Source organism: Chlamydotis macqueenii, chromosome 3 (genome assembly GCF_036417535.1).
Source record: "Chlamydotis macqueenii isolate bChlMac1 chromosome 3, bChlMac1.mat, whole genome shotgun sequence".
In the NCBI taxonomy this organism is placed as follows: Eukaryota; Metazoa; Chordata; class Aves; order Otidiformes; family Otididae; genus Chlamydotis; species Chlamydotis macqueenii.
In genome coordinates, this window is record NC_141558.1 from 111,695,238 (window position 1) to 111,756,185 (window position 60,948).

General features: G+C 44.9%; 3 protein-coding genes across 10 annotated transcripts; 2 read left to right on the forward strand and 1 right to left on the reverse strand.

Moving 5' to 3' along the window:
* The first annotated feature begins 5,915 nt into the window (after positions 1-5,915).
* On the forward strand, positions 5,916-10,784 carry LOC147601418 (uncharacterized). The gene is made up of 13 exons (XM_086744647.1): positions 5,916-6,017; positions 6,220-6,368; positions 6,588-6,732; positions 6,861-6,998; positions 7,204-7,380; positions 7,981-8,136; positions 8,305-8,406; positions 8,713-8,815; positions 9,134-9,193; positions 9,281-9,393; positions 10,009-10,110; positions 10,235-10,372; positions 10,698-10,784. The coding sequence occupies exons 1-13, from the start codon at positions 5,931-5,933 to the stop codon at positions 10,782-10,784; spliced, it is 1,557 nt and encodes a 518-aa protein (XP_086600773.1). The 5' UTR covers positions 5,916-5,930.
* A 2,708-nt stretch (positions 10,785-13,492) lies between these two features.
* TMEM181 (transmembrane protein 181) lies at positions 13,493-49,031 on the forward strand. Of its 7 annotated transcripts, none has more exons than XM_086743584.1 (18): positions 13,493-13,672; positions 26,470-26,573; positions 31,249-31,304; positions 32,528-32,618; positions 33,214-33,332; positions 34,457-34,576; positions 36,531-36,611; positions 37,579-37,678; positions 38,441-38,571; positions 39,203-39,294; positions 40,065-40,122; positions 40,787-40,889; positions 40,976-41,027; positions 41,698-41,780; positions 42,333-42,422; positions 44,061-44,127; positions 44,333-44,359; positions 45,074-49,031. In XM_086743584.1, exons 1-18 carry the CDS (start codon positions 13,542-13,544, stop codon positions 45,150-45,152), a joined length of 1,584 nt encoding a protein of 527 aa, XP_086599710.1. In that variant the 5' UTR covers positions 13,493-13,541; the 3' UTR covers positions 45,153-49,031. The 7 variants fall into 7 exon arrangements, with proteins under 7 accessions (XP_086599710.1, XP_086599711.1, XP_086599717.1 ...); XM_086743587.1 differs by lacking the exon at positions 13,493-13,672 and adding an exon at positions 21,561-21,643; XM_086743586.1 differs by lacking the exon at positions 13,493-13,672 and adding an exon at positions 21,975-22,346.
* Positions 49,032-51,298: 2,267 nt separating this feature from the next.
* DYNLT1 (dynein light chain Tctex-type 1) lies at positions 51,299-58,196 on the reverse strand. 2 transcript variants are annotated; one of them, XM_086744239.1, is made up of 6 exons: positions 57,963-58,196; positions 57,696-57,857; positions 54,786-54,827; positions 52,315-52,438; positions 52,018-52,095; positions 51,299-51,722 (listed from the first exon to the last, which is right to left on the reverse strand). In XM_086744239.1, the coding sequence occupies exons 2-6, from the start codon at positions 57,720-57,722 to the stop codon at positions 51,652-51,654; spliced, it is 342 nt and encodes a 113-aa protein (XP_086600365.1). In that variant the 5' UTR covers positions 57,723-57,857; positions 57,963-58,196; the 3' UTR covers positions 51,299-51,651. The 2 variants fall into 2 exon arrangements, with proteins under 2 accessions (XP_086600365.1, XP_086600364.1); XM_086744238.1 differs by having other exon boundaries at positions 57,696-58,196.
* Positions 58,197-60,948: the final 2,752 nt, after the last annotated feature.

Below are 60,948 nucleotides of genomic sequence, written 5' to 3' on the forward strand. Positions count from 1 at the left end.
CCAGATGAGATCCACCCAAGAGTGCTGAGGGAACTGGCGGAGGTGATAGCCGAGCCGCTTTCCATCATCTATCAGCGATCCTTGTTGACTGGTGAGGTCCCGGAAGACTGGAGGATTGCCAACGTGACTCCCATTTACAAGAAAGGTTGTAAGGAGGATCCGGGGAACTACAGGCCTGTTAGCCTGACCTCAGTTACAGGGAAGGTTATGGAACAGATGGTCTTGAGGGAGATCATGCGGCATGTGCGGGACGGCTGGGGGATCAGGCCTAGCCAGCATGGGTTCATGAAGGGCAGGTCCTGTTTGACCAACCTGATCTCCTTTTATGATCAAGTGACCCATCTGCTGGATGAGGGAAAGGCTGTTGATGTGGTCTACCTAGACTTCAGCAAAGCCTTTGACACTGTCTCCCACGGTATTCTCCTGCAGAAGCTGGCAGCCCATGGCTTGGATGGGTACACTCTTGGCTGGGAAAGGAGCTGGCTGGAGGGCCGGGCTCAGAGAGTGGTGGGGAATGGAGTTAAATCCAGCTGGCTACCGGTCACAAGTGGTGTTCCCCAGGGGTCGGTGCTGGGGCCTGTCCTCTTCAATATCATTATTGATGATCTGGATGAGGGCATTGAGTGCACCCTCAGTAAGTTCGCAGATGACACCAAATTGGCTGGGAGTGTGGATCTGCCTGGGGGTAGCGAGGCCCTACAGAGGGATCTGGACAGGCTGGAGAGCTGGGCTGAAGCCAATGGGATGAGGTTCAACAAGACCAAATGCCGAGTCCTGCACTTCGGCCACAACAACCCCAGGCAGCGCTATAGGCTTGGGGCGGAGTGGCTGGAGGACTGTGTGGAGGAAACGGACCCTGGGGGTACTGATTGATGCTCGGCTAAGCATGAACCGACAGTGTGCCCGGGTGGCCAAGAAGGCCAACAGCATCCTGGCTTGCATCAAAAACAGTGTTACTAGCAGGAACAGGGAGGTAATTGTCCCCCTGTACTCGGCACTGGTGAGGCCGCACCTCGAGTACTGTGTTCAGTTTTGGGCCCCTCACCGCAAGAAAGACATTGAGGCCCTGGAATGCGTTCAGAGGAGGGCTACGAAGCTGGTGAGGGGTCTGGAGCACAGGCCTTATGAGCAGCGGCTGAGGGAGCTGGGATTGTTCAGTCTGGAGAAGAGGAGGCTCAGGGGAGACCTTATAGCTCTCTATAACTTCCTGAAGGGAGGTTGTAGTGAGCTAGGGGTTGGCCTTTTCTCTCGTGTAGACAGTGATAGAACTAGAGGCAATGGTTTCAAGCTGCGCCAGGGGAGAATCAGGTTAAACATTAGGAAATATTACTTCTCGGAAAGGGTAGTCAGGCACTGGAATGCACTGCCCAGGAAGGTGGTGGAGTCACCGACCATGGGGGTGTTCAAGAAACGTTTGGATGTTGTGTTGAGGGCTATGATTTAGATGAGAAGTATTGGTGATGGTTGGACTGGATGATCTTTTAGGTCTTTTCCAATCTTGATAATTCTGTGATTCTGTGTGATTCTGTGATTCCTCGAATTCACTGGTCAAACTCCTCCTTGAAATCTCCATCTATGGTCTTGAGAACAGGTCGCGATGCTCCTTGATTTTCCTGGCTCCAAAGTGACGGCTCAGGGCCTATTTCTGCAGGTGGTGTTTGGGACTTACCATTGTATTAAAGATATGCTAGGCTAGCTTCTAACAAATGCGTGTTATAATATCTCTAGGGTCCCACTCCCTTTAGGAACAAACGAATTTTATGAAGATTTAACCTATGCGACTACAGTTCTAGAGTTAGCAAGAATCACCTCATATTGATATTTAATTTTCAACGTTTATGTCATGTAACAATGTCGTCGAGGGGGAGAGGCAGGGCTCTGCAGTGCGCCAAAAGCAAAGGGGTGTCGTGGGGGCACGCCGCCCCTGTTCGTGTCTGAACATGGGGCTCTGGGACGCCGCGGAGGGCAACAGGGAGGTCCTAGGGGATGTGAGGGAAAACGGTGGACTGGGGGCACCCTGAGAGCACCCAGGTGCCCGAGGGCTGAGCCGGCCCACTGCACCCCATAGAACACTGCCCCTCCCGGCCCGGGCAGCGTGTCACAGTGAGACCCTTTGTGACCTCCCCATTCTGACACCCCACCCCACTGCATACGGTCAGCGCGGCTGTGCCCCCCAGCCCTCAGTGTCCGGCAGGACAGCGACAGGACAGGCCAGGAGCGCGTGGAGCTAGCGAGGAGCCCGCAAGCGCAGCTGAGGCCTTTCGCCAAACCCCCCCTCCTAGCCCTTTCCTCCATCCCGCAGGATGGCAGACAGCATTCCCAGCTGCCCCACGGAGTCCTGGCAGGAAGACTGGACTTCCCAAGAGAGCGGCTCCCTGGGGCAGCCTGACGAGGCGTCCATGGTTGAGCCACTGGAGATCGGTGAGTGAGGGGCCCCTCTTGGTCGGGGCAGGGCTGGGGCCAGCGAGCGCACCCTGCTCGACGCCACCATCACGTATCCACGCACATGGGCAGCGGGGATCCCGCGGGCGAGGGGCATGATTCTGCGTGAATGACAGGGATGCTCAGGGCTGGCAGCCCCCCCAGCACAGCCTCTCCCAAAGAGAGAGAGAGCAGAGGGGACCCAGCTCCTGCTCCGGGCACAGGCAGCCGGAGGCAGCTGGGCTGGCAGGAGGCAGCCATGCTGTGGGACGGGGACCTTTCCTGCCCACCTGCAAGGGATGTCCTCAGCCGATGGCACTGGGGGCTTTCCCCGCCACGCTGTGCTCCAGCATGGCAGCCCGGCTGCCGGGCACCCTCCAGCCCTGGCACGCACGGGAACACTGGGCCAGGGGAGTGGGCAGGCGGCTGCACACAGGGCAGATTTCCTTCCTCTGCTCTCTCCTGCCACCGGCCCTTCTCCACACCCTCCCTGCTCTCCTCCTTCCTTAGATGACAGCTGGTTGCCTGTCTACGCAGTGCAACAGGAAACTGTGGACTTCATCCACGCCTTTGTCACCAGCCCCCAGCAGGTAACCGTGCCCATTTCACCTGCGGCTCTGCCAGCCTCTGCTGACAGGGGCTCTGCTGCCGGGCTGCTGGAGCTGTGCTGGCTGGGCAGAGCTGCTTCTCCCAGCTCTCCCACACGGCACTGCGCCCCCGGTGCTCCGGTCCCGCTGGCCGCCTGTCCCCCGCCTCACGCTCCCCGTTTCTCTCTCTGTCCCCCGGCTGCCAGGAGGAGGGCCAGCAGATGGTGTTCCTGAACTGCATCTGCGTTCTGTGCAGAACCGCCAAGCGGCACGACTTGTTCCAGGGCCTGGATTTCTTCTGCCACACGTACCAGCTGCCAGAGAACATCTGGGTAAGGGGAAACCCCACGGCTCTGCAGAAGGGCTTTGCCGGCACGGGCACCCTGTGGGGACAGCGCCTGCGCAGGGCGAGGGTCTGCTGGCACTGGGTGCTGCCAGCTGCCAGGGCCCATCCCACTTGTGCTCTGCAGGTGCTGCTGACAGAGGAGCCCAGGGACAAAATGCAAACGGCGGTGCGGCAGAAAGCCATGCGTGCCATCGCCGCATTGAGGTACCTGCCCATCCCTCCTGGGGACCCTGTCCCACAGCTCCGTGTTCACCTGCACGAGGCCTCCAGGCTCCGCTCCCAGCACCAGTGTCCCACTGGCCCCTCTCCCTCTTTGCAGCTCAGTGGAGTCGGTGCTGGACGGCAAAGAGATAGGCCTCCTACAAGCCTGCTTCTCCACTGTCTTCTGGCTTCCTCCAACAGAGGAAATGCACAGCCTGGAAACACGCCTCTACTTCAAGGCAAGTGCTGAGTGAGCTCCAGGAGCCCCCAGTCCCTCGGGGCTGCTCCCTGGCCACCCTGTGCTGCCATATCACCAGAGATCCAAGGCAGGCCAGCCTCTCGGCTTTGCTTTCCCACCCTCAGCCCTTCGTCCCCTTCCCCTGGGCCTGGCCACGTCCAGTGGCGCAGGCTGCTCTGCTTGCAACAGATTGTCTGCCCCTGGGTCTCTCCCGGGCACCGCGACTCAGCACAGGAGTCCTCCCTTGGCTCTGACAGTGGGAGGGACAGCACAATCATGGCCACAGCTCTTTGTCTTCCTTGCAGAACCTGCGTGCCATGGACAAGATGCTGGAGGCATTGGTGCTCAGCGCTCCCGCCTCCAGAGTCAGCGAGGAGCTGCAGAGTATCTTTCAGGTCTGGCACGTGCAAAGAGCGGGGCTGTTCCTCACCCTGCAGGGAAGGGATTGGCCACTCTTGAGTGGACGGTCCGCACCTTTGCTCGAGAGCAGAGGAAGCCGCCATGGACTGTGCGAGTCCAGCTCAGGAGCTGAGCCGCGCTGCTTGTGCTGGAGCGGGTGTCTGCTGCCAGGGCTCACCAGCAGCTTCTCTCCTCTCACCCCAGATGCTCCTGTTCTTCACGGACTGCGAGAGACCAGAGGTGCGGGAGAGGGCCGTGGAGAGGATTAGGAAGCTGGGCCATTTGCTGGCCAACTGTTCCTCACTGGAGGTAAGGACCAGGCACCTGCCAGTCAGACCCTCTTCCGTGCCCACACAGCGGTGCAGCCTGCAGCTCCCAGGTGCCCGCAAGGCAAGCCTGGGCACAGGCTTGGGCGCTCCGCCTCCTCTGCGCTGAAGCGGGGGTCTTGCTCCCTCCGTTCCCCACGGGCTTCTCTCCCCAGCCCCCTCTCTGCCAGGAGCCAGCTCTGCTCCCGGGCCAGTGTCGTACGAGAACGGCAAGGAGCGTGGTGCAAGCGCAGGCCCGGCAGCTCTCCCTGCGTGGGGCTGCCGCCCAGCTAGCTGCTTTGGGAGCTGGGGCCCGTGGGGCCCTGCAAAGCTCTGACGCGCCTGCACCCAACTCTGAGCACACTCTTGGCTTCCGGGCTCTGACCTCAGCCCTTCTGCTCTTCTGCCTCCCTTGCCCAGGCTGCTCAAGATGAGGACAGATGTGCCTCCTGCAGAGACATCCACATCCCAGTCCTCAGACAGCTGCTGGGACACCTCCTCCTGCTTTCCTGCCAGGAAGGAAAGACCAGCCGTCTCGCTTTGGACGCTCTTTGTTCCCTCCTCGTGTTCAAGCGTCAGCAACAAGGTAAGAGAAGCTGTGGCAGCTGCATCCCTGCGCACACTGACATCACCCGAGACGTCTGCTTCTCTTCCTGGCCATTGCCACGCACCGCTCTTGCGCTTGCTGGAGGCACCACCACATCACCAGCACTGCCTCTCCTCTGCTCCTGACCCACACGCTCTCTCCCACACTGCTCATCGTCCCGTGGAGCTGAGCTGCTCCTTCAGCCAGGAGCCAGCCCCAATCCACGTCTTCCCCATCTCTCCTGAGGAGCTCGTAGCCCTGCCTCGCAGCGCGCCAGCCACGCGAGCCGCCCCTCCTGTCATGGCACCATTATTCCAACCACGCTTTAACTGTGGGACTCCTGCAGAGCTCTAGGTCCTTGGAGTTTCCCAGGCCAGGAGCCTTCGCATAGGTACACTGGAGGCAGGTCAACCTTCAATTTACACCGCTATCCAGCACCTCCTCCGCGACTGTGGATCATAACCTGTCTCCTCAGCCATTCCTAGTTCCAAGCTCTTTTCTGGATTTGGGAAGCTTGCTGCCTAAGCTGCTGTGTCTTGCCGACTCTTCTGCCTTTGCCCTGCTCTTTAGGCACGACACTGCCAGAGGATCGTGCACAGCTCCAAGGGGACTGGGAAGCTGAGATCACCTCCTTGCGCTCTTCGCCTGACGCCAGGCACATTACCAAGGTAGTGAGCTTCCCCCTTGCTGGAACACTTCTCCGTGGCATCAGCAGGGCACTCGTGTGAGCAAAGGCACCCAGACTGGAGGTGGCATGTCTTCACTCCCTGCCTCCCGCCCATAGGCCTTTGGAAAATACCTCCAGCCCGAAGAGAGGGCAGACATCGTCCTCACAATCATTGAGGCCATGAGAGACTACAGCACCTTTGACAGGGAGCTGGCCGGCAGCATGATGGATGTGGTTATGGGAGACCCTGACTTCTGGCTGACGGATGTAAGTGGCCGCTGGCTGGATTGCCCTGCCCTTGAGCCCTGTCAGGCCTTCTTGCTCCCTCCCTCCCTCCCTCCCTCCCTCCCAAACCCAGCTGTCTCGGGCACCAGAAGGCACCTGAAGGCATCAGAGAGGGATGGGAAGGGCAGCTGAGGAAATGGCTGCACCCCAGTGGCAGCACCATCCTCACCTGTGTCCCCTCCAGGTGCCAAAGATCCTGAGCTGCATCCACAGAAACCTGACAGGCATCAGCACGGCACCAGCCCGGCAGAGCGTGGAGTCGCTGCTCCTCCTGATGGCTAACAGGAACCCTGGGGAGGCAGTCAGGACCATGCTGGAGATGCGAGGAGACAGGTGCTGGCCCTGACAAGCCCCCTGAGGGCTTGCTCCCGCTGGGGAGAGGGGCCCGGGGAATCTCTGGCTGACAGCCCCACCGGGAACACCACTACCTCAGCCCTCTCCTGCTGCCCGGGGCGTCCCAACCCAGGGGCAGGGGCTGCGTCCCGCCCGGCTGTCCCAGGCCGTGCTGCTGTGGCCGAGGCAGCCCGGCTGACAGAGCGCTCTGGCTTGCAGCACTGCCCGGGCCATGTGGGAGCTCATGTTCTCCACACCCCAGACGCTGGATCACATCTTGAAGGAGCTGTTCCTCCAACTCCAGCACGCCCAGAACAGCCTCTTTGACACTTCCTCAGAGCAAACCTGCCTCCTTTGCTTGGCTGTGAGTTACCAGAAAAAGCCTTGGTGCCCTCCCTTTGTCCTCAGCTGACGCTGGGAACCAGGAGCTGCACGCTGTGGGGAGCCTCAGCGGCTCTGCCGGCCGCTGACTTTCTGCTGGGGTTCTTTCAGCTGCTGGCCTCCGATGACTTGGAAGGCCAGGACTTGCAGACAATGCACAAAGCCTGGAGGTTTCTGAGGCATTCCAGCCTGGGGATGATCTCACTGGTGCTCACAGGCGTCATCACATTGTCAGAGAGAGCTGACATGGTGAGCAGGGCGTCATCAAGGGGAGCCAGGTTGGCAGCCGGGGGCTGGGACAGGGGGTGAGGCGGTGGTTGGCCTTGGCTGGCAGTCAGGCGGTGGGGTGACTGCTCCAAAGGCCCTCCCTGCCGCGGTGGGGCCTGGTGGCAGCCTGGGGAACTTTCCAGGCACGGACCTTGTCACAGGAATGCTGACTCTCTTTTTCACACAGGCAAGAAGAATTCAGGTCATCCTGCCAGACATGCTGGAGGTTCTGCAGGATGCCCATGAAGATATCAAGAGGAAGGCCCTGGTGGTCTTCCAAAATGTGATGGGTCAGCTGAAGAAGGAGGAGGCCAGCCGCATCGCTTTGCAGCTGGCGGAGAAGCTCCTGCCCCTCTTTGACCACGTAAGGCTGATGCGGGAGCCTGAGCCCCAGAGAGGGGCCCGGGGCAATGACAGCTGCCCTGCAGCCCAGCCCTGCGGGCAGCACTCCAAGCAGGGTCTCCTTCTCCTTTCTGCCCGCGGCTCTTGTGGGATGGCTTCTGGGTTCTGCAGCCCAGCCCAGCTTCTCCCTCACAGCTGCCCCCAGAGCCCCCAGGGCTCCCCGAGCTGCGCTGCCGGGCAGGACACCACATGTTGTCCGCAGACACCGCGGCAAAGGGGCTGAGGCTGAGCCAGCGGTGCATGCCGCGGAGGTATTGCCCAGGACCTCCTCCTGAGCCCGGCTGCGGGGAGCTCTTCCCTAGCATGGCTGGTGCAGCTGCTGGGGAACGCTGGGTGGCTGGGGGGAGCACTTGGAGGCACAGCCGCTGCCTGAGGGAACTCTCTTGAGAGGCCTTTCACGGGCCAGGGGCCATTCAGCCGCAGCTGCAGGTTTGGCGCACAATTCCAGCGTGCAGAAGCCGAGCCCAAAGCATCTCCCCTCACATCAGCCATGCTAACGCTTCTCCTCACCGTGGGCAGAGCGCTCGTGTTGCTGAAGTGCTACTGTGCTTCTCCCTCCCAGGAGTTCATGCCGCTGAGAGAGCTCTCCATCAGCCTCTTTGGAAGGCTCATGCAGATTGTGCTGAGGAAGAACAGGAGACAGATGAAGACGACAGCACGAATGGGCCTGCTCCCACTCTTCTTTCACATGCGTGACCAAGTGCAGAGCGTGGCCAAGGTACAGATTTCCAAGCTACGCAGAGATGAGATCCCCAGATGTTTGAGCCAGGGCACGGCCCAGCTTCCTAAGGGCGGGATCAGCCCAGGAACAAAGCCAAGGGGAGGGGGACAGCAGGTCTCCTTCCCCAGGCCGTGGTGCCATCTCGCAGCTTCTGCTGCTCTGCAGGTCTCCAGGGAAGCCCTCCTTGCTGCAGCAGAGCTGCTCAAGTGGCAGGAGCTCAGACAGCTGCTGCAGACCCAGCAGACGTGGAGGATTGGAGAGTGCTTGGTGAGCACAACCCCCAAGCCCCTGGGCCCAGGCTGCACGAGGGCTGCCCCCCGCGTCTGGGCTGCGGGCTCTGCAGCTGTGCGTCGCCTGCGTGGCTCCAGCCCGGAGTCCACAGCCTGCAGCCACATCCTTGATCCCTGTCCTGAAGAGCAGAGGCCCCCAAGGGCTCTTCTCCGGGCTCCTCTCCCCTCCCTGCAAAACGCGGGATGGAGGGGTCTCAGCAATGCTTGGGGGTGCGGGAGGAGGCACTGCTGTGGCCGAGTGGGGAGGGGCCGTGACATGGCCATACCCTTGCGCTCTCTGCAGCTGGCGCAGGACAGGAGCAGGGCTGAAGACTACTGTCGTCAGAGCCTGCCGTACCTGAAGGACACTCAGGCCAGCTTGCGGGAGACGGCCGTCAGGTTCTTGGGTGAGCCACTGCCCCCGGGGTGCCTCTTTTGGCAGCCTAGCCCCAGTCCCTGCTGCTGCACTGGCAGCAAGGAGCAGCCCTGTGTCTGCCAGAGCCCCGGCGGCCCCGTGCAGCCCCTTGGCCTCCCTCTCCCAGCCCTGCCCACGCAGGTGGGCTTGGTGGCTGCCTTGCTCGCTCCAGGCCCCCTTGGGTAGTGGTCTTCCCTGGGGTCAGCCCTGACGAGGGGGAGGAGGCCGTGCAGCCCAGCTGGCAGGGCTGGGGACTGTGCTGCGGGGAGCACGCCGGGGAGCGGGAGCTCTGACGAAGCTCTGTGCCTAGGGCTTGCCGCTCGCACCCTGAGGGACCAAAGCCGGGAGAAGGTGTCGCAGATCTGCAGGGGTGAGTAGAGAGCACGGTCTGGAGGGGATGCCTGGGGGTCTCTGCAGACGCAGGGGTTCATCTCAGCTCTGTGTCTCTCTGTCGCAGCCCTTCACACCTTGAAGAATGACAGTGAAATCTCCGTCTTTTCCCTGGCAACTCAGACCATCCTCATCCTGAGCTCCCAAAGCGTGCAGCAAACATCAGGACGCACCCCGCAAGTGCTCTGCTGCTGGCGCTGATAAGCCGGGCAGCGCTGCCTCTTTCTCAGAAGACAAATCAAACTTCTGAATAAAACTGGAAGAAGAGCCCAAATCCACGGTGTCCTTCCGATGCGTAGTGCCCTGAGTGTGCTGAGCAGACAGCGTCAGGCTGGGCATAATGAAATGAAATTGTAGTTGATATCCCTCAGAAGAACTCCAAATGCTTTAAAAAGATAGGTAACCGTCACACAGGCTCTTTCTTTAGATTCCCCAGTTCACCGTTTTCAACCAGGAGATCACGTGTACCTGAAAACTTGCGAGTCAGAACCTCTTCAACAGGAATGGAAAGAACCATATCAGGTGCTTCGAGGAACACTTAGAGCCCTTAAATTTGAAGGTATTGATTCTTGGATTCATTATCCGAGAGTCAAGGAAGCACCGCCTCCAGAACAGAAACAATGGATTTCTAAAGAAACAGGACCTTGAGAGTTAACACTCTCTCACCGTTAATAAATTATACAAAATCATATCAGAACACAGAATCTATTAAAGGCACTTTAGAAGTAGTGCTAATGATACCTTTTGTTTTACCGATGTTTTACCGTGTGGAAGCTCATGTTCTCCACACCCCAGACGCTGGATCACATCTTGAAGGAGCTGTTCCTCCAACTCCAGCACGCCCAGAACAGCCTCTTTGACACTTCCTCAGAGCAAACCTGCCTCCTTTGCTTGGCTGTGAGTTACCAGAAAAAGCCTTGGTGCCCTTTGTCCTCACCTGACGCTGGGAACCAGGAGCTGCACGCTGTGGGGAGCCTCAGCAGCTCTGCCGGCCGCTGACTTTCTGCTGGGGTTCTTTCAGCTGCTGGCCTCCGATGACTTGGAAGGCCAGGACTTGCAGACAATGCACAAAGCCTGGAGGTTTCTGAGGCATTCCAGCCTGGGGATGATCTCACTGGTGCTCACAGGCGTCATCACATTGTCAGAGAGAGCTGACATGGTGAGCAGGGCGTCATCAAGGGGAGCCATGTTGGCAGCCGGGGGCTGGGGCAGGGGGTGAGGCGGTGGTTGGCCTTGGCTGGCAGTCAGGCGGTGGGGTGACTGCTCCAAAGGCCCTCCCTGCCGCGGTGGGGCCTGGTGGCAGCCTGGGGAACTTTCCAGGCACGGACCTTGTCACAGGAATGCTGACTCTCTTTTTCACACAGGCAAGAAGAATGCAGAGTCCCATTCCAGGTAATTTTTTGGTTACTCTTCCATCTTGTTTGCAAAGCTGTCTACAAAATCTTGATCTTCCTTTGCTTTTACTGAACTTATGCTTCCTGCAGAACGAGGTACTTTTCTGTGCCAGCCCAATCTGTACCATGACTGCAGTGGGCAGGAAAGAAGGACTACCAGTAAAGTTAGAAGCGTGACCTGTAGCATCTGAAGGAGCAAGGGGTAAGTGAACAGCTAATTTAAATGTTCCATTCATTAGGTTTTGACAAGAGAAAACAGATTTACAGTTTTAATAGAAGTGCCTATTCAATAGTAAAAATCTGTTTTAGTATTTTTCTCTTTTAATAAAAAAAAAAAGAAAACCTGAAATTTCTTTGAAGAAAACGTTTGGATGGAAGCTAATTTTTTTCCCTTAAAATTGTCACCCAGGAATTTCTACTGTGTAGGAAGGGCTGCACTTTAAAAAAAAAAAAAAAAAGCAGCAGGCCAGACTTGTAGCTATAGCATTATTTTCTGAAAGTCACATTCAAGTGGCTGAGCTTCTCAGACCACTGTTGTGGTTTTGTTTAGTGAGGGGGGCCTAAGGTGGTAGCTTCTGTCCTTAGCCCTTGGGTGTTTTCTTGGCTGCACAATGCACGGCCAGTGCAGCTCTGCATGCTTTCAGCGTCCGGTCACTTCCCAAGCAGAGGAGGCTGTACACTGAAAACTGGTGCATGCATACAACTCTGTGCACTGCTTGTTTTATCAACATGTTGATCTTTGGAGACTTAAAATGGTTTCCTTACCTTCTTAGAGTCTTTGAGAGTTTCATACAGATCACAATGGGAATACACAATTAGCTCGAGTCTTCACACAGTTGCAAACTTTACTATTCACAAGCCCAGGATTTTTAATCTAATGATGTTTGGTGATTGTTAGTTGAAACAATGTCTGGTGTTTTTTGATAGCAGAAGTTGGTGGGTTAGTACGTGGTCAGTGCTAACACCTTCTCTGCGCGAGTAACGTGTCAGCCTTACACAGGGACTGTGATTTCCTCCTGCAGTACTTGAAGTGTCAGGGACAGACAGTTTGAAGCCAGGCTGGATAATGTTCAGCATAGCAGGGAGGAAACTAGATTGCATCTCTTTAATGGTGCTGCTTTGCACACTCAAGCAAAACCTGGTTTTTTAGGTTTTTTTTTTCTTTTGAGAAATCAACACAATAGCGGTCACATAGTTGTAAGTAATTAAATGGTAATCGGTTTTTAATCTTTGAGCTTATTTTTTATTCCTTTGCTACACTAATTTCATAACTCCCAGAAGTGAATGCGTTTTTACTCAGCTGGAGCCTTAAATGTTTTATTTCCTCCTTTTGGTAAATATTTAAAGATCCCATTGATCTACCTCTGAGCCTGAGAGCTGGAAGCAGCAGATTCATCACACATGAGAAATAATTTTAAATCTTGCTTTGAGGGAAAACATGGCTAAACCCTAATCACAAACGAAATGTTTACACGGAAACAAACACTTCCAGGAAAATCCTAGGTGACTACAGCAGTCACGGGTACTGAAATGAGCAGGGTGCTGGCAGGTTATGGCATCCGGACAGTTACAGAAGTGTTGAGGGACCAGCTGAGCCTGTCCCAAAGTTTTGAAGTAGCCATTCAGAAGCTGGTCAGGCTTTACCCTCACCCTGGCTGGGCTCTTCGCTGCTCTGTGGAGACTGCTCCAGAGAAACAGTCCCCTGGTTGGTAGGAACCTTCCAGTCTCCAGCCTAAATGTGCACGTGGCTGCTGCTGTGTGTTCTCAGGCTGACAAATATTCAGAGTTAGGAAATTCCAGAAATTCACAGGCAAAGGCAATCCTTCCTCTCTCTCTCTCCCACCTGCCAGAGGAGATGTATCATCCCTCTCCTGCTGCGCCCCCAGGAATAAGCTCTCGTCACCACATATTGGTGAGACATCAAAGCAGGCTTTTATGTAAAAGTCTTAGTTTGTGATAAAATAAAGGCTAAAGGCAAATCTGGGAAATAACCCAGTCCAACTTCCTGCACATGAACGGGGAAGATGCTTACGTGGAAGAGCATAGTGGACTTTAGTAGTTATAGTGGACTTTAGTATAGTGGACTTTAGTAGTTATACTCTCTGGAAACAATAATGACATATCAATAGTAATGTATTTTCATATTCAATACAAATCTCATCGTTGCTATTAATTCATGGAAATTATTAAGGTTTGAATTGATAGAATAATTTAAAATAGGGTTCAAATGTGAATTTGTTTACAAAGAAAAGTTTAATACAAATGAAGCTGATGCGACACTCTGCAAAGCGACTGGAGCTCAGCAGAAGCCCCTCTGAAAAGCTGAACAGCTTCATTCTTGATGTCAGACCATTTGCGGCATCAAAAGTGGATTTAGCATAGGATTTCTTTTACACATCTGCTAGGCCTTCCTTGGTGGTGCAAGTTGGCCTCATTGAGGCTGGGTAAAAAAGGCGATAAAAATCAGGACATTCATTTTACATAGAGCTGGTATGTTTTTAAGAACAAAACAGTTCCATTTAAAAAAAAAAAACAGGTATTTTCATCAGACGTAATGGGGGGGGGGTCTTTCCTTCCTTCCCCGGGGAGCTGTGGGGCGGATGGGAGACCGGGCTGAGGGAGACCCGGCTGCGGGGGGCGGGCGCTGAGAGGCTTTCGGTACCGCAGCCCCCGGCCCTCCCGCTTCCTCCCACAGCCCAAACCACCGCAACCCCCAACCGCTCCGACCCCGCTGGGCGGCGGCCTCTCCCAGGCCGCGGCGGCGGGCACCGTAGTGCTGAAAGGGACGAGAGCCCGCCCTGCCGCCGCCGCCTCCGCCGCCGCCGCCGCCGCCTCCGCCGCTGCGGCTCCCGCGCCGCCCCCGCCCCGCAGCGGCGGGCGGGCTGTGGCGACGCGCCATGGCGGAGCGCGGGGCCTGAGGCGGCGCGGGGCGGCATGGAGGCGGATTTCGCCGCCTTGGGGAGCCCGCTGTGCGGAGAGCTGAAGCGCTTCTGCCGGCGGGTGCGGGAGACCTACCGGGAGATCAAGGAGGACCTCACCCCTTACCGGGATGACCGTTACTACCGGTACGGGCGGCGCGGACGCGGCTCTTCGGGGACCTGGGGAGGTTGGGCGGGGAGCAGCGTGCGGAAATCTGGGGCCGGGCTTCATGCGACGACCCCCGGCCGCGGGCCCGGGAGCAGCCGCCCCAGCCTGGCACCTGCCCTACCCGGGGCGGGACGCGGTCCGGCAGCGCCTCTGGGCGGGTGGTCCCACACCTCCGCTCCTACCCTTACCCATCAGTATCCTTCTGTGGGTGAGAAAAGCCATTTCCACTCGCATTCCTCTCTTCTGAGCCTTTCCCACCGTCAGGGGAAGCAAGTTAGGGGAAGGTGGGCTAAAGCAGCCGTGAGACAATGCTGGAATAGCTGGAATAGTCAGAGAGGCTGGCAAAGGCTGAGGTCAAAAAGGGCCTGTGTTTCATCTCTGCCTGGCCCTGTCTTCTGTTTCCACGAATGACCGGAGATGGCTGGAGAGTGTCATTGTTGTGAGGTTTCAGAAGGACAGGAAGGACTCCAAAGGTGTTGGAGGGCTGGGGGAGAATTTTGAGGTTGGAGGAAGGGTCTGAAAAAGTAGAGTGAAAATCAGGAGAAACAAATGCCAGGAGGAACTACACAGAGAATGAATGCTATCCTGCCACACAAATACAGGCTGGGGACAAACAGTTAAAGAACATTTTTGTAAAAAAAGGGTATGGGAATTATAATGCTTTATAAAATAATCTCTTTCAACGACATTGTCTTATACATGTGAAAAAGGTAAAGTAGTCTGGGGTGTGCTGCAGAAGCACGGTTCTTAAGGTGCAAGAACTAAACCATCTATTAGTCATCACTCCAGCCCGTAGCTGGAGCTGTGCCCACTTCTGGGCACCACGCTTCAACTGCCTGCCGGTGGAAGAGAGCGTAAGGACAGAGACAGGGCAAAAGCCTAGAAAACGCAGCCGTGAGGAAAATTTGGGGTTGCTCCCTGTCCTGGTTTCATCTGGGATGGAGCTAATTTTCCTCTCAGTAGGCACCATGTTTTGGATTTAGTATGGTGAGGGGGAGGGAGAGTCATCGCTGTGTGGTGACTGGGTCTAAACCATGACACTGCCCCAAATGAAGAAACACCCAAGTTGGAGGGATCAGAATTTTTGTAAAGAGAAACTTCACATTCATCTTGGACAAAAGATTACGGAGTAGTATTAGTTGAAGCAATAAAAGGTCATATTAGACATTAAGAAAAAACTTCTGAATAGGAAGGATGGTAAAACAGTATGGAAAGTATTATCCAGGGAGACTGGAGCATCTCCATCATTGGAGGTCTTTAAAAACCTTTGACAAACGCATGCCAAGAAAGACACAGATCTGGCAGATGCTCTCTTGAGACAGAAGGAAAGATTAGGTACCTTGTGAGGTCTCTTCCAGCTCTGTTTTACTATGAATCTGAGCGTAAGTCCTTCTGTTGGATTGTGCACAGTGCCCCAGTTCTGCTTCCATCATTTGACTTCAGTATGCTGTGTCTGTTTTTCCCAGTGAAGGGGCAGGTGGTCCATTAGACTGAGTTTGTCTCATTGCTCATGATAGCAGAGACTACAGAGAGTCACAGAGTTTGGAAATGCTGCCTGACAGCTTGGCAGAGTTTCACATAACCGCGGTCCTTCCTGTCAAAACAGCAGCTTCTTGTACCCGAGCGTGGTGTGAGGAGCCGTGAGAGGTGATACGGAATGATGGAGATGTACCTGTGTGCATCTGGCAGCGTGGTAAGGAATATTGGCACTAGAATGGAGAAAGAGGGGAGACATAAGCTTTGCATTAACAAGTAAGAGGTCCTGGGGGAGCCATGAGTTCAGCTCTGTTTCCAGAATAAGCTCGAGCTCTCCAAGGGAAATTGTTATTAACTCATTTTTACGACTTAAGGTGCGTATGGAGGGACTTTCTGTATGGAAAAGAGAAGATGCTACTCCACCGAATCAAATGAGCTTGTAGAGTTAGTGCTAGATTGCCCTTTCTTCAGTGAGAGTATCTCCAAGAGGTATCAGCTGCAGGTCGTCTAGAATGAAATGGAATAATGTTGGGCTCTTGGCAAGGAAGTAACGTTTCCTGACTTAGAGGTCATGCTAGTACTTCTCTTCATTCCCAAGACCTTAACCTAAGTGACCTGGTGTAAAATAAGTTTGCTGTTACTGTCGCTGCATACCTGCTGTTCTGGTGAATGTTTCTCTTCAGCATTATGGCGGGATGTAGCAATGGCACCCGCTTTTTCGACTCCTGGTAAGGAGGAGGGTTTCTTGATGCTACCATAGATTCTTCTTACAGCCAACTCTCGGTTATGGGAAGGAGAATTAGATAATTCAACCTCTTCTCTCTGTATTTTATTCAGTACCTTTGCTCAGGTTATAAATGAGCACACTCAGGGATGTAATGGAGATACTTACTGCTCTGACAGCAGAAGGAATTTTGGAAATTTGACCAAGAAAATGCTGTGTGTCTTGTCTTTGCTTCAAACCAAAAAGGTTCTCTAAAATAATCAGCTTACTAAAAGCAAATAATATCTTATACCAGACTAACAAAATGAAGATATGGTAAAACCATATAAAAGCATGTTTTTTTCCCTCTCACACACTGGATTCACAAATGTGAGGCCACATTTGGCCACCACTGCCAGCCTTAACTCTCCCCTCCCACTGGTTGAGCAAAGCCATTGGGCCATCAGCTGGTGGTTTCCATCACCTCTTTGGAAATGGAGCGGTCTAGTCCATTAAGTGGTAGGGGAAGAGCAGGCAGGGAGGGCATGAGCTTACAAGTAATCAGTATTTTCTAGAAAAAAAAAAAAAAGAAAAGGCTTCTGCAGTCTCACTCCTGATTTCTTTAAGGACATCCTTCTCTAAGTGCCAACAGAAAAACTCGAAACTGGAAAGCTTTGGAGCGGAGCTGATACCGAAATGGAAAAACACCACGCAGTCCCCTTTGTGACTGGCGGGGAAATAGCTTTTCTTGCCTCAGGAGTGCTCATTGTACGCTGTGCTGGTGTGTGCTCATTTGCAGTGACAGGGGATTCAGTGCAAGGGGACAGCCTAGCTCAGAGACGGCTGATGAAGCTGTAATCCCAAGTAACTGTGCTCTTGCTGCACGGAGGGCTGAGTCATTTCGGATTCAGCTCTAAGGTTGACCCAGTTTAGCGCCATATTTTGGTGATGGTTTCCTTTAAAGCACAGTGCTCTTCAATGTGTGGTTCGGCCGAGATGGAGAGAGCAGTGTTCGCCATGACTCAGCACACCGATTAATGCCACCTGCCTAGCTTAATGGTTCCCTTAGGCAGACACAGCACTTTATGGTGTGCTTGTAAAAAAGCCTGTATGTTCACAGACTAATTGACGCGATATTGAATAACCTCACTGGTAACCCCAATAGAAGGTTGGTCTGGACTTAGTAAGATCAGTCTGTGGTACACCAGGAGATGCTCGGTGCCATAGATAAGCTCAGAGAAGGCAGAAGAAGGGAACAGTGATGACTGTGACTCTCTCATCAGTCCTGGGGACTGCCACAAAGCGCATCAGACTCATTACAGCAACTTCAGGATTGCTCTAATTTGTACCCCTGAAAAATTGCTCCAAACAAGCCACTCGAATTACCAGGTTGTTCTCTGACGTCTCTCCCTCCCACTCCAGTCTGTTCCTTCCTCCCCTAGCACGCCCTCTGGCCAGGATGGCAGGGCAGGGAGAGCCGATGGAGCACCGGCAGCCCACGACTGCCTCCGCTGCACTAGGCAATTTTAAGTAAACTATTAATACGAAAAGAGCTTCATACGATTGTTACTAAAACATCTGCATTTTTATTTCCTTGACATGTTGTCAGGGAGATAGGCAAAGCTCCAGAAGACACCAGACCTCCCTATCAGCTGACAGTGTTCAGTGAGAGTTTCATAACTCAATTGCCTTGCTAATGTTGAAGAGTTCAGCATGCTGAAAAACATTTTGATAGGAAAGCCAGCAACTAAAGTGCCTACCTGAGGCAGAGGAGAAAGCAGGAGGGTGCCCAAGTTGTGGTCTGACATCAGAGTTGCATAACTGTCAGTAACAACTTGGTATTCTTGAAAAATCCATTTCTAGGTTAATGAACGTCCCCCCCATCAGCTTATACAGCAAAGTGCAGTGTTGACACTGAATTTAGTAGTAATGCCCAGAGATTAAGATGAATGACCTACAATCTGCCCTGCTTTAAATAAGGGATACATTTTAAACTCCTGTCATGCAATAATATGACACTTTATGCATCCAAAATTAAAGACTATGTATAGGATATCATGAAACCTATTATTTAACTTGCAGCTTTAATTAATGCTTGGTGATGCTTATACGGGTAGCAAAAGAAGTAATTATAGATGATACTGATATTCTTAACTTCTCAGCTTCTCCTATTAGTGTTTCCAGTTCATTAAAACATAGCTAATCTTCAAAACATGGGAGAAGTTAATTCACAGTGGTGCTGCTCCTTTGGCAAAATGACCAGAGAACAGCACACAATTTGAATCAGCAATGAAGAGAAGCTGTTCATTGTTCCTTAGAGAAACTCTTGTGCCTGCATGCTTCAGAGAAGAAACATGAATTTTGCCAGAGAAGGCTGTTGTGATAAGGATACACTTCTTCCCACCTTCTTAAAAATCTCTCCCAAATGCTCAAAGTGCAAATCTCTGGGAAGTCAAGGGGTCAGCAAGACCTTGCTGGAGAATTGCAATCAAGTTCCCTGAAGGTTCATGCTGCTTCCAGCCTAGACCCAGGCAGGACCTTCAGTAGCTGCTTCAAGCCACAGCTGGTACCTCCCTCTTGTTCTTCCAGGGCTCGCTGCTGGGTCCTGGCAATTGGGGGAAGAACCCAAATGACCCCAGTGTGAAGCACACAGCTAGGGCTAGAAGGCTTGAAAGAGCAGCAGCAGGAGACTAACGCTGTAGATTCATGATCGCTTTAATCTGCCATAAGCTGGCTCTGCGTCTGGAAGAAGCCATCCTAGCTCTCCTAGTCACACATTCCTGCTGTCTTCCTCATCTGCCCACAAACATTCCTGTAGCTGCACAGTGACCGAGCAACGGATCCAGCTGAACACCCTCTTTATTCTGAGTGGCTTTTAACTCAGACTGTTGCTGTGATCTGGTTCACCACTAAACTGCACCAACGTTTGTGCTGGCAAAAACCAAAGAGCTGCAGAGAGGCTGGATTTCTTCTTTTGTCACTGATGCTGTAGGTATGAGTACAAACTGAAAGTACAGCCTAAGTGTTAAGGTGGTCACTGTAAGTAGAATCCTGTCTGAGCTGGCATTCAGCCTGCTTGTTCATAGATCAGCCTGCCTCTTCCTCCAAGCTTCATTCTCCATACCCTGTCCAGTTTCTACAGTAGATGAGGCAGACAGTAGCTTCCTGCGCTATTTCACCCCAGAGCAGGTCAGACGAGGCACCGAGTGAGGCACTTTCTTGTAAGAAGCACCGCAGAGTGAGACTCTGACTGTGGAGGGAGAGGTGTTTCACAGCGCCTTTCCTCTGAGTGTTTAGTTTGTAAACTCAGTACCATTATTTTCACCAAACTTACAGGGTGCAACCTGTGTGTTTGCAATGTACTCGCAACCCTTTGGAAGCTGGTAGATGGCAAAGAGAAATGTCGTCCCATGGCTAATTAAGTGAGGTGCTTTTCAAGCTCTGCCACCCACAGTGCTCTCCAAGTGACACTTGGCAAGGCGTAGTCTCCATGTGCTTTGATTTTCTGCCTGTTCAATGAGAAGAACACATTTTTGTTTTGGCAGAGTATACAGAGAAAAAGTTCGCTCACATTGTGAGACACCTGAGTGCCAGAGGGATCAGGGCGGTCATTCAAATAGCTCAGATGTGCTCACATAAATGGCAGCAGTCGTAACTCTGCAGCTGCACTTCACAGTTGCTGTAAACACCATTCCATCATTTTCCGGAGAACTTGCTGGAGAAGCCTGAAGTGTGCTTGAAAGCTACAGTCTGCATGTCATAGTCACCTGTGACCCAATGACTTCAAATTGTGGCTTGGCAATGCTATCTTGTTCTGAGCAGATACAGTTTGTTAGGTTGTCCTGATTACGCAAAGCTTTATTTTCTGCCCTGGAGTAGTGATTCTTGTTGATTTTTTTCAAAGCTGATTTTTGAAGGCTTTCCTTCATCACTTAGTATTATGCATTTCTCAAGGCCACCTTTTTATGAGATGGCTAAATGAGTGTCAGTGCTGTACATCAGACATCTAACTGATGGGATAAATACCACTATCAATGACTGAATTCATTCCCAGCATGTTTCTTTTGGGTTTATGGGTGTTACACAAAAGAGATACTGTATCCCACAGGTCGCCATTAATGACACGAATTATGCACAAGGCAATTGAATGAAATTAATAATATTATTAAGTACCTTTAAAAAGTAATTGCAATAAAACCATCTTACCATCTAAATAAGCTTTTAATGGAAGTATTTAGTTGTTGAAGAGATAGTTTTTAGATTTTATGTTGACAAATCTATCTAAATATTTCTGGAGTCATCCTGAGGTGGCTCCATCTTACGTATATGACAAACACCAGAGCTGGGAATTTATTCCCAATTTTATCCTAGACTAGACACTGAGTATCCCCAGATATTTAAGTAACTGCAGTGCTGGCTTTTTATAAACAAATGTTAGAGCTATCGAAAGCGAATACAGAATGTAACTTGGCAAAATCCCTAAATGTGCCTAATTCTCATAATCTCTACCCAGTGCATCTATTGACCATCTTTGTTGCCCAGTCTCAGGATATTTAATAGGAAAGCAGAACAAAATACAAATTTATCTCAACATTTCATAGAATCATAGAATGGTTTGGGTTGGAAGGGACCTTCAAAGGCCATCTAGTCCAACCCCCCTGCAAGGAGCAGGGACATCTCCAACCAGATCAGGTTGCTCAGAGCCTCATCCAGCCTGGCCTTGAACGTTTCCAGGGATGGGGCATCCACCACCTCTCTCGGCAACCTGTGCCAGTGTTCCACCACCCTCATTGTAAAAATTTTTTTCCTAATATCTAATCTAAATCTACCTCCCTCTATTTTAAAACCATTATCCCTTGTCCTATCACAACAGGCCCTGCTGAACAGCCTCTCCCCATCTTTCTTGTAGGCCCCCTTGCGGTACTGGAAGACCGCTATATTTGTGCAAGAATAAAATGAGTGTTAGGTGCGATCTGGAGGTATTTGTTAAGTGGTGTCTTTAAAGCTGTAGTTTAGTCCTAGGATTTAATTTGCTTGTGAGCTGACTGAATTCTCTGTGAGCAGCACACGTTAGTCCCACCTCGAGCACCACAAAGCCGTGTGCGGGTGGCTGCAGCGACAGCATGTTCATTCCACGGAAAAAGCCTTCGCCATGTGAAAAAAAAAAAAAATTGCAAACCAGGAGGCTGTCTCTAACGGGCACTAAACCTGCACACGTTCAGCACGGACGAGCCACCTGAGTCCTTATGCCCAAAACCGACAGGTTTCCATCAGTTCAGAACCGCTTCTCTGCTCATGCGGTTGAATTTCCCTCTGATGAGCGTGGCTGCCGCTCCGGCAAGACCAGCTGGGAAAGGACACGGGGGACGCGGGAAATTCTGCCGTCACCCCCGCAGAATGACGTATTTCGAAGCCCCCGCGTTCAGCAGGGAAGGACAAGCCCCCCGCCCGAGGCCTGCTCACACCGGCGCGGCGCCCGGCAGCGAGCCGCGGGGGCGCAGGCCCGTGTCCCCTCCGGCGCTCCGTAGCTCCGCCGTCCCCTGCCGGCAGCGTCGCCTTTGGGCCCCGCGGCGGAGGAGGAGCGGGGGTTGTTGTGACGTCTCCCGCGCGGCGTGGCGGCCGTGTGACGCACGCGGAAGCCGCCGCAAGGCACCCCTCGCGATTGTGCCACGGCGGCGGCGGCCGTTTGGCGAGGGTGGGGGCAACGGGGGAGGGGGGAGGAGGGAAGGAGGCGGTGCCCCCACTGCGCATGCGGCGCCGGGATGGAGCCGTGAGTGGCGGGCGGGGGAGGGAGCGCGGGGGTGGTCGCCTCTTTTCGCGCTGGGGTGGGGGCGCGGGGGGGGGGACCCTGGAGCGTGCCGGGCGGGGCGACGGCGGCGGCTCGGGGAGGGGGGGCTGCCTGCCCTCACGCTCGCGCGCTGTCGGCGGGAGCGGCTGTTTAACGGGCGGCGGGGAGCCCGCGAGGAGCCCGCCACCGCCCCCCCCCCCCCCCCCCCGCCACTGAGTGGCGGGGGTGAGGGGCACGCACCGGCCCGGCGCTGTCGGGACCGGGACCGGGACCGGGACGTCCTTGTTGGCTTGGGGCCGGGGCCGGGAGAAGAACTGCCTTCCTCTAGCCGGGTGCGGCAATTTAAGCTTTTCCCCGTGTGTGAAGAGCTGAGTCTTGTCATTCAGTTCGTACGCGGCAGTTCCCGTTAGGGAGATGAGACCACCGAGGGTCAAACTTGTGTTTCTGAGGCCGTGGTTCGCCGGTCGGAAACCCGAGAGTGACTCCCCGCTCCTTCAGAGGAACGTGCGGTTTGTCCTCTTGCGTGAATAACCCCCTCTGTGTCTCCGCTCTGCTAAGGAAAAAGAAAACCTTGTTTTCCCGGATGCGTCTCCGCGCGGATAGAGCGGTAGTCCTGACTAATTACACAGACTTCGATGAGTACAACAAACAAGACGCTACAAAAAGCCAAACCCACCCCGTGCACGTGAGAAGTTTAGCCTGATCGGAGTTAGCTGTTAGTTGTCATATAACAGAACTATGTAGTACTGTGAATATTAATTGTATGCATCTTTTTATGTAGTCATGTGCTGCCTCATTAGTTATTAACCATGGTGGCATACACCTGCAGGAAGAAATTCAAGGTCTTCTGAGGGACACCGAAGCAAGCAATGTCTTTAAACCGTGAGAAAGTGCAGTATGTACAGACAGACCCAGTACTATCAACGTAGGTAGCGTATGTAATAATTTAAATCAATGTGGTTATGATGGTTTTATTTGGGAGTGAGCCTAAAATAGAGAAGAGCAGTTGGAGGCAGAGATGTTGAAGCTAGTATGTCAAAAAAAACTGCTGTGCGTAGAAGTGAGTTATTTCTGACTTTAATATCAACTCTGTGCTACCCTCTGCTTAATCCCAATTTTGTCACAGCCTTCCCATCAGTAAAGTGAGAGCCTTCAGTGAAAATGGTTGTATGAAAGGCTCTGTTTTTCACAGTAGTCTTTACTCTAGTAAAGACAGTGTTGTGCAGGCATGAGAAGTGGTTTGAAGATGAGGAGTAGCCTGAGAAACAGTTTGCTTAACCATTTGAGCCCAAGCTTTACATGAAGAGCAAGTTGTAACCTACCTTTACATCTCACGCATGAGCGGTTACTGAAAGATCGCAGTTGTTATGAGTGTGTGTTTCCATAGTTCAGTCTACCACAGATTGCGTTAGTGCAGTTTAGCTTTTACTGACTGCTGTTTGAGATGTCCAGGTATAATATTCCTCTGTTCATATCTCAGTGCTTTCTGCTCCTTTGTGGTTCGTTTGAGACATACCCAATTTAATTATAAAATGCTTAGTTTCTATCTTAGTCAGGATAAATGCAGTACAGGTGATAAAAGCTGCCTGAGAAATCTGTGGACACTTGGATGGCTCATCTTGAGCTTTGGACTGCCTTGGCTGGGCTGATTAAAGCATCTTCCATTGGCAAAGTGAAGCACAGTTCTTTACTTGTTTGAACAGGTGCTTCCAGAGTGAGGAACCTTTTTTGCTTTTCCCATAAATGCCTTTCACGTATAAGAAAGAAGCTGTTAACTGGGGGATCATCAACTTGCACTCATGTATATTCATAAATTTTTCATAATCTCTTTCCAAAAGGGAGATGTTAAACAATGAAAACATGGGAGGATCGTTATATCTGCTTTGTGTGTCCCCTGGTGATAGGTTGAAATGAGGCACGTAAACTACACAAGGAAATTCTGCCTTGGAAGTGAGGGGCAAAGAATGCATCATCTGATAGGAATGCTGTAAATTGTTCTTTGCTGTCATGATAAAGGTAGTTAAGATTTGTCTGTTTTCTTAGATTTACTCTTACAAAAAGTGTCTGTGTTGCCTTACTGACCTGTGAAACAGCACGTGCAGTCAGTGGCTTAAATGAGACTTCAGGAGTACTGGTAAGAAAGAAGAAGGGAAAAGACAAAAGTGTGTCCCTACTCTCTCAGGTCTCCTCTCTTTGTAAAGTGCCAGCATGGCGGTTCGTAGGTAGGTGTATACCTGCCCATTTTGACTACTAGATGTTGCACCACCTGGAGAGGAGTTGGAATAAAGAATGAGCCAATGTCTGGAACATGTTTCTTTGAAAACTTGCAAGTGTATCTGTGGTTTGCCGTACAAAGCACTGCCAATAGCTGTAAAGCTGCGAATGCTGGCTCGGTGCACTCTGGTGAGTTTTCTGTAAGGACTGTGGAGATGAAGCTGCTTTTCGTGTTCACGTTGTGCACTTTGAAATGTCTGCAAAAATTTGGAAATCAGGAAGCGTATCAAAAGAACCAAGAATATGCATAGCAAGTCAGAAGTATGCTGCATCAGCCTGTAGCTGTTAAGTGGATGCCCAGATGTGAGCTGTTAAGAACAGCACAAGCATATGTGATACTTTCATGCATATCTACGATACTCTTCCAGTCATCAGCTATTCTTAACCTGTGGACTTTTCAGTCCAGACCCGGTTTCTGTGCATTGAGTGGTCCTCAGTGGGTGCTCTTCCGTGAAGCATTTGTGTCTGCTTGAGCTCTTATCGTTAATGATGTCAACATTTTATGTACCATTTGTTTATATCAAGGACATTCTTGTTAAGAGTAGTATTTTGGTATCTCAAGGTAAGACCCCATACATGGTGTCTTAGGCAGACAGGGAATACCACATCATCTGTGGAAGTGAAGGAACCCTTGAAACGGATAGGAAAATGCACCTTATTTATTTAGTTAGTTATTTCAGTACTAGTACAGACGTAATAGCTTTTAAGTTATTTAAGTGCATTGATTTAAGGAGAAAAACGTAGTTCTATCCCTGCAAAAGTTGCGCAGATGCATCCTGGTTTGAAATGCCTCTATTAATTGGCATTTTTCAAAGTCAACTTAAAATCATATTTTTCTGTGAGACTTCTGTGTGATGATCTCTGTGATAGAGATCTGATCTATTCCTGTTTATGGTTGTGATCATTTTGTGTATGATTTACCTTTTTTGCCTGTACAGCTAGCTATTCTGACTTCTGAGGCTGGTGTGGGGTTCTTGCTCCTCGTAACAGTGTGTGGCAAGACAGGTTACACTGTATTTGCAGGTGCTGTGCCCACCAGAGTCCTGTACAGCCAGTTTGTGCAAGCTTGTAGCATTTACAGTTACTTGCTTGCAGTCCTCATTACTTCTGTGGGTTTTTCCCCCTTTCACCACCTCCTTTGTGAGTTAAATTAAGATTTGGATCTTTCAAACTTTACAGTAAAGGAATTATATAATTATTTTTGTAGTCCCTTGTTTGGAGAGAATGCAGTGATTCTTAAAGAAAATAGAAGTTATTATAAAATCCTTTTACTGGTTTAAAGTTAATTGTTTGCTTTGTTTTCAAAGGGCTGCCAGGCATGCAGGCCTGGCATACCTGGTCCCACAATTCAGGCTGGGCTTATGGAAAGGATTCCACCACGTTTTCTGAATTTCTTCATTAATGTGGTGAACCAGTAAGAGCACCATTCAGCCAGTGAAAAGAAGTTTTATTCCAAGCTGGAAGGGAGCACTGTTGTTAAAGTCTTGTGCCTTTATTTCTTTCCATGGTGGTGCTTGTACGGCTTTATCAGAAAACATCACCACCACCACCCCCAATCCTACAGCTTTCCCATATAAACTCTGTGGCTTTCTGTGATCATACCTACTGGAACAGCAGTAGAAAATCAACTATATGGTAGCTCAGGTCTGGCTTAACTCAAAACAAAATGTTGGCTGTATTTTGAAACATGGTGGATTTGTCCTTTTTTGAACTATGCATTTAACAGAAAGGAAGATAAAGGAGGGATGCTTTATGTAGGATTAATCCTTTGATCGTATTTCCCTTAACCTAACAGGACCAGAATTTACTTTTTTTTCCAAGAGAATGCAATTGGTCTTTTCTGTACTTTCCCCCCCGTTCTATTTTGTCTTTAACCTAAGGATAACCACCAACCAGTTGTGGAAGAGATGTCGTTCTTTTGTATATTTGTATTTCAGTGTTTAGTAATAAACTTAAGTTCAGGTTTCTATTTCCCAAGCTTTGGTGGAGCTCAGAAAAGAATGCAGAGCCTGAGCACGCACATTTAGCAGATCTGCAGTTCTGTCTTACTTCTTGCTAGGAGTGATCCTGCAGAGATGAAGTGTGTATATAGGGTGTGGAAAGATCCTGTGCAGGTAACTAAGTTGTTAGTGATGTCAGTCCCTTTAGGTTAAGCTGTCATTGCAGGAGACATGGTGTCTTGAATGTTTAAGTTATTAACGTATGAACTGAAAAAAAAGTAACTTCTTCTTCCTCCAAGAAATGCTTTCTCTTGCTCAGGTCTTAGGACAATAGAAAACTCTAGCATAAACAGAATGGGCAAAATTCATACATTTTTGGGATGCAGATCTGTGTGCACATACATGTGTCTAATAATTCCTAGTAGTTATCCTTGCTCTGTAAAGCAGCATTAATATTTTTTTTTCCTTAGTGTTACATGTTACCTCAGAGTTTGGTTTAATTTTCTTTGTGGAGGAATGAATGGGGTCTATTTTTTCTCCTCCTTTAGAAATACGGCGAACACCTAATTCTGTGCTTTCTTTTGCTTCCTGTAGGCTGGCACCGATGCGATTATATACACTGTCCAAAAGGCATTTTGTTCTGGTCTTTGTAGTATTCTTTGTTTGTTTTGGTTTGACAGTCTTCATAGGAATAGCAGGTAAGAATGTTGTCTTTTTAAAAGATTACAGTTCTTGTATGCTTTGTCTAAATGTGTTGGTATTTACAGATGTGTTTAAATGCGAATAAGCTTACTGCCCTTGAGATGTCTGAGGAAGCATTACTTTTGACAGAGAGGGGGAAGTGTTTCTTCCCTCTCATTTGTTCATAGAAGTACTACCTGCACAGATGTGGTATTTGCAACTGCTTTGCAGGGGAGAGTCAGTAAAGTAAAACAAAACCAGCTTCATTGTAACACAATTTTTCAGCAGACTGCTGCCTTAATTTTCTTCTTTGTATTTCAGTCTGTAAAATGGTGGTGCTAATACTTGATTTCCTGTGAGGAAATTGATAACTGTTTGTAAAGCCTTCTAAATGTTTGGGTGATAAATGCCACAGAAATATAAAATATTTTAGTAATGTAGAAATATGAACATCTGTTGTTGAATATATATGAGCTTAGGTCTCCAGCCTTTATTGGAGTCATGACGTGATCTGGGAGGCTAAGCGCTTAGTGCCTGGGTACTTATCCTGGAGATCAGAGAGATTTATAGAAGCCTGCTCGACAAAGATGCAGAGTGTCATGAGGCAGATGGAAAGCGTGGGAGCCCTCTGTATTTCATGCCAGAGAGCTTTTCCAGGTCTAAAACGTACTCAAAAAAGAAGTTAGCACGTTATCACTGCAGTGTTAGTAAGCTAATGCTCTGCTGTCAGGATAGCTTTGTCCAGACAGAAGTTAAGTGGCAGACGGAGAGGGAAAGGGAGGGATTTGTTCTTATTAAGCAACCTGTCCTCCATGTAAGAATTATTTAAGGATGTTACCACCTCCCCCCACTTTACTGCTTATTTCCACGTCACCCAACTTGTTCTCCTGTGCCACTGTCTGACACCTCTTGACCTGCCTGTAGGGTTGTCTCTACCTCTGGCCTGTCCTTCACCTCCTTTAGGATGAGATGGGCTGCCCAGGCCTGGGACTCATCTGCTTGTGCCTGCCTTGGAAAGAAGAGGGGGGTTAATTGGAAGCAGCTGTTTGGGCTTTTTCTGCCCATCTGTGCTCATAGGCAGTACATTCTTCATAATAGCATTAAATAATAAAATTCGTCTGTGAAATAAAATCTTCTTTCCTGCTGTTTGATTTATTGTAGCAGCCTGAGGTCCAAGCAGACTTTCAGTTTGTAAAGGTTAACCACTGACGTTCCTGTGACTTGCCTGAGGATCCTGAAAGACATTATTTGTACACTAAAATACCATATAAATACATATACAAAAGTGCATTTTATATAAATGATAAAGAAAAAAAAAAGAAGGAATTACTTAATTTAGTGTAATTTGCCTTAAAAAGTAAACCATACTTATAGTTGTGTATTTATACTGCTCAGTTGCATGAAACAACATTTAATTCTTAATCGGTAGCAGAACCTGAAAGAGAGCTGTGTTGGTGTGTGGCGTTGCGTCTGCATGCAGAATGATCTGATGGTGTGGTTGCCTTTGGTCTGGGGGACGTGGCTGCTGTAAGCAACGCTTGGTCATCCGTACCCTGCTGGGATCCCAGGACTGGCCTGTGATCCCCTTCAGGAACTGGCAGGGCTGTGGGATTCTTGTCCTTGTAAGATGGGTTTGCTGGATAGTTTTGTTGACAATGCGTGAACATACTTCATTATTATAACTTAATTATTTTTAAAAGAACGCTGTTTACCTTGGGGGGGACACCCACTGAACACTTACTGCCATGTTTTTCAGAGCTTTTCTTGACAGCTCCTTGCTTCCTATGAATAGAGGGAGGGGCACCAACAATAGAGTGCTCGCTCATTAAAGGGTGCAGTCTGAGCAAAACTCACCAAACCCATTAAGTAAATGAAAAAGCAGGAGATACCTCTGTATTTTCTGTGCTACTTGCATATGCCGTTTGCCCATACTCAACGTATCTATCTGCAGTTTGGGAGGCCTAGTAGAAGTCTTGCATCTCATCTGAGAAAACAAGGCAGTTTAAGCTGATGTGGCTGTTGCTCTTCAGTTCTTGTAACCCAAGACAGACACAGACTTTTTTTTTTTTTTTATTCCCCCAAGTTACACTCACTTTCTTTCCCTTTTCCCAGTGGGTCTATGTTATCTTTGGGGTGAGACAAGTGCAAGGAAAACCCAAGGTGCAGAGTTTATTTTCTGTACCTGAGCAGTTTTTCCTGTTCCCCACCTCAGGGTAGTTCTTTGCTTTCAGATGTGATTCTGTTAACTGAGCAAGACTAAAAGAAAAATAGTAACAATGTAATTTAATCACCATTTTTAAATAATATGACCATAGCATTGTTTTGGTCACTTGCTTTAAAAGGCTTTACTGTGTTGCTTGCTAGAGGAATAGCAGTTTTAGCAGTAGAACCTCATTATTTTTTTGATTGTGTTTTTAAAAACTGGAACTATGATCTTTCTGCCCCCATATAGGTTCATATCTTATGGTAAAAAAAGAAAACTTTTTAAAAAGGCTCATTCTGTAGTTTTTGTTAAAACTTAATTACTGAAATGTGATGACTTATTAACTGTGAGCACTTACTGAAGTCGAATTATACTTTTCAAAACAAAAATGCCTTCCAAAATTCTTCCCTGTTTATATGTACTTGAGAACTGAAAAGTTCAATGATGCAGAACTGACTTATCATGGGTAGCTGTTAGTGAAGTTGAACTGTAATTGTAATATGAAGCTTTGAGTGTGATGGGTGAAATTCTTCATTTCCGTTTCAAGTCTGTAGGATGGTTAACATTGTAATTACAGTAGTTATAGAAGCCCAAGCAATGCTGCATGTTTAAAGCTATCATGCCGGCTAACCTAAAATACTTCTGGCACAGAATGATCCCATGTTGTTCATTTACAAACTTCCTTTTCCATTTTTTCCCTGTAGCAACTTTGAAGTCCATGGTCTTTGTGAAAAACAGCTTTTCTTGTGTAATTTTTTTTTAATACTAAGTTTGGGGCTGAAACAGCATGTTTTGACGATTAATAAATTACATTAAATTGACAGATTGGATCTGTAAGGGGAGAGACCATTTGGACAGAGAAATCTCACTGTGACTGGGAAGCCCCTAGAGTGACCCAAGTGCACACATATATGGTCTGCCTATGTCCCTACCTGCTGTACATCTCCTCTGGGTTTGTTCACACCCTAGTATATGGACCTTTTCCTACTCTTCCCTTTCATTTTTCTGCTTTAGTCCTTTTGTGTATGTACATGTGCAAGCATGAGTACATACTTTTATGTCCGTACATACATGCAGGCAATTCCTCTTCTCTCCAGTGCCACATATTCATGCATACCTAAGGAGACTGAGGGAAAACCTTACCGCTGACTACAACTACCTTATCAGAGGATGCACAGAAGATGGGACTAAACTCTTCTAAGAGATGCATTGTGATAGGCTGAGAGGCAACAGACACAAGATGGAATACAAGAAATTCCAGTTAGATATTAGGAAATTTTTTCTTGCCATAAGGGTGGTTAAATACTGTAATAGGTTGCCCAGGGCGGTTCTGGGAGTCTCCATCCTTGCAGGTCTTCAAGACTTGACTGAACATGGCCCTGAGCAACCTGATCTAATTAAACAAGAGTGGACTAGACGGATTCTGGAGGTCTCTTCCAACATAAATTGTTGTTTTAAGGATTCTCATGTGCTGCATACACAAGTAGAGGTAGGGTGTGAGTGGATGGATGCAGTTGATCAGTATGTGTTAAGTGTGTGAGTCTGTACCCAGAATGTTTGGAGAATGGTTGCATGAAAAGTCTGGCAGCAAGCTGAACATTTCCCACTACAACTGGACATGAAACTCCATTGATTAAATGGATTGTCTGTTTTAGGATAAGTTGTTTATAGAACTTTTGTGCAATTACATTTGTTTATGTGATGATATACATAATGTATTATTGTCCCAGATTTCTATAGAAAAGGAGAGGCCCAATCTGAGTAGACTGAGAGCTGTTCGTGAATGAGCATGTACCCATGCTCGTATCTTGGCTTGAACAGACCACTGCGATGAAAACCCAGCACTAGCCAGAAAGTGCTGTTACTGTGATTGCACAAGCACACTGCACGTACGTAAAAAGGCGTTAGCATCGTGCACTCAGATACCATGGGACGTGTTTGCCCTGGTACCTAAGCCTTGAGTGCAGTGCGTTATGGACGCTGCGCTCTATGTAAACCAGGTAGTGGGAGCGGTTTGGCTGTAGAAACTTTATAGTGCAATTAAATATGCTGGTTTTTTCATATGGTTTTTGCAGCCCTTGCTGAGCTTCAAGTTGCTGTAACAACAGTGCCACTGGTGCTTAGCTGTCTTTTTCTGTAGCTGAGCACTTCCATGACTGCAGTGTACAGCTTATTTTGGGAAAAATACAGTGAGGTTTGTTGCAGTAGTTTAGAGTACACAGGCAGGGCTTCCGATGTGGAGTTCTTGATTTATAATTTACTTCCTATTTAATCATGCCTAGAAATACTATGGCAGAGAGGCTTAAAGGAACATTCAGGCCAAGTTTATTAATGATACTGAAATAGCTAAGTGATTTACCTTTCAGCTTAAACATCTGAAAAGTGGGATACTATTTATCTGCTTTGAAATCCTATATTTATGTCATTACTTATCAGTAATACACATGCTTCAATATTGTTTTCTTTCTTCCTTCTTATATATTGTGTAGGTCCTAATGTAATTGAAACTTCTGTAGCAAGAACTGACTTAAATAACAGCCTAAAGGTAAGAATTAATAAATATTGTTGGATTACATGAATGGCTTTATTTGATGTCAGTAATGTTAAACATTCCCCTCCTTCCCCCATATGATTTTAAGTATTTAATTTTTTACTGGAAAACTTATTGGACACATGGTGCTTTCCAGTTTGAAACTGAATGTGCAGTGTTGTTTCTAGTCTCTTACTTTCGTGAGCAGGTAAGGTAAAGAATTCTATGATGTTTCTGAGAAAGTCACACCTGAGTTTTGATAGGATTCCCTGGTGAGTTTGTGTAGGAGATTCTTGTAGGGGGTCCAGAAATAGAAACTGAGACCATAAACTGAAAACCAATGCTCTCAGTGGCAAGTAATGATAAACCTCTTGTGGCCTTCTTTTCTATCAGCTGGGAAGCCATATTTCTTTTTCTTGTTAACTATTCACTGTCACGTGAATCAAGTGATCTGGCTTTCTAACATGAACCTTCACATTAATTTTTTTGAAAGCTTTCATATTTTGTTTCTCAGTTTTTTGCATTTTTATTTCTGTCTATTTCTTTGCTGACAACCTAATATCTAAAGTAATTTCTGTGAAAGTGCTAAAAAGGTTTTGTTGTTTAATTTTGACCTTTTTTTAAGTAAATTTTCTTTAAATACATGGGAACATTTATTTTTGGCTTTTATCTATTAGTCACCTATATATGTTTGGATTGGTACTATATTATAGGTAAATTTTTTTTAAAAACCAGTCTTTTTTATCAAATAAGAAAAGTCTTTCTTGCGCATAGGTTTTATCTGTTAATGATGTCTTCCATGCTTTTGAAATGAATGTAGGATTTTTAGGAAGCATAGTGAAAAAATAGTTGTTGTTTTCATCATTATAGCTGAAGAGGTTTAAAACTGTGTAGCAGATGAGGGGTCACAAACTTGACTTTTGATGTAAAGTACTAGAAATGACTTTTTATTTTCAGACTAGGTCTTAGGATTTTGTTTTTCGTATCTGAATTTTTCTTGTTTTATTGCTACTGCTTTTATGTGCTTTAAGTAGTCATACCTTTCCTTCCCTCAGTGGTGTGCAAAATATGTGTGCTGTTTAAGCTACTTCTCTGGAAGATTTCTGTTTCAGCTGCTTATCATACTGTCCACACAAATATTGTCACAAACATAATTAATATGCTTTTCGTCATTGTAACTACAGATATATCATGTAACAGAGCAATAGCTGGTGCTAACCTTGTGGATTTTTTCACAGCTGAAGCCATTTAATTTAAGTTCACCACCACTGTCTACTTACAATCAGCAGCTGTGGCTGACCTGCGTAGTTGAGTTGGATCAGCACGATGGTGAGAATCTTACCTAATTCTCAGGAAACTGCTATAGCAACCTCTATATTGTATATTAGATCTTTAATTTCATCTGTCATATACATGATCCTGTTACTTTCTGGCTATGGTTGGTGCGTTTTTCCTCTGACACAGTTCCTCCCCTTCCATGCTGTGTCTCCAATAAAGACACGGACAGCACTGATCTTGAGAACAGGAAGCAACAGGTGTATGGGACAAGTTGTTTGTTATTTCTGTGAAAGCAGCAGTATCTAGAGAATCTGTATCTCTCTTCCTTCATTTTGTGGGGAATTAGATGTGTACATTGTAATTATACTGTTTTTTCAGTAAAACTTCCCTGTAAATATGTGAGAAATGCTTTTTTAGTAGTAGTGTTAATCTGCCAAGATTCAGTACAGGGCATTTGTGACTTACTGCCTAAGTATATAAATAAAAAGTTTAGTGTTTTTTTTATTAATATACTGAACCCCTACTCCAGTAAAGTATAACTGAATAACTTTGAGTAATCGTTGGATATGTGTTTTAAACTCTATTTGGAACTCTACTTGAGATTTCATTTCTGCATGTATCTTAGTGTTCTCTCTTTTAATTACAGTATCCTTCAAAAAGAATGTTTCTATGACAGTCAAATTACTTGGAGTGGTGAAGGATGGAAGCACACCGTATGTTAATAACCAAGTTCACAGTCGAATGAGATTACTCAGTTGTGCACAAGTATGTGCCTGCTTAAAGAAAACTCTGTCTGATGCAGTACATTTTCTTTCAATCTATTTGTGTACATGTTACATTACATTGCAAATGAGAATGTATCTTGTTAAGCACATCTCAGGAAAGACTCTGGAGGATAGTTTCATTTATAATTGCAACTTAGCTAGTAATGTTGAGCAAGATACCCACCTATCTCTGTTTTTCTGTTTCATTCTATGACTTGTGTCTATCACCCCTTAAAGACCCCTCTTTCCTGTTAGAGTAGCTCTCTGCCAGCAAAGCAGTGTGTGCTGCTTAGTCTCCTAAACAGATGTAGCAGCACTGAAGACAGGAATATTATACTAGAAGACTGGATATAGGACTCCAGAGGAGAGAAAAGTTCTCCCCCAACACCTAGCAGAGAGTCTGGCTGAAATCAGCTGGCATCTGTGACCAAATTTCTTGCCACCTGTGAAGAAATGTTTAAGATTTTGAGTTTCTACTATAATTCTCACTGAAATTTTTAAGCTTAGAGATATCCAAAACAGCTTCCCCAGATGCAAGTCCTTTAGGAAGGGCATAGCTGAAGTTTCTTATGATAAGCATATAGAGTAGATAAAATGTTTTATTTTTATATATATACATATATATATATATATATATATGAATCCTGCAGAAATTAATGAACAGTGTTCCATTAGATCTAATTGCACATGGCCAAGAGAGCAATATGCTTGGGTTTTCTTTTTCCTCCTGTTAACTTTCAGAAATGAGTTAGTACAAGATAGCCCCATCACACAAGCCGATGACCTCGAGCTTGTCTGACAGAGTTATTCGGAGCTATCCTGGTGCTGCAAGCAGTTGGTTTTGTCAGCTTAAGTTGAAAGCTAGCCTTGTTTATCAGCTGAACCTTTGATCCTGCTGACTGACTTTATCGGTTTCTTCTGCTTTGTCTGGTATCTTTCAAGAAATTCTCCATCTCTGGGTCTTGTTTGAGTCTTATTCTGACTGATCAAGATTGGTAAGGCATATAATAAATAACATCAATACGTAGGCATTTAGAAATAAATTCTCCAACCTGTATTAACAGTGCATTTTCTGGAATAAATTGAAGGCTTTTATGTACTGTTCTTCACTGTATATGTTCACAGAAATGCAGTGAAATCATTGTTGCTCACCTTGGCTACCTGAACTACACTCAATACAACATATTTGTTAGCTTTGAAGATCTAAATAAGTTAACATACACCATCCAGAATATTACTTTCACAGTAAGTATAAAGTTTTATGCTAGCAAAAGAAATCTCTTTAATTACTAATGCTGTAGAAGACTGTTTTAACTGTAATTAAAAAGCTATCTCACTTTTTAAGATACATGTAAAATGCATCATAATTAATTTTTCTGTCACTACTAAAGTCAGAACTGTTATAGCATTTGCTGTTGATAAAGACCAACTTTTTCAACTCTGAAAGGAAAAATTTTTCTTTCAGAACTACTAATGCTGTTTTCTGCAACGGGTAATTTTAGTCTAATTCCTGGGAGACATTTTTTAACAGTAGGCGGGCTACACTAAAACATCCAGTTTTCTCGATTTGCTTTGTTGATTCTCTAAAGCATGCTACCTTTTTCAGCCTTTCCAGTAGGTGTACCTGAATTAGCAAAATTTTTCCAGAGTTTACAAAAGCGTGGTCTAGAAAGATTTAACAAACTGAAAGAAAAATTAAGATTTTTAATTTTTTTTTTTTTTTTTACTGTGCTTATGAGGAAGGGAAAAATGTTTATTCAGCTAAAATAAGAAGGCTAATAAAATAATTCACTAAATTAATACCTAGTGAAATAATTCGCTCAGTTCATGGCGCTGAAGATTGCTTATAAAACAGTTACATCACCAGTGTGTGCTGTTTGGTTCCAGAAATAAATTTAGAAAGATTTGCATTGGGAGAAATGGAACTAAACCAAATTTATAATACAAGTTACTATGGTATATTCCACCTGTATGCAACATTTGGTATGTCAGAGCAGGTAGCAAGCAAAAATCTTGTTGTAAAGCAAAAGTGGTTTTATATACTAAATGAACTTCTTGAATATTAATATTTGTATATTCTAATGCATAAAGCACATAATTTAAAATAGGGTCTAAGGGAAAAAACCCAGCAAATTCACAAACCCTTTGCTTAGTTACAGGTTTCAAGCAGGACAAAGTGTTGGAGGATACATAGTTGTACAGTTTATCATCTTGCTTTGCAGGCTGCTGACTTGTGTGCAAAACCAAAAAAAAAAACCCAAACCCAGAGCCCTGCTTTCCCACAGCAACTCAAATTGTCAATTTATTTCTTGTTACAACGGTTCATGGTGATCTCAGTTGAAATCATAGATTGCTTTTTATATAATGAGATTCTCTACCTATGATTTTCATTCTACGTTTACACTTTAAGAAGACAAAACAGAGGTTGATAAATTTAATTCATTGAAAGGTAAAGCTTCTTGTTCAGATGGGCAGAGCATGTATTGCTCCAGGGAGCTTACATTTCAAAAGTGGCTTTGAAAGAGAAGCATGCCAGGTATGAGGTAAATTGTCAACAGAGCAGAGTTTATGCAAACTGACATGTTATAATTAATATTTGTGCCCTTATGCTAATTAGAGGAGAAGAAGGAGCTTTTTCTCCTTAACCTATGAAAAAAGAAGATCTTTATTTCTCAGTAGCTCATTTATTCTTCCCTTACTTGATTTTCTTTTTTTCCATTTCTGAAACAAGAGAATAAGCTTTAAGAAAACAAACCAATTACAGGAAGCATGACTGTACCTTATAAACCTTATAAAGTCAATTTCTGCATTTGACCTTGGTAATAAAGAACAACATACTGGATTTACTTAATTATTAGCATTCAAACTTTGAATGAAAGTGCAATATAAATCTATGAAGAATATCCTTTTTGTCCTGAGAAGTACTTTAATGTGACAGCACACTGAGTATGTTACAATGTGGCAGAGTAAAAAAGAAGCAAGGATATTAGGCTGCTTTGGTTGTCTTTTCAACGGATGGTGTTATGGGTATGAATTTATCTTCATCTTTCCATGGTGACATGGTGAAATTTGGTTATAAATTTACACTTTTGAAAGCCAGAGAGCTTTTCCGTATCTGCAGAAAATGCTAATTGTTTTTGTCGTATGTACCCTGTCAAAACATTGTTTATTGGGCTGTTTTTCTTCTTTTTTCTTGTAGTGGAAAACCTACAATCCAACTTTTTCACAAGTGGAAATATGGTTCCGATTTGTCTTTGTAGTTCTTACTTTTATGGTCACGGTAAGATTTTGTTTCAGTTTTCCTCGAGTACGCTGTGTAGGCAGCTGATAACACTGCTCTGTAATGCTGTGTTTAGTAACTTAACCCCAGGTAGCAGAGATGAGATATCACTGAGTGGGTGTAAAAAATGTTCCTAAAATACTTATGTAATTGCTGCTTTTATGTTCTTACAAGTGGTTTGAAGGGACATTAAGAAAATAGGGTAAATGGGGAAACTTAAACAAAGGAAATTGTGGTTGGATGCTAGGAAAAAAAAAATCTTTTTTGCAGGGCAGGTAGGCTCAGATATTGGAATAGGATAACCAAAGTGTGGAGACTCTGTCTCTGAAAATGAGCAAAACTTAGTTGAATATTACCTTGATCTAACCTTAAAGCCATCACTGCCTTGAGTGTGAGAATGGGCTAGATGACCTCCAGAGGTCTCTTACAACCTAAATTATGCTACAGTTTAGATTATCTCTCCCCTCCAACTTGGTTTGGACCCTGGAAAAGAAGTGTTTGGAAAAAAAAAAATCTGCCATAAAATCTAAAATGCAGAATTTTCAGAGTAAGGACACTAAAGCACTGAACACTTGCATAGCATTTTTCGCACAGAGATGATGTCACTCAGCAGGTAACTGTGAATGTGATATGGAGTCTGTTTTTTTTAAAAAGTGAGTTTAAGTGGAAGCTGTTGGTAGTGTGTGACCAGTAATTAGGCAACATTTTTTCATACATTGTTGATTTACGAGGTGCTAGCTGGTTTCCTTCTCAGTTTGCTTGAGAGATTAAGTAACTTGCATTGGGGCAAGCCGGCAAACCTGAAGCAGAAGTAGAAGCTAGGAGATATGGCTACAATGTTTTACAATGTTCTAAATGGCAAAGATCTCATAAAGTAGCCTTTGCAACGTGCTGTGTTCTCTCTTTACTCTGGTAAAACCATTAAGGCTGTATTCCTTCCTTACAAATTGTTGTTGTTGTTTTATAGTGTCTGTTTGCACATTCTCTGCGGAAATTCTCCATGAGGGACTGGGGTATTGAACAGAAATGGATGTCTATCCTCCTTCCCCTCCTGCTACTTTACAATGGTACTTGTACCCTGGAATTTTTAGGAAAGGAACTTTGGGGGGCGGGGGGAGGAAAAAAAAAAGAGAGAGAGAAGGCAATTTCATCCTGAACTTACAAGCAGTTGTTTATAAGGCTTCAGAAAACTAATTTAAAAAACCAACAAACAAACAAACAACTAATTTTTTTTTAAGTGTATTGAATTCAAGGGCATAATGAGTAGGAGGATTTCATTCTTCTCAGTCATGTGAACGTCAACTATTTGTTTAAAGCTCTGATTGGAATAGGTGACTGCAACCATACTGAACCTTTCATATAGCGACATGTAATTGCAATTTCTGTGTTTGTCTGCTAAGTCTTACGTCTTCTTTTTTCAGATCTTCATGCTTTAGTTAAAGATTTAGGCTACTTTAATCTGGTAAACCACATCAAATTCTAGTACGCTCTGTCAGTACCAATATTTGCCTTTCAGTCATTCTGTGATAGTTTTTTAAGTCGCCACCAAGAACAGTGGTTTAGTAGAAAGTGTAATGAAACCTGAAATCTTCTAGAATTGTTGACAACCATTTCAGATTATTTCTACTGCACAGAGGATTGCTGCTGGAAGCACCATTTTCTTTGTAAATTACTTTAAGATACAGCAAACTTCAATTTAATTTACTGGTGCAATTTGAAAAATCTAGGGGTTTTTGTTCCTCTAAAGATATATTCTGCTTTACTTTTCATAATGGAAGAGATTGTGCTTTTACCCCTCTGTTTAACTATTTTTTCTTATTTTGTTATAGATCCATTTTTCCCCCTTTCTTTTCTGGTGAACAGCTGGTTTCCTGGAATGCTGGATGATCTATTCCAGTCACTGTTTCTGTGTGCATTGTTGTTGTTCTGGCTTTGTGTCTACCACGGTATAAGAGTACAGGTAAGGGTGCAACATTGTCTGCTACTTACTAAGAAGGCACTACTTACTTTTTCAGTTCTCTCAAAAGGCAACAAATGAAAACCAAATGAAACCAAATTTTTAAAAGACATTCATTTTATTCTTAAAGTACAAAGTGATACATGAAGCTTCAGAGTTGAAATTATTTGTGGTAAAGTAGACTGTCTTGAGGCTACCTCATGCCTAGATAAGATAGATGCCTAGACAGTCCACATGAAACTATTGCAAGAGAGTCTTCAGAATCATGATGCCATTATGCTTTGTTCTTGCTTGAAGGGTCTTGTTGTTGTATATGGTCGTTGATTGTTTTTTAAACCACTTTAAAATACTGCTTAAGATAAATATGAATTCTGGAGCATAGTTTCAGTGTCAGTAAAATACATGAGACCTTATAAATAGGGTGCTTCAAATCTAATGCGTCTTATTAACATGAATGATTATACAAATGTATGTCTTTTGTAATCATCTGTGAAGGTTAAAAATACAGAAGGCGAGCCTCTTAATCTAGTTCATGTTGAACAAAACAATGATGATCGTTATTTTATTCTGTCAAGAATGAATGAAATCTCAAATGTGGGTTCACTCCTTCACCACACTATTGTTTTCTCAATAGGGGGAAAGGAAGTGCTTAACTTTCTATCTGCCCAAATTCTTTATTGTTGGACTATTGTGGCTGGCCTCTGTTACATTGGGAATATGGCAAACGTAAGTAATTAAAAATTTAGTGCAAAAGTAATGAGCTGAGAGTGTTCAAGAATGAGAAGATTGTTTGTAGTTAGTGGTGTCTGTTTCTTAATGCTCTGATTGTGATATAGGAATGGAATACAAATTCTTACATCTTTCTATTTTGCGAATTGTGACTGATTTGCAAACAGAATTTCCCATGGATGATCTAGTAGTACATAATTGTATAAATCAGAGTGATATCTAGAAATCACTACTTTGTCAATATATTATGGCTCCCTACAATACTCTTCCTAGCACTATGTCCCAATTAGCTTTTAGTATTTGAAGGAACAGTTTTTTCTGTAGTTAACTATTACATAGCTTGACCAAACTGCCTCAACTTTAGATTTAGATTGGACATAAGGAAGAAATTTTTTACAATGATGGTGGTGAAACATTGGAACAGGTTGCCCAGAGAGGTGGTGGATGCCCCATCCCTGGAAACATTTACGGTCATGCTGGAGGATGGGGCTCGCAGCAACATGATCTCATTGAAGATGTCCCTGCTCCTTGCAGGGAAGTTGGACTAGATGGCCTTTAAAGGTCCCTTCCAACCCAAACCATTCTATGATGTAATGTAAATTGTCATGACTCCATTGGGATCAATTGCATTGCACCAATTTATACAGCCAAAACCTTTAGTTATAAACTCTTTTCTTTGTTAGTAGGTTTCTTGGTCAGTATGGCTTTTTGACTTTGTCTTTTGTAATGGTGTTAAGTACCACTTTTTCATTTTGAATCTTTTCTAGTGTTAATGAAGTACAGGATCCTACATATCAATACAGGGTTGACACAGGTAATTTCCAGGTACGTCAGAAATGTTTTCTTGCTATTAAATTGTCAGGTGCAGTTAGGAAATTCAAGGAGTGGGGGTTTGCTCTTCTACTAAAATCTGTAACACAGTTTAGGAAATAGCAAATGCTGGTCAGATGGTCTTATTCTGACTAGGGTACTTTTAATTTTGCTTTAGATCATGCACAGGCTATATTGAGCTCCATTCCAATTAGAAGAGTAAAGTGTCTTGCAAATCTGAAGACTCAACACCACAAGTTTAGTCACAGACTCATGAGTGTTGGGATTGAAAGAATATTTTTTAAGCCTCTTATTAAATCAGATCCTGACAACATCCTCTGTCCTAGTAAATGTCAGACTTTCTTGTGGAAAAGGAAGATCTGATTTATATTGGTCCTTGTGTTGTCAGGAACTGAGTTTTTAGAAAATGGTTGAGATTCAGCTCACTGTGAACTCAGTGAACAAAATGATGACTTCTGTTAAACATCCTTTCTTTATATTCCCCCAAAACCTGCCTTGATGTATAGCCATCCTCATTTTGTACTTCCCTTCACGAGCTTACTTTCCCTGAGTAAATGGACCATTCTATGTTGTGCTTTGGGAAATAATGGTTTCTACTGAGGGAAGAAGAAATAGACCAAATCTCATTAAATAATAAAACCTAGCACTCTTTTTATAGGGAATGAAAATCTTCTTCCTTGTGGTGGCAACCACATACATTCTCTACCTTTTGTTCCTGATAGTGAGGGCATGCTCAGAACTTCGTAACATGCCTTATGTTGGTAAGGAATTTTTCTTTTGATTCTTCCCCAAACAGGCATTTGGGGGTAAACATTTGCTAATAACAACTTTTCTCAATCTTTTTCAGATCTCAGGTTAAAATTCTTGACTGCATTAACCTTTGTAGTGCTTGTCATTAGGTAAGGCTTTTCAAAGTACATTCTCAATACTGCACCTTTTATAAACTTTTTTTCAGGGCTTTGAATACATTTTGTTGATAATAAAATTGTCAATGAAACTGAGGAATATCTTTTGATATGATTGTTATGGCAAGCATTTCTTAATTTTTTAACCCTTCTTGAGGCTTTTAAAGCTAACTTCATATTATTTCCATTACCACAGCAATACACTGCAAGATTTAGAGGTTCACTTAGCAGGGACGTTTTCTGTACTGCTGAGTGGTCTGCAGTGCACCATTCACCTCTGGGAGCTTTGTAAGCTTCACTTAGTCAAAGCAGAAGTTTAGAATTAGTTTCTTAGATTATTGTTAATATCTGTCTCCCACACTCCAATCAGTTATTTCAAATTACAATACAAGTTGACTCTTGTATTGTCTGTAGTGGATGAAATCTGAGGGAAATAGACCATGGGGTTGTTGTTTTTTTTTTTCCAGCTTTACTCAGTTGGCTGCTGACTTGTAATCAGAAAAGAATCATTGTTGATTTGGAACTATGAAAGCAAATGTGTCTTAAAATAAATGGCCAGCATGTTAATGTAATTATTTTCTCATCTACTTTTCTATCAAGCTACCATTTCAATTTTGCAGTTTAAAGACACAGTACACCTCCATGCTTTGACTTTTTTCCGCAGCATTGTTATACTCTATCTACGCTTTGGAGCACAAGTTCTGCAGGACAACTTTGTTGCTGAGCTGTCGACTCATTATCAGAATTATATCCTTGTGTTGTAGTACTGCTCAAGTAGGAATGTTTATCTGTTTTCATGCAGAAGGTACCTAAAAATGGTGTACCTAATGACTGAGACCTTTGACTTCTAGGTGGGCTTTTGAAGTACGGTTTGTTTTGATTGAGGTTTCATGTCAGCGTTTTGCAATGGCTGTTTGTAAAGATTATGAGCTGAGCCAGTTTCAGTCTAATTTGTTTACATCACGTAAATCACAACTGCATTTGATACTTTTCCAAAGGAACAAAGGCCTAGATATGCATGTATTAATTTTAACAATTTATTGTGACAAATTTGGCTATATTTGCTGCATGAATTCAGTTTGCTGTATACCTATCAGTATAGGTGTATATATGGGGCGTACCAAAATATTTGAGAAATTAATAGTTTAGAAGTCACTGAAAATGTGTGGCCATTCATGCTTTCAGACTTTAGAAAGGTAATCATTCTTTCCATTGAAACAGCTTCTGTGTGGTTTGGGTCTTGTTTCCAAAGTTAATATGAATGGAGCTATATTGAGCAATATCCTTGACACTTACTACCAGCAGAATTCTTATCATTTTATGGTTTATTGAACTTTTATCTCTACACATTAGCCTTCGTGTATTCCCCCTCAAAGAATGCACTATATGGTAAGTGTACGCAATTATCTGTCCAACTTAGATGCCAAGAGCTGGCATATTAGCAGAAACTGTGTAAAGTCTTTGTATTTCGCTTGTCTCATTACTGTTTCAATTTGCTTTGAGTTAACATGAGCGGAAGCTGCACTGCTCCTGAGCAAATTAGTACTGGCAGTAGGAAGGAACCCATAAAATGTATACAGCTGATTAGCTAGCCTTGAATTCTTATGCACTTAGATCAAGCTTGAAGTCAATATGATGTTTGCATAGAGTGCACTAACTCTTGCACTGACTCACAGAAAATCTTTAAGGAGCAACAATACTTCATTTGTACTTTATTTTACCAATAAGGTTAATACATTGGCGTGCTGGCAAACTGGACTCTGAAATAGGTAACATGCTGTTGGAAAAGTAGGAGTGAAGCTGGTCTCTAGCATGGGGGAATTTGGGGGAACTTGCTATGGGGAGAGGCCTGCACAGAGCCCGTGTAAAGGGAGATAAGGAACTGAATTGGTGGCACTTCTGTTTTTGCATTCCTACCTAGAGAATGTAATCTGACACATGATTATAAAACATTATCCTTCTCTAACAGATAAAAATTCTGTAAAATATATATTTATGAGTGCATTCTTTGCCTTAAGCATTGAGTTTAAAATACAGAACCATACGACAGCCCAGGCTGAAAGGGACCTGGAAAGATCATCTGGTCCAATCTTTCATGGGAGAGGGAGGCTAGATGAGATTATCTGGCACCCAGTCCAGTCACATCTTGCATGCTGAGAGGTATGCAGGGGGGACGCACTGAATAGCGGAGCTGGTCCTTTCTTTTTTAGAGTTGAGATGAATGGAACTGTTACAGAAAAATGCTGGTTTTTCCATTAAGACAAATGGCTGTGTGAGGATAAAGTTAAAAACTTGCTGTTGAGTTGCAAGAAGTATTAGTTTATAGAAGGGAGGAAGTAAAAAGCTGCCAGGAAAAAGATGTTTATGGCAAATTGCCGGATTTAATTTTACTTGCATATAATTACGAACTGTAGCTAAGCAGCACAGATTATGCAAGAAATGAAGGCCTTAAAACAAGGTAGAGGGAATTCTCGTAAATAGGCAATGGAAAGTATTTGCTTCCTTTCATCTTGCTGTAAATGTACAAGTCCTTCCTTCATCTGTTACGGGGATGTAAAATAACTGGCTAATCATTGGCTTTGCATACAAGGGATTACAACTTTAGTGAACTATATTTGTAGCTTAGAAATAACGAAGTAGCTAATGAAGTCTGCACTTTAAAAATATATATGAACTTTTGAATAATTAAGAATCATGAAATATGACTTAATTACTCTTACGTGCAGGTTGAAATTATATGACCTAGGAAACAGCACAAGGGAAGAAATCTGTTTATACAACATGGAAAATGTCTGTCTAAAAATAAGATGCGATAATTATGTCATCTCCTTAACTCTTAAGAACACAATGATGTTGTGGCTGAACGGTGAAGAACTTAAAGGAGAGAATTCCTGTTTGGATGTAGTTTTGTTCAATTGTAGTAGTGACTGTCTTGGAAGCTGGGTCTGTTGCTTCAGTGTTGGATTAGAAATACAGCCACATTTCTATATTTAATGCACTAAATTATCCCTTATTTGTGTTTTCCAGAATCACAGTTGAAAGACAATCCTGCTTTTTCTATGCTAAATGATTCAGATGATGATGTGATTTATGGGTAAGATTATAAAATACCTATGAAGAATTACTTTTGGTGTGTTATTTTTGTAATGTTCTTTTCCATAGTCATTAAGTGAAGGCTTTGTAGGTTGTTCATGAAAGTATTTTGCCTAAAGAACAGAAACATAGCTTTATTCTGAAATAGAAATGCAAGGAGAATGCATGTTATTTTATTTTTTCTTTTTTTTTTTGGTTTCTAAAAGGGATTTCCATGACACTGATGCAAACAGGTAAGAAGGTATTAGGATGCTGGTAGGTCACAGAGTGAAGGTAGCAAGAGCTGCGCAAGGGAAAGACTGTCTTTTAAATTGGGGAGGATTGCAGGAGTTAGCAAAGAGGCAGATGGTATGTAAATGCTGCAGAGAAGGACAATGGCTATTCTTAAGCGTCCATCACTTACTGAAATAAGAGTAATCAAATCTAGCAAGACTTCCTGGACTTGTGTGAGTTTATGTAATATGAGAATTATAATGGCACTTAAAACCCATCCAGGTCAGGTGTCTCTGTGCTAGACACTGAACAAACTCATTATCTGCCCTTGGTGTTTTCACCTCTTACCAAGGACACTGAAGGGGTTGGAACAGTGAGGATGGGGTTCATACTGCAGTAACCTGAGCAAGTCTGTGCTAGAGTAGCTACGTGCCTTGTCCGAGATAGCTTGCCTTTGTTTAGTTAGAGGAGTAGTGGTAGTGCCAGCTTGCTCCTATATTAATTCTTGTGAAGAGTGGCTTGTAGTTACTGGAATAACTTTACTTATGCATCATCCTCTGGAGAGAAGTCATATATATATTGTTCCTATCTCCAAAAAGGAAGGAGAACATATACCACCGTCTTACCCAAATAATAATTTGATGCCTTAATGTAGTTTAGAACTTTCTGGACTTATTTTGGAATTCCTATCTGAACACCATCTTCGGAATTTTTAATAAGTATCTGTTTCACAGGAGTGACTATGAAGAAATGCCACTTCAGAATGGCCAAGCTATTAGAGCCAAGTATAAAGAGGAGTCAGACAGTGATTGATTTTGATGCAGACTTGTTCAGCTGGAATTAAAACAATTCTGAAGTTTTCCTAGATGGACAACTTCTTTGGCTTCCTTACAGTCTGCTATCATCTGAACACCGACTCCCAGGAAGGACATCCTGCTTCTTTTTCTGTTTACAAAGTTAAAACTGAAAAAAAGAACACTTGAAAAGATTGTGGTGAAAACTTAAGAAACCAAAATTTGTACACGTCTTATAAAATTCCTGATAGCAGGATGTCTGCGGACTGAAATATTTAAGTCTATTTCCATTTAGAAGTGTCACTGATTATACGCTGATTTTAAAATTGCTTCCTTGCTGCTTGGTTTTGGTTCGGGTGCGTTTTTTTTTTTATAATTACGTACAGCATACTGTCATTCATCTGTTATGCTTGTGTTAGATCTGTTGTATTTTGTTGACTGCTGTATGAAGTGCCTCGTTTCCCTTTCAATTTTCTATCTTAGTCTTTTGAGCTGGAGGCAGGGAATGAAATGTTTTAGGGCTTTTTCTGTTCTTTTTTTCCTTTTTTTTTTTTAAATGCAAGAAAACACAAGCTTTCCATTCTTCCTTTGAAGAAGCGATATAGACTTAAGACGATTTAGACCATTTAAAAAATTCATTTAAATGAGTTTACCAGATTTTTAAGTGCAAGATATGTGCAAATAGTCAAGTTCTAGTGAGCCAAAATAGCCTCAGTGGTGCAAAATTATTTGTATAGTATATGTTTCATATCATACTTTATCACCACAATGGAAGAGTTTGTTTTGGTTTTTTGTTTTGTTTTTCTAAACAGGCCTTTCAAATGGAAATATTTAGGCATGAGCAAATCTCAGAAGGAAGCCAGTACTACTCTTTCTGGGTTTTTTGTATGCTGGAGGAGATTGTTACACTTAAAGAGAATAGAGTATGAAAATTTCATAGAGAATTGTCATTTCAGATTTCCAAACATTTCATTTTTAGAGGCTTTTTCTACATCAGAATTTTTCTTTAAGTTGTGTTAATAGATAGTTAATTTACACCCTAGGAACAATTGTGCTTGCTCCTGTATTGAAGGTGCATGAGAGTTAGCTTTTGAGCATGTCCTGTGCATAGTTCAACTTCTCTGGCATACTACAGTTGCCGCCTGTTCTGATCGGAACTTTTACTCGTACATTTTGTGATTATCTGTATTCCAGTCTGTGCTGGAACAGAGTTATATGGGAATTAACTATTCCTAGTACAATGCTGCTGCTCCTTCTCTGAAAGTTGGTTTTCCCCTACACCATTGTTCAGTTCTTTATTTAAGCAGATGCTGTTTGTTTCTAACTACTTTTGTTTTCAGGTACTTGACCTGTCAGAGAGTATCTTGTTTTTCCGTGGATTTGTAATTGTGATTTACTTTTGTAAAATTTCTCTGCCCTGCTGCTGTAGAAAAGACTCTCAGATGCACTGTTAATGTTATTTGGCAGAAAATGGTGCTGGCTTACACTAGGGAATTGTGCTCATCGTTGAACTAGTTTAAGTAGAAGAGTGCAATGAAGTCCTACTCGCTGAATCATATTGGGGGAAAAAGCAGATTTGTTCTGCTTTCATGCAACAACTGTTCTAGACCATTCCCATTGCAATAACCTCCTGGTAGCTCTTCAAGATCATGAAGTCACGCTTCACAGGATGGCAGTTTGCTTAGAGAGAGGACCAAAGGAACTGCTTCGTGTGCTTGCGTCCTTGCTGGCATAGAATAGTTCAGATGAAATCAGTGCTCTGCTAAAGACAAGTGTGGTAAGATACTCTGTGTGTGAGAGAGAGTGAGCTTTCTAAAATTATGTAGAGCTGTGAAATTTTTTGAGGGTATTTGAAATTTAAAACTTTCTGTACCAGGGATCATTTATTTGCTAGAAGCCAAAGCACTGCTGTGTGGCAAAAGCAAGGAAACTGCTGGTGAGGAGGGAAAAATCTTTTTCCTTTAATTTCTTAATTAATTTGTGTCAGTTTAGAAGAACATATAGGAAAACATTAAAGAAGTATTTTACGATGGTGGTAGGGTTTTTTTTTCCGTGAACTGTAATTAGCTGTACCTTCAGCACTTCCTTCTAGACTTTTTTTTTTTTTTTTTAACAACTACGGGACATGATCTTTGTATCCTAAAAGAGGAGAGCCTTTTCTCATTTTTACTATTCCCCAGGTGACTCTCTTGAGGCTTACAGCTGTTTGAATTGGCAGAGTCAGACTTGGGAGCCAGCTAGGCATCCTTTGCACACCCCAAAGCCTTCTGGCTTCTATTGGAGTAACAGTGGGTACGAGAATTAGGGCTTCAAAAACTGATGTTTACATGATCCTTACGTATTCAGATCTTTTGGCTCTGATCTTGTTTAATTCTATTCTAAATTGTTCTGAAGAGAGAAAATGTTTGATTTGACCAATGTGCAAAGTATACTAAGGTTTCTTATCACAGTCTGAACTGGTTGTTACAGTTAACCCTGAAATACAGTGTCATGCTTTGGGATTTTGTTAACTAAAGAAAATATTTTAAATGTAACTTGAATTATTTTTTTTCTAAGGTGTTCTCAGCCCATTTCACTTGCCATTTTGTTTGCACTAACTTTTCTACATCACTACATTCAAAGTGGAAATAGGAAAGCTGAGAATGGGAAATGTGTACTTCAAATAAGTATCTCACTACGAAAAGAGTGAGAAAATAGTTTCCTTGTCAATTTTTAGAGATTATATCTAAGCAACGTTTGCAATGCAAAATAGATTTGTATTTCGGAAGTGCTTGAGTGTGATGGTAAGCTTGGCTGAAGCACTGTTGAATCAAATTCAATATACAGTGAAAAGGCAAAAGAAGTGAAGCAGATGAGGCAGTGGTTTTTCTAGCAAGAACTCTCAGTTTCACTCCTCTTATTTCCACAACTGGAAAACAGAGACAGTATTTGAGGAATATTACAACGTGGACTGTAAACAGCTTGGGAGTAGGTGGCATAAATTCACCTCTGAGTAATGTATTGTAACCTAAGGGTGAAACACAAGAGATCTGCATTAAGAAACTAGCCTGGCTTGCCTTTCGTTACTGCTAAAGTAATGAAGTATTTCCATCACTAGCGGAACTGTATAAAATTAGAAAAGTATGCAAAAAGGCCCCACAGCAGTGTTCCTGCTCTGAAGGAGATGCCGCCTATCAAATAATTGCAAGACTTCCATGTACACAATGATCAAGAGGAACTTTTAAGAAATCAATAATCACTGAGTGTGAGCCATTCACAGCAACCACTTTCTATAGTGTTTACTTTAAAAATACCGTTGGTGTTGGAATTGGTCGGAAACTTTCCCAGGACTGGCAAAGAACAGGAAGCATAAGGCTTCACACCAGTAAGGAACAGCTACTGCAACAGGCCTGTGGTACTAACACCGGGGAAAATGGGAGGCTGGTTCCAGCTAGGAAAGACTTTGATCCGTTGTCTTTCTCTGAGCCAAACGACAACTTTGTATCCATAGTAACCTAATTTTTTCCCCCCATTTCATTTTGCTTATGCCAGTAATAACCTTTGCATTACTGTAAAACTTTTTTTAGACATTTGTAAATATGTAAAATGAAAATATGGAAAAATTGTGTACCAAAATGGTATAAAAAATGTGTAAGATAAATGCTCTGTTTAATGAGAAGCTGTAATTAAATGCTGCTTTGAGAAAGTGTGCATGAGGAGGTGTATTAAATATTCTGTGTCTACAAGTTGTGTTAATGACAGCAAATTATCCCTTTATGTCAGAAAACTTCATGCTAATATGGAATATGAAGGAAAATTAATATTTTACTTCAAGGAAAAGTTGGATATTGAGTTTCTTGGAAGAATTCATGTGCGTAATCATTGTTAAATATGTTCATAATAAAGTTTTATATCTTTATATTGTATCTATCTTGATTTTATTTTCCTTCTAGTGAATGGCCAAGTGCACAATTTTCATAACTTAACATATGTATTTTCTTACGCATATTTAGACTTGGTTTGTTGCATAAGGATGGGATCCAGGAGGCTCTGTTAGCACAGATTAACCAGGGAGTTATGGTTTGGGTTGGTATTTTGGGGGTTTTTTGCTTACCCTGTCTGGGTTTGAAGGTGGAAGGACAGGTTGCTAATTTTCCTAAGAAATATGCAAAGGGGAAATTGCATTCTCAAATGGCTTAACGGTGGCTTTGCAAAGCCTGCTGTGGTCATGCCGGCAGTAAAACTTCCCCTGGTGAATGTCAATGCCAGCTCCCTTTCTGCCAAATCTGCATGCTTCACCTCGGCAGCTGCCAGATGTCTCTGCCAGCAGGGCTGTCAGTTCGCCTACTGAACCTGCAATGATCCATCCTCTCAGCACATCCAGGAAGGGCTGCCCCACCTTCAACCCAGTAATTAAATGTTTAGAGATTATGAAGATGCTGATGTCATTCATCTCTTTCATGTAGCTCTGTATTTTCCAAGAGTCTGCTCATAGCTGGTAGACTGCAGAAGTGACCAGCATGTCACCCTCCGTTTGGGGTGATGACATTCCTTGTATAATCTTGAGGAGAGACTGAAATTTCATTGAGTGCCAAATAAAATGGCTGTAAATACCTCTGCGCAAATGGGTACTCAGCTTACTCCTGCTTTACTATCAGAGATGGCAGTACTCATTGACCACAAGCAGTTAACTCTGAAGCTGCTTCCTTTAGGTTTCAGTTAAAACAGTTAAGGGTGGAAGACAGGCCAGACTGATTCGTGGCATTTGCAGTAAATTATGACACCCTCCCCCCACCCTTGACTACCCCTTTCCTGCTCCTCCCCTCCAAACTGGGGCTGACATGCTACTGATTTCTGCAGCTGTAGTCACATGAAGACCCAGGGCAGCAAACTAGAGACAGGAAACAGAGACTGATTTTATTATTACCTTCCTCACTACACCAGCCCACAGTTTGTGCTAATTTTTTTTTTTTTTTTTAAACACAGTCAATTACCTAGAGCAAGGCCTCTGCAAGCTCATCACCCCAATGCTTTACTTTGGCATGGAGCTGAGCAAGCCAGCAGTCTTTGAAAAGGATGATTAAAAATTAAGATGTTTGAAGACAATTCAGCTTTACAAATCAGTACCTGTACAACATCAAGACTCTACTATGCAATGTCTATAGTATTTTGCAGAAAAGCCTTCTCAACCTGGGGTGGAGCACCAACACCCCCAAAAAAAAAAATCTGTTTGGATACGCTAAGTTATCACAGCGAGCACCCCTGTGCACCTAGCACTACGAGAAACGCATCCTCTCCTGTGATTTGATTTTTGAGTATCGCATCTTTCCAGATTGTGGAAATATACTGTTGTATCAGCAGTCATCTCTTTCTAAACAGCCAGATTCTGAAAATACTTGCCAGGGCTTCCTAAATATAAGCAAAGGCCGGTCACTCTGACTGACTCTAGCCTGGGAATACTCTCCTGTACTTGCTTTGAAATTCCTTCAGCTTCACTAGCAGTGAGCTACTGCTTACAGAAGCAGCACAGCAGTTCCCAAAGGCAGCCTGAAATTCATCGCATGCTCCCATTTCTTTAATTAGGTGACAAAAAAAAGCACCTTATCCAAACCTATGCTGAAAACTTGTTTTACTTGTTATTCCTCTGCAACTTTACTCTAGAAGGCAGGAGGAACTACTCAGAGGTTATTTAGTCACATCGCTTGAGGTGGTTTTTTCTCCCCCTTACAGAAAGGATCATGTTTCACCAACTGTGAGAACTGATCACTCTTTCAGCAAAATCAATGTAGAAGGCAGCAGGTAAGTTCAAGACTTACTTAACACATGTAATTGGCTGCAGCAGTGAATGGTTACTTGTGTATAGCTTGCTGAGCACACCTAGAATGTGAAAAACTTCTTATCTGCCTTTGTTGAATGAAGATAGTTATTTCTGTTATCTCCTTGCCCTAAATACCATACAATCAGATCACACAAGTCCCAAAAATGCAGCCAATTTACTTTCCGATAAACATCATCTCATTTTCTGGCAAGTTTGTAGCGACTATGGCAAAACTATGGAAGTGCTGTGTATTCTGGTATGTACCTCAACTACCTTGAAGACAATTAAAAGAACTGGAACTTGTAAAAAAAAAAATAAAATAAAATAAATAAAATGAGCTGTTAATTTTAAATGAGTCAAACCAATGGTTATGAATTTCAATAATTTAATGCGAACCAAGAGTACAAAGTGTGAAAGTCAGTCTCATTTAGTCAGTCTTACAAAAGAAATCTAGAGAAAGTGTCTACATTGCAGCAGATCTCAGTATTAGCACCTTGAAGAGAAGTTCTTGAAGTGTTAAGACAGTATGGCAACACCGGTACGATACTAACTACAAACATAAACCATGTAACAGCATATTTTCACATTTCTACTTTTTCTTTGAAAAAAGTTACTTAAAAAGTACATTAAAAACAGAAGTTGTTCAGTGTATTCACAGCCTGAATAGAGATGGAATCAAGTGCTGGAGTAGAAAACAGAAGGATGAATTATTCCAAGGCAATTATATTGCAAGTCCAAAGGCACTGACAACACAGTACATTGTCTTATTCTCCCATCTCACAGTGCAGGTTCCTACAAACACAAAAAAAAAAAAGTTTCAGAGACAGAAGAAAGTTACAGTGATTAAATGCATGCCCTTATATGCATGTTTGTTATTCTTTACATTAAGAATCTTAAGAACACAGCTTTCACAACAGCTAAGCATTTCATATATGCCTTAGCATAACAGCCAGATGGAAAACCTACCAGCCTGTATGCTACAACTCCAAAACTACAGCACTCAGGAAAAAAGAAAAGCTGGTGCCTAGTCTTAAAGGTACTAGCGTTAAAGTTGCAAGCTGAAAAATCCAACAGTTGTGTTCCTTACCATCACAGTTGTTGTCCCAGAAGCAAGAGCTTGCTGTATGTAGTCCAGCACCATTCTTTTGCATAATCACACAGGTCACTGTTAGTCAGCAGAGAAGCTTTTATTAATTTATCACTAACATTAACTAACATTTAGCTACATTTTTGCTGAGCATAGTACATACAAACACACATAGGCATATATACATGCTTATGAGTAGTTTACAGACGTGGTTCTTGCCGAGATCTTCCCCCACCCCCAACCCATCAGTGCACTTGACTGCACCAGCTTTACCAGAAAACAGAAAGCGGAGCTCACCAATATACTTGAAAGGCTTCCCCAGCTTCATGAGCTGGCTGAGTGTTTGCTCCACCACACAAGTTGTCCACTGGTTCACTTTGCAGTGGTGGTAGGCATTGCCACCTATCGCGCTTTCTATGGCCTGTTGGCAACAAACAGGTAAAATAAGCTGCACTGTTGTCATAGAATCATAGAATCACATGGTTGGATGGGACCTATAAGATCATCTAGTCCAACCGTCTTCCCACTACCATTGCTGCCACAGCTACTAAACCATATCCTGTAGCTTCTCATCAAGCCGCCTCTTGAACACTGCCAGGGACGGAGACTCCACCACCTCCCTGGGCAGGCCGTTCCAGTGCCTGACCACTCTTTGGGAGAAAAAGTTTTTCCTCAAGTCCAATCTAAACCTCCTCTGGTACAACTTGTGGCCATTTCCTTGGGTCCTGCTTGTTGCCTGGAAGAAGAGGCCAAACCCCTGTTTATCACAACCTGCCTTCAGGAAGCTATAGAGTGCAATGAGGTCTCCCCTGAGCCTCCTCTTCTGCAGACTAAACAATCCCAACTCTCTCAGCCGCTCCTCATAAGACTTGTGCTCCAGACCCCTCACCAGCTTTGTTGCCCTTCTCTGGACATGTTCCAGGGCTTCAATGTCTTTCTTGTAGTGAGGGGCCCAAAACTGAACACAATACTCAAGGTGCGGCCTCACCAGTGCCGAATACAGGGGGATGATTACCTCCCTGCTCCTGCTGGCCACACTATTTCTAATGCAGGCCAGGATGCTGTTGGCCCTCTTGGCCACCTGGGCACACTGTCGGCTCATGTTCAGCTGAGCATCAACCAACACCCCCAGGTCCCTTTCCTCTTCACAGTCCTCCAGCCACTCAGCTCCGAGCCTATAGCGCTGCATGGGGTTATTGTGGCCAAAGTGCAGGACCCGACACTTGGCCTTGTTGAACCTCATGCCATTCAGCTCAGCCCAGTGATCCAGCCTATCCAGATCCCTCTGAAGGGCCTCCCTACCCTCAGGCAGATCAACACCGCCACCCAACTTGGTGTCATCTGCAAAGTTACTGAGAGTACACTCAATCCCCTCGTCTAGGTCATCAATAAAGATATTGAACAAGATGGGCCCAGGTACCGACCCCTGGGGGACACCACTTGTAACAGGCTGCCAGCTGGACTTGACTCCATTAACCACCACCCGCTGGGCACGGCCCCCTAGCCAATTCTTTATCCAAAGAAGGGTATACCTACCCAGTCCACAGGCAGCCAGTTTCCCTAGGAGAATCTTGTCAATCCACAAGGCCCCTATTAACCCATTCCAACACAGAGCACTCAAAATGAGCCCCCATACCCACTGAAAAAGTCCTAAATACTGATTGCTGGAAGTGTTTTCAATCCTTAAAAAACCTGCAGGTCAGAGCTCGAGCCAGACATAGAGGGAATTATCATAGATCCCACTCTCTCATCATTTTGTGGTATTTTGATTCTTTGTTTGTGATTCCTATTCCAATGTCCTGAAGACAGAGTTATGAAAAGTGTCTTGCATTTAAACAGTCCTGAAGAGACTAAAAAAATGCACAGAATGGTTCATTCACACATATTCTTCTATGGAAATGAACTTAAAGATTCTTCAGCAGAATCATTTCGGGGAAAAAAAAAAAAAAAAACCAACCTCAAATCGAAAGCAAAAGACCCATGAGGCTGCTGGTTATTAACAGAGCAGACGCCTTCAGCCATATAATCTATGTTACTTATGAGGATAGTTTCCCCTTTAAGATACAAATAAAAGTATATTAAAGCTGCACGTTTTTCACTGACACATTTTTTCCTCACAGAAATTGTTTAAAAAACAACCACAAAAGTAATTTCAGATTCAGGAGAGACAAGAGCTTGTATTAAAGCATGTGTATTCAATTTACGGAGTCTGACCAAAGCAGTTGCTTTGGAACAAGAAAAAGATTGCACTAGTCTACTCTACAAGAGGAATTCTGGACACAAAAAATAAATCCCTCTGGAAATTTTCTAGACAGGGAATTCATGTTTCTTAGCAACAAGAATGGTTCAGTCATTTCAAACGAACAATAGCTCATTTTGGAGGCAAAGCATCTCAAAAGAGCACAGTAACATGCAAATGCACATAGCCTATAAAAAAACCCATATATTACTGAAACATAAAATCTCTTTCTACAGGGTTTGACATACAACATCCCCCTAGAAATTCTAAAAGGGATACACTGCAACCAGGTAGGAGCACATGAAATTTTAATTATCCTTTGAGTTTGTAATACATATCACAACTAAGGCCAGGTATCATTTCTCCTTCAAGTGTGCACATTGGTTAAAACAAAAATTATCTATACTTTCACAGCAACCTATCCAGAGATCTATTACATATTAGCTATCAGATTTTCTTGAATGCTTTTTAGGACACAGCATACAACGTACTATACCTTCACAGCAACGAAATCAAAATGTTAGCTTACCTCTTTAATGATGCCACTGACTTCATCAATGACAAAGGAAGTCTACAAAAAAAGCAGAATTTTAAATGAGTGGACGCATTCTTCTGTTTATAGGGTTCAAACCTTGTTAAGAACACGCACTAGAAGCTTAATTTACGCTCACAAATCAGAAGACAGCCACTCTTCCTTTATTTGCTCATACGTACTCTGGCTCCCTGAACCCAGTCAAGCCAACATTCTTATCAAAGTAATGAAAAGTAACAGATGAACTAATAGTAGCTGGCCTTATGAGTCAAAGTTTTCAAATTTTAACTGGAAAGTATTTTAAAAGAATACACATAGCAGTTCTGTAAATATATATTCTCATTTTACGGTAAGCGTTAGTGTCCACAATTTGCAGTGGGGTTGCAGAGGTAACCTCAGTGTGCAGACACAGCTTACAGTTAAATGAAAGCGACATCTCCAGGGCACTGATGCGGACAAAACATCGACTCACAGCTCAAGGAAAAGCTGTCATGACAATTTCAACTGGGGATAAGAAGAAAATTGCCCGTTGGAAACCAAAGGGGAAATCTAGCTCACTGGACTTCCCACCACCTTCAGCCTTCTCCCAGGTTCTGGGGGGAGCCTGAGATTAAGTATGTGGAATGGGGATGGAGAAGGCTCCAACATTTTACTCATCTTAAAACTATCACCCATTTATTGTATAGTTCATACATTTTCCTATTTCAGTCCCTCAGCTATTACTGCCTCCGTGTAAGGTGGTAAAAACAAGCCACCACCACTGCCAGGGCAGCCGACCACCCCTAGGAACCACTCCAACAGCTGGGGAGCACTAACGGGGGATCTCGCACAGTGCGGTAGCGAGCCAGACACCGCATTTTTACTATGGGTATCTCACAGTCTCACCTCACAAACCAGAAGAAAAGAATCAGACAAAAGAAATGCACATAACAAACTAATTAATTTCAGAAGACTGAATAAGGAACCTGATCTGGTTGGAGATGTCCCGGCTCCCTGCAGAGGGGTTGGACTAGATGACCTTTGAAGGTCCCTTCCAACTCAAACCATTCTGTGATTCTATGATTTAAAATTAACCTAACCAAGCATATGCTGACTGAGTTTTCACTGGGAGGTCTGTTAGCTTCTCCAGCTGTCAAACATGAATAACAGCGTAATTTGGGTGTGCAGGCAGGACGCAGCTCAGGAGAATTTCAAGACTGCATTAAGAAAGGTTTGGTCAGAAGGTGAACAATCTAGCCAGCTTAAATGACATGTGACATTCAAGAAAGATGTGAGCAGCTGAGTGTTCCCTGTGACAGAAGAAACAGTATGCCACGGGAGACACGCAGGCAACGCCTTTTCTGTAACTATTCCGAGGCACCAACTTGCTCACAGACTTCAACATTTTTAGAAGCTTTTACGTGCTGTGGCAAACTGGCCTTTGTTTTCAGCTTCTTGACTTTTATTCAATTTTAATACGCCTCATTTGTTTTCATGGTACTGAGTTTTACAGGTGCTTACATTTAAGATGCACCACTGTATTTAACCAAATAAGACATATCCTTTCCCATTGAGCATAAGTGAAGAACACACATGCCAGACATGCTGGCAGACTTAAGCTGTCAGGCAAGATGACAAACCACACACAGATTTTTCTTCACAGAAATGCCTCTGAATGAATGCAAACATGGCTTACCAAAGTAAACTGAATTAAATCCAACCCAAGTTCTCAAAGGTATTTAGGTATCTAATTTGTACAGAAACAAGTGGGAAAGAGCCATACATATATCTGAGAACTCAGTTCTAGAGTTGCTTTTGCTTCTCGACCCTCTCTCTTTTTTTAGGATGAGAGTATGTACGGGTTTAGGTACATGACAAAACAGAATAAAAAGGCCTGAGATCCAGCTTTGTGATTTGTGTGCTCTAAGCAAGTTGCTAAATAATACAACACTATTCCATCCTTTTATAAGATAATACAAACACTTTTTGTATTAAAAAATAAAGGGAAAAACATTCGGAAGCTTGGTCATTTCTCTGCACTCCCCCTCTGGCACACAGAAAGCAGACCTGACGTTTCCAATACCTTGCTTACAAGGGGTGTTTCAAGGCAACAAATGCAAACTGCAAAGCAGGATTATTTTTGAGTAATTCTGAAGACATTTTTGAAAACAGCTATAAAAAAAATGATGTTCAAGTACATTTAATAATCCATTTAAAAAAAAAATCTGTAATTATATAACACAGGCCAGGCCCAGCAACCAGGACAGGACTTTTAGAACAGCACAAGCCTGACACACCTTCACCCCTCACACCTCCTTGCTATTGTCCAACTGAGTCACAATGCAGCAAACTGTCACAGCTCAGGAAAACCGTCCCTCTGCACAGGCACCACTTGCTAAGCTGTCATTCATCATGACAAAAGGGAAAGACCCTTCATTCATCCGACTTTGTATCTTCCTAACGGGGGTATGATGGGATAGAGGTCCCGTTACCGTGGCTGTAACGTGCAGGCTATCTGCTCGAACTCCTCTTCCCCCACAAAACCAGTTTATTGGGGTCTTCCACCGATCTAAACCAGAGCAGCAAATCTCCTGCTCCCAGCACAGGGCTCCGGCCCGGCCGGGCGGCAGGAACAAAGGCCGGGCCTGTCTCCCGCCGTTGCCTAGGACGCGCGGCTGGGAGACGCCGCCAACCCCGAGGGAGGGCGGCAGGGGGTCGGGCGAAGAGAGGCGGGGGGGGGTCCCAACGGCCCCAGCCTCGACCAGGAGAAACCGAAGGGCGGGGTCCAGGACGGACGGTATCGCTTGAGACTCTCCGCCGGCCCGCAGCCTCCCGAAAAGAGAAGCCGAGACAGCCCCGAAACCGAAACAGCCCTGAAGCCACCCGCCCGCCCTCCTCCCGGCCCCGGCCCCGGCCCCGATCCGTTACCTCATCCCCTGACTGGAACTCGTCCATCTCCCTGCTGGAGGCACTCAGGCCGCAACCGACACACCCGCACCGCCTCTCCGCACCGCCGCGCCCCGCGCGCCGGCCGCTGCTCCTGGTGCGCCTGCGCCTCTGGCTGCCTTCCCCCGCCTCGGGCTGCGGCACCTCAGGCGCTTGCGCAGTGCTGGCGGCGGGCGGCGGAGCCCCGACCACCGAAACCACTCTGCGCCTGCGCCTCTGGCTGCCTTCCCCCGCCTCCGGCTGCGGCACCTGAGGCGCTTGCGCAGTGCTGGCGGCGGGCTGCGAAACCCTGACCACCGAAACCACTCTGCGCCTGCGCCTCCGGCTCCCGTCCCCGGCCTCCGGCTGCGGCACCTGAGGCGCTTGCGCAGTGCTGGCGGCGGGCGGCGGAGCCCCGACCACTGAAGCCGCTCTGCGCCTGCGCCTCCGGCTCCCGTCCCCGGCCTCCGGCTGCGGCACCTGAGGCGCCTGCGCAGTGCCGGCGGCGGGCGGCGAAACCCTGACCACCGAAGCCGCTCTGCGCCTGCGCGCCTCGCGCCCCTCTCCGCTTGGGTCCCGCACAGCCCGGCGCTTCCTGGCCCGAGCGGCTGGCAGTGCGCCTGCGTGCTCCCTCCCGGCCATCCTCGCTGCTCTCTCTACGCCTGCGCAGTGCGCTCTCCGCGTCTCGGGCGCTTAGCAACGGGGAACGCCGCCGCCGCTGCGTTCGGGGGTTCGGGGGTTCGGGGGTTCGGCCTCCCCAGCGCCCTGCAAGATGGCGCCGTTGCCATAGCGACAGTCGTCGCGTTGTCAAGCGCCCCAAAACCAGGGTCTGAGAGAGAAGGCTGCTCGTCACCGTTGTGTTTTTCATACAAATAGCTCGCCGTTTGTGTTCAGTGGGCTTGCCCGCGGAGAGGGAGATCCTAGAGGTCCTTCCCTGGGAGGAAGGGTCTGCCTCTTTTTTGTGGAAACAGAGCCTGAAGAAAAGGCCTTAGTATGTCATATATGCCCAGGAACTGAAACAAAAACGTGAAAGACATGAAGAATGTCTGAATTCTTACAGTCCTAAGCCGATCCCGTTCTTTTTAGGAGCCAGAATCAGAATCGGGATGATAAATTAAAGGGCACACTTTTCACAGTTCATGGATGTTGCGTGCATGGGTGCGGTGTTTACAGGTTGCCCAAATTACTGACGATGCCAGCCTCTGAGAGCTGCCTTAGGCAGTGGAAGATGCTCTTTGGGTTCAGAGTGGCCTGGAAGAACTGGAGAAATGGTCTAAAAGAAGGAGAAAATAACTTGCTGGGAACAAGCACAAGGGCCTTTACTGAGGCTGCAGACAGGGCAGGACCAGCTCACTCGGTAGCCATTCCATTGACAGGAGAGCAGGGGATGCACTGGGTATGATTTACCTCAGCCTGTCCTACGATGCTGCTGTTAAAAAGGGAGATGCCATACTGGCATGTGTAAATGGATGTACAGCTTGCAGGACGTGGGAAGCACCATGTCTGCTGTACTCTGCAAGGAAGGCCTGACAGGGAATACTGTGTTTAGGTTGACATGCTGCATTTCAAGAAGGTTTTGAGTGAGTTACAGCCTCAGGGCCCTGATTGCACAGACAGGCCTCAGCTGCCCTGATTGGCCTCAGCTGTGGCCTCCTCCCCTGCACCCTCTGCTCCAGTCCCATGTCAGGCCCTGCCTCCTGTTTCTTCTGAAGAAGACCCTGACCAGTCATCTCATTTTGGGACTGTTGGGGGGCCCAGTGGACAGCACCCTGCTCTTTCCTTGCTGCTGGGATACGGTATGATTGTGACTGGCTACTGAGCTTCTCCTTGACCCCTCTCCTCCGAGCCCTGTGCTTGCTGCTCCCTCCAGGCAGAAAGCAGAGACCAAAAAACTGAGACCTATGGGAAGGCTGAACAAGCTTTTTAGACAAAAGAATAAAAGGCTGTTCCTTGGTTATGTATAAAATACTACTAGAGTTTTCCACGTCCAGTGGTGAGAGGGGAAAAATACAATGAGATAAAAGTGTATAATTAAGGCTTTGGTTAAATATTAGGGAGAGAGCCGGCAGTAAAGCTAACATTCCTCAGCCTGGCTTTATGATACTACAAATCTGTTGCTGTGGGTAGTTACAGTCCTCAGGTTATTTCTGGTCTTTTGATTAAAGTTTTGTCTGAAGGGAAGGCCTAGATCATCCAAATGGTCTTTGTTGCGCTTAGCTTTGTGCTCCACTAACAGTTGCTTTTTCTTCAGTGATACAGTTGAAGAAGGTGATTAAACTTGATGTACACAGGTGGAAGTGTTTAAACCTGTTTAAACACAAGGTTATACAATTAATATTAACTAAAAATAATAATTCTTAAAACACTAAAAAAGGGTTCTGTATAGTACGTACTGTTTATTTGGTAGAGCCAGGAACAAGGAAGGAGATTGACCTGCAAGAATAGCCTCCCTTCTTTTCCAGATTTGGAAATAATTTGGATGCAATTTTTAACTTCATTATTCACACTTGGTTCTGTAATAGACTGAATTGGGATATCCAATCTGAATGATATTTTAACTTTTAATCATTATCTGAGATAAGATTTCCAGTTGTGAGGTAAAATAATTTTCTTCCTTTTGCAGATGCATTAAAAATGAATTATTGTCAACTTTTATCTCTACAAATTGCTTTGTCATTCAGTCTTGAGTAGAAAACTATTTTGTTTCCAGGAAATAACTGTGATACAAGCGGAGTTTCTGTGTGAGTCTTGGGGACATTGAGGTTAGCAGTATTTTCACATCTATAGTATCAGAAAAACAAATGATGTAGAACTCAAAGCCAGTTCTCTTCCTGTGTGTGACTTGAAGACTGAGCATATTTTGATGATATCAGTCAGCTTTTGTAGTTTCTTCTGCTGAGTCTCTTTTAAAGGTTAGAAAAATTAGTAACTTCTCTTTGATTGCTAGTTGCTGTTCCTGGTAACAAAACCAGAGACTTGTCCAAAGCTGTTGTAGCACTAGAGTTCTTCTTTGAGTGCACTAGCTTTTAGCTGTTTTGGGAGTGCTGCTCTGTACATACGTCAGTCTAATATGAGTGCCCAGAGGAAGGAAGACAGGAGGAGAACAGCCACCAGCTTTCTTTAAGGAAAGATAAATAAATAAGAGTGCTACTCATCTCTTAAAAGCAGTTTACTTCCATGCATCTTTCTTTGATGGCTGCTGAAAAGGTAAAGACATCTTCTTAAATATCTTCTGTATGACATTGCACAGCAGGAT

Excerpts from the sequence above, each read along its gene's own strand:
- LOC147601418 (XM_086744647.1), top strand. The coding sequence starts at position 5,931 with ATGAGAGACTACAGCACCTTTGACAGGGAGCTGGCCGGCAGCATGATG. Across the intron at positions 6,369-6,587 it reads CTGGAGATGCGAGGAGACAG|CACTGCCCGGGCCATGTGGG; the intron begins GTGCTGGCCCTG and ends TCTGGCTTGCAG. Across the intron at positions 8,407-8,712 it reads GGAGGATTGGAGAGTGCTTG|CTGGCGCAGGACAGGAGCAG; the intron begins GTGAGCACAACC and ends CGCTCTCTGCAG.
- TMEM181 (XM_086743584.1), top strand. The coding sequence starts at position 13,542 with ATGGAGGCGGATTTCGCCGCCTTGGGGAGCCCGCTGTGCGGAGAGCTG. Across the intron at positions 37,679-38,440 it reads CCTCCTGCTACTTTACAATG|ATCCATTTTTCCCCCTTTCT; the intron begins GTACTTGTACCC and ends ATTTTGTTATAG. Across the intron at positions 44,360-45,073 it reads CATGACACTGATGCAAACAG|GAGTGACTATGAAGAAATGC; the intron begins GTAAGAAGGTAT and ends TCTGTTTCACAG.
- DYNLT1 (XM_086744239.1), bottom strand. The coding sequence starts at position 57,722 with ATGGACGAGTTCCAGTCAGGGGATGAG. Across the intron at positions 54,828-57,695 it reads AGTTCCAGTCAGGGGATGAG|ACTTCCTTTGTCATTGATGA; the intron begins GTAACGGATCGG and ends CTTTTTTTGTAG. Across the intron at positions 51,723-52,017 it reads CTGGGACAACAACTGTGATG|GAACCTGCACTGTGAGATGG; the intron begins GTAAGGAACACA and ends TTGTGTTTGTAG.